Source organism: Macaca mulatta, chromosome 4 (genome assembly GCF_049350105.2).
Source record: "Macaca mulatta isolate MMU2019108-1 chromosome 4, T2T-MMU8v2.0, whole genome shotgun sequence".
Lineage (NCBI taxonomy): Eukaryota > Metazoa > Chordata > Mammalia > Primates > Cercopithecidae > Macaca > Macaca mulatta.
In genome coordinates, this window is record NC_133409.1 from 130,024,461 (window position 1) to 130,095,646 (window position 71,186).

The window sequence follows — 71,186 nt, forward strand, 5'->3', positions numbered from 1 at the left end:
AATGGTGTGATCTTGGCTCATTGCAACCTCCGATTCCTGGGTTCAAGTGATTCTCCTGCCTCAGTCTTCCAAGTAGCTGGGATTATAGGTACCGGCCACCACGCCTAGCTTTTTTTTTGTATTTTTGGTAGAGATGGGGGTCTATGTTGGCCAGGCTGGTTTCGAACTCCTGACCTCAGGTGATCCACCTGCCTTGGCCTCCCAAATTGCTGGGATTACTGGTGTGAGCCACTGTGCTGGCTGATCAGACTCCTTTAAAACAGTCTTCTAAAGGAGTCCATTTGGTATTCCATAATGTTCCTTGAGCATGGAGTAAATGCATCTGATGGCTTCCAACACTGTCAGAATCCAAGTCAAACAATACCCTGCCTATGTTATTATTATTTTTTTAGCCAATTGGACTTCCAGCAGGAAAAGGTCCCACTCAAGGAAGTGTGTGGATTGGTTGTATTGTAAGTTTTTTGGTGGAAGTGGGAAGGGGGCTTGAATTTGGTTGTCTGAATTGTTTCAGAATGCACTACAGTGCTTCCTCCCCTTCTCCTATCCCTTGACTGCTCTCCAACTACCATTTACCACCACTACAAATGGTTAACATTTATTTAATGCTTACTACATACCAGGCACTTTTTTCAGTAGTTTACATCTGTTATGACTTCACTGGATACTTAAACCTTTATTTGAGTTGGATACTACTAACCTAATTTGAAAGGTGAAGAAACTGAGGCACAGAGTGGTTAAGTAAGTTGCCTAGTCGCACAGTTAATATACAGAGCAGCCAGAAAGAGTAAGCAAATCTGCCTGTCTTGGTGCTTGAAACTCTAGATGCTATAGCATCTGAAGATTCTGACTTCACACTGTGGAACTGCTAGGTTAGGGCAAGCCTGCGCCTGCAGATGATTCCTTGAGCTGCTGTGACACCTGGAGGCATAGATTTGCTCACCTCCAAGCTTTGGGGACCTTTGAGTAAATGTCAAAGGACTGCTAATGAATTATGGCACTTTCCTGAGTGCCTAAACAAGTTATTAATTACAGGGTATTATTTGAAATGTTTTGCAACATATAATATTCATTGGTTTGAACAAAGGTATATATAATTTCATGTCAATAATATTTATTATGGAATTTGTATTGTGTCTTTGGGTATTTTTTGGACTCTACGGACATAGAAAAATGGCAGTATTACATTTATTTTGCAATCTCTTTGCAATCTTGTTTTCTTTCCATTATCCTCCTGTATACTCTGCTCTCCAGGGAGCCCCCTAGCGTTTAGGCAGCCTTAGAGATAGGCTTGAGTCCATTGAAGTCTAGGGTGGAAAGAAAGTTGAAAGCAGGAATGTGACCCAAGTATGGAAACTGTAGATATACTACTTTATTAGCTTATATGTGCTTTTTAATTTTGAATCAGGATAGAGGAGGACCATGGGGTAAGCTCAGCTGGACTTTTTATGAGATATGTACAAATGCTCCTAATTTTTCTGTAGCAAGAACCTGATTGATTTTGGGCAGTTTGGAGGTGTCGGCGATAACAAAGGAAACACATTTTCTCTGCTTAAAGATTTCATGCCCTAATGAAAGAAGGGAAAAACACCAATTAAATATTGATGTATCCTTCACAGCTAAAGATGATGATATTAGGATAAATCAAGTCTTTATCAAAGTCCATGGCATGATTAATTCATTAAATAGAATTGTCTTTACATAGTTTCCAAATTTGCCATTAGCTCATGGAATGTTAGAGTAAGACAGATTATCAGAGATATTCTAATTCAGTTTCTTCATCTTATACTGTATATATGGAAACAAGCCCAGAAAAAAGTGTGAGAATCAAACATACGGTTTTCAGATTTCCACTCATTTGGACTTTCTACTACAAATGACTCGACTTCTTTGCTAGTTTGAGCTAAGCTTCCCGGTTCTTTTAGTGTTAATTTCAAATTCTTTCCAGAGCAGAGGATATCTCAGTACTCTGTCCAATAAATTAATAAGAGTTATGATCAAGTGATAAAAAATCTTTTTTTTTTTTTTTTTGAGATGGAGTCTCGCTCTGTCACCCAGGCTGGAGGCAGTGGCGCCATCTCGGCTCACTGCAAGCTCCGCCTCCCGGATTCACGCCATTCTCCTGCCTCAGCCTCCCGAGTAGCTGGGACTACAGGTGCCCGCCACCACACCGGGCTAATTTTTTTTTGCATTTTTAGTAGAGACGGGGTTTCACCGTGTTAGCCAAGATGGTCTCGATCTCCTGACCTCGTGATCCGCCCGCCTCCGCCTCCCAAAATGCTGGGATTACAGGCGTGAGCCACCGCGCCCGGCGTGATAAAAAATCTTAAGTAAATCAGTAATTACCTCTTGCTATATAACTGCAAACAGGATCTTTATTCTAGAATTTTCTCTTTTTTTGGCCCGTTAATTAACACAAAAGCAAGCTGTCAAATGACAGCCTTTTTGCTTTAACTAAGGATCGATTTATCTGCCCACTAGGATGGCGTAAAACATAGTAACTATAAAGTGAATAATAACTAGAAATACATATACCCACACAAATAGATGGCATATATATTTAGTTTAGGCAGATTATTCTTAGAATATTTAGCAGTATATAGTGAGTCCTGAAGACTTTCAAACATAAGCTAATAATCAGTTGGCTGAAATTTCAGATAAAGAGCTATCAAATGTCTGGTGTTGGGCAATCTAGTATTTTAGCTTCTTGTTCAGTAAAATTAAAAACACATGCTGGGGCAATGGACATGCTCTTTATTGTGCAGAGTGGTTACATGGGTGTAAGCACAGGTACAAATTCATTGAGCTGTACACTTCAGATTTGTGCATTTTACCGTATATACATTATATCTCAAAATAAAACTAAAAATATAATAAAAAGCCAACCACGACGGACTAAAAACAAACACACAAATTTGGACATGCAATGATCTTTCAATCATTGTAGTTTCAGATTTGCTTTTAGTTACTTTTTAATGTGTGTGTGTGTGTATATATATATATATATATATATTTTTTTTTTTTTTTTTTTTTTTTGAGACGGAGTCTCGCTCTGTCGCCCAGGCTGGAGGGCAGTGGCGTGATCTCCGCTCACTGCAAGCTCCGCCCCCACCCGGGTTCACGCCATTCTCCCGCCTCAGCCTCCCGAGAAGCTGGGACTACAGGCGCCCGACACCATGCCCAGCTAATTTTTTTGTATTTTTAGTAGAGACGGGGTTTCACCGTGTTTGCCAGGATGGTCTCGATCTCCTGACCTCGTGATCCGCCCGCCTCGGCCTCCCAAACTGATTGATATTTAATCAAAGGGGCATGAAACACTTTTTCCCCTCTTGTGTTGATCATTCAGTAAGCTAAGTTACTTAAAAGGATCCTGTGATCTTTTTATAAGACCAGAAAGCCTTTAATTTACCCGTTATTAAGTAAGATGGAGTAATAACGGTTTCCAGAATTTGTATAACACACGATGCAGTCTCTAGGGGGCGGGCCTACTTTTTTCTTTTCACTTCATCCTCCTCTGCGGCGATGTCTTTGTGGGTTCGTCAGGTAACGGTATCAGCAAATGGGTTTTTAACTAATCTTTCCCTAAGATACTATAGTTCCACATTCTATCCTATAGATTCTCAAAATCCACTTTTACACTAGGATGCCACTTGAGGGCAGTTCTGATTTGGATATATCTTTAAAATGATTTGCTTTAATGTTTTCATCTCCCTGCGTTATAAACCACCATCTTCTGACGTTTAATTTACTTTCAAGTAAAGTCCTACCGCCGGCCTGAATTTGGTCATTGCATGGGTCCAAAGTTCTGCAGCTTGAGAAAATCCTGCAAAACATCCGGAAAGGTGGGAAAACACTACAACTCCCAGAACGCAGCGCTTTCCCTATCGCCAGCCTGTCCCCTCCAGCTGCCCAGTGACCAGCCTCTGTGAGCCTCCTCTCAGCCCTATTGGTCAGTTTGCTCGTCAGTGCGGGAGGAGGAGGGAGGGGAGGAACAGAGAATCCCGGATGGTACGTTTCCCGCCACCGCGCGGCGCCCAGCGGAAACCCGAAGAAGAAGTTTTTGATTGGACAGTCGCTATTCCGGCGTCAGATAACTCAGCCAATCATAATGTTTATATGCTCCCAGGGTCCCCGCCTCTTCCTCGAGGTAACCTTTAGTGGCGGGAAAAGTTCGGAAGTTTTCGCGCCGGGGTGGAGTCATCTAGGGAACCTTCGGGCTACTTTGGTAGAGGTAGTTCTTTGGCAGCGGGCATGGCGGGTACCGTGGTGCTGGACGATGTGGAGCTGCGCGAGGCCCAGAGAGATTACCTGGACTTCCTGGACGACGAGGTGAGGGAGCCGCCGGCGCGGGGCTTTAGCGCTCGGAGCCTCTGCAGAGGCGTCCCGGGAAGCGAGAGGCCCGCCAGACCTCCATACCGTGTGCTGCAGCGGAGCCTGCCGGGCCCGAGTCTCCAGCCCCAATCTTGTAGCTTCTAACGCCGGACTCGCTAGTTTGTGTTCTATAAGTGAACTCTTAGGAAGCCAACTTTCTCCTAAGTACAAGCGATGGTCCGGGCACGCGAAAGGCGGCAGTTTCCCATTAAGTGCAAGCAGATTGGCAAAGCCCACCTCGGCCTTTTGCATTTCACTGCTCTCTCTTGATTTGGGGAGACTCGGGGAGGGGGGAGGGGCTGCCCTAGGGCTATAGTGACCAGCCGCGTTGCAGAGTGCTCAGATTTTAGGGACTGACTTTTTACCAGGAGGAAAAGACTCCCTAATTCGGCTGCATTCTTTTTCAATACCAATTAAGATGCAGATAAAAAGTATTTTGTGTGCAGGCCAAGGGGATTTTATGTGCAACCCAAGACTTAAAAGCCATAGAATGTTGAAAAGCTATCTTGAAGGGTTGATGATGTGACCAAATAGCTGAGATTCTCTATTCCTTTAGGTCGGGGTATGAGAACGCTTTCCGTATTGCAGAGATGATTGGGGAAAATACTACTTTTTACGTAATTCTTTTTTTTTTTTTTTTTTTTTTGAGACGGAGTCTCGCTCTGTCGCCCAGGCTGGAGTGCAGTGGCCGGATCTCAGCTCACTGCAAGCTCCGCCTCCCGGGTTCACGCCATTCTCCTGCCTCAGCCTCCCGAGTAGCTGGGACTACAGGCGCCCGCCACCACGCCCGGCTAATTTTTTGTATTTTTTAGTAGAGACGGGGTTTCACCGTGTTAGCCAGGATGGTCTCGATCTCCTGACCTCGTGATCCGCCCGTCTCGGCCTCCCAAAGTGCTGGGATTACAGGCGTGAGCCACCGCGCCCGGCTTTTTACGTAATTCTTAAATGAAAAGCCATTTTAATGTGACTATTAAGAGTCCGTTTAATTTACATTTTTATTGTATATATTTGAAGTGCACATGTTTTGATATGCGTGGTGAAATGATTACTACCGTGAAACAACATAACCATCTATTCGCATTGTTACCTTTAACATTCACATTGTTAGGTTCAACTTAACATTTTAAAAGTTTGCACTTACTGTCCTTTTAGACTTCTCGAGCTCATTTTAATTCTCCACTAAAGACAGAAATTACAGCATGCAGAAAAGTCGTCCATGATGATGGGAATAACAGCATGGACCTTGAAGAAGTCATTATCATTCTTACAGTCCCCTCTTAGGATGTATTTCGAATCTAAAGATAGTGAATGAAAGGAAGAAATTGATGAGCACATACATACTGGGGATTCAGCTCTGCTGCAGAGATTGACGTGGCTATCTGGCTGTGAGAACTACTTCTGTTTAGAAACGTTTCTGAATTTGTGGCTATGGTGATATGTGGTGGCTGTTTTGCAGGAAGATCAGGGAATTTATCAGAGCAAAGTTCGGGAGCTGATCAGTGACAACCAATACCGGCTGATTGTCAATGTGAATGACCTGCGCAGGAAAAACGAGAAGAGGGCTAACCGGTGAGTGGCAAGGAGATACACTCGCTCTCAATGAGAATGGCTCCCTTCCCTCTTGGCCAGATTGAAACAGCCTCTCAGGAGAGGACTTGTATGAAATAGGATTGATCTAGAAGTCCTCATAGCTCACCTGCACCTATTATTATTTTTATTTTTTCCGAAAAGTAGGTGGTTGGCATTTTCCTCCCAAATGCTCCTCCTTCCAATGTTTAGCTGAATATGATTTTTATATCTTTGATAAGTTGAATTAAAGTTGGTCCTTAGTTCTGGTATTTTACTGAGTCTTATAGGATGGCAGGAGAAAGCAGAAGCTGGATTTTCTCATTGTTTTTAATGATCCATTCAATGATCCTGCTGTTTTGAGGATCCATTGTTTTGAATTCCGCCCTGTCTAATTTTTCTTTCTCCTGCCCGTGTACAGGCTTCTGAACAATGCCTTTGAGGAGCTGGTTGCCTTCCAGCGGGCCTTAAAGGATTTTGTGGCCTCCATTGATGCTACCTATGCCAAGCAGTATGAGGAGTTCTACGTAGGATTGGAAGGCAGCTTTGGCTCCAAGCATGTCTCCCCGCGGACTCTTACCTCCTGCTTCCTCAGCTGTGTGGTCTGTGTGGAGGGCATTGTCACTAAATGTAAGTGGGTTAAAGGGGGCCACTAAGGAAATGAAGATAGAATAAGACAGGGAGGTGGGGAAAGCAGGGGAGGCAAAGTAGATCTGGGTAGCTTGTGGCTTCAAAGAGGTGGAGCACTGGAATTATGTGGTAAAACTTGGAGGGGCTTAGGGCGTACATTGATTAGGGGGACCTTGAGTAATCACAGGTGTTAGTAGAATGATGAATTCTGCTGAGAGCTGGAACTCCTGGCAAGCTCTCATTCCAAACCCTAACTCCACCTATTTCATTAGTTGGGATCGGTGGTACTTAAAATTTTACATGGATATGGTGGTGGTCTATATATAAATAAGATGAACAAAAGGTAATATTGAAATATCATAACCTAGTGAAAAGAACACAGTATTTGGAGTCATAGGCTTGCATAGGTTTGGGTTCCACTTGTATCATCGTCTAGTTGGGTGAGTTTATATGTGCACATTTTCCATTCCTAGGTTCTCTAGTTCGTCCCAAAGTCGTACGCAGTGTCCACTATTGTCCTGCTACTAAGAAGACCATAGAGCGACGTTATTCTGATCTCACCACCCTGGTGGCCTTTCCCTCCAGCTCTGTCTATCCTACCAAGGTAAGGGGGATAAACTGATTGAGCTGTCTTGGAGGTTGGAGTCAAAGATACCTGTTTTAAGGCAAGGAGTTTTGTAATATCTGAAGTCTTTTTTCTGTAAAGGGTGAAAAATAAGGATTAATCCAAAGGAAAGATTGATTGCAGGCCAGAGTTTAATATGAAAATCCCACAATTCTTATTTATTTATTTGTTTATGTTTAAAGATGAGGTTTTCCTATGTTGCCTAGGTTGGAGTGCCGTGGCTATGCACAGGTGCAATCATGGTGCACTAAATTTGCAAACTCCTGGGCTCAAGTGATCCTCTCAAGTAGTTGGGATTACGGGCTTGTGCTATGGCACCTGGCTTCACAATTTTTTTTTTTTTAAGAGACAGGATCTCTGTCTCTCAGGCTGGAGTGCAGTGGTGCGATTATACAACACTGCAGCCTGAAACTCCTGGACTCAGGAATCTTCTCACCTTAGCCTCCTGAGTACCTGGGATTATAGGCATGAGCCACCAGGTCTGCTAATTTTTTTTTCACTTTTTTCTAGAGACAGGGTCTTGCTATGTTGCCCAGGCTGGACTTGAAATCCTGGCCTCAAGTGATCCTCCTGCTTCCATCTTCCAAAGTATTGAGATTACAGACATGAACCACCATGCCCAGCCACAACTCTTATTTTTTTTTTTTCTAGATGGAGTCTCGCTCTGTCACCCAGGCTGGAGTGCAGTGGCGTGATCTTGGCTCACTGCAAGCTTCGCCTCCCGGGTTCACGCCATTTTCCTTGCCTCAGCCTTCTGTGTAGGTGTGACTATAGGCGCCCGCCACCATGCCTGGCTGATTTTTTGTGTTTTTAGTAGAGACGGGGTTTCACCGTGGTCTCAATCTCCTGACCTCGTGATCCGCCCGCCTTGGCCTCCCAAAGTGCTGGGATTATAGGTGTAACTCTCATTATTTTCTTAAGAAAACACTTGTTCGTTTTAGAAAATTATGGAGTAGTCAAAAGAAGATGTCACCTACATAGATGTTTTAACAACGTTATAATCATATAATTTTGTAATCTGCTTTTTAAAAAGTAGAAAAATATGCTAGACTGTTATGTAATCTTTAAAAATATTTCGTTGTGGGTTTGGGAGAAGGCTGGCATAGGAAAATGCTTCCTTTATTCTTAGTGTTCAGATTGATCTGAATTGAGGACAATGCAAGGCTTTCCTCAGGAGACAAAAGATCATTTTAATATTGATTACTTGATGTCTGAACTCATTCTATCAAAGAATTCCTCTCCTCCCCTCATCAAATTTTAATTGAGAACTACTGTATTGAAAGCACTGTTAAGTGCTATGGAGGACAAGGATATAAAGAAGACCCGGTCCTCGCCATCAGTCTTCACAATGGTGGAGAAATGAAACATATAAACAAAAACGAGAATGAGTATCTTAGAATTATAACTTAAGCATACTTTAGCATCATTTCATCTGGAGGTAGCTCATCTGGAGGTAGTTCCAGATGAAATGCTGAGATCAGAGAAATTAAACAATTTGCTTATGGTCCCAGTTAGTGATGGCCTTAAGGACTACAACCTGTGTCTCTTTAGTTCATGCCAGTTGTATTCTCTAAGTCATTCTGTTGTCTTCTTTGGACCTTAAGGTCTCCACTTTTCTAAAATTTCTTCTTCAGGAAGTACTTGGGAAGTACTCTTCTGCTAATTACTGTGGCCAAGCTTCTTGAAAAGTGAAATACATTGGACCAGATCTTCTGGAGATTGTCTGTGATGGTGCTTAAGAGCGTGGGCTTTGGAGTTAATACCTGTGTCAAGTCCAGACTCTTACTTAACTGTGTGACCTGGGGGAACTTACTTAATCTCTCCTAGTCTCCTGGTTTCCTTGTCCATGACGTGTGAAAATATCTTCTTTACAAAGTTGTGATAATTAGATAATTTTGTGAAGTAATAGCACAGTGCCTGGCACATAGCAAACACTCAATGAGTGACAACTGTGTTTTTAGAAAATTCAAATGTGAAGGAAGTAAAACTTCAGTATACGTACAGGAAAGCTCACATAAGTGTATAGTTTGATGAATTTTTACAAGCTGAGTATACCTGTGTAACCAGCTCCAAATGAAGAAGTATTAGCACTCAAAAGTCCCTCTTGAGGGCCCATGTTACCCAGGGGTAACCACTATCCTGATGTCTAACCCGCATGGATTACTTTTGGCTGTTTTTCTATTTTATTTAAATACTCTTTTGTGTTGGGCTTCTTATGCTCAACATTGTGTTTATGAGATTTATCCATGTTGTGTATAGGTGTGTTTCATACATTTTTATTGCTGTACAGTATTCATTTATGTGACTCTACCATGTTTATTTAACCCTTGCACTATTGATGGCATTTTTATACTTTTAAATTTTTGACTATTAGGCATAATGCTGCTATGAGCATTACATAATACATGCTATGCATGGCTTTGGGTGAACGTTTCTGTTGGGTATTACCTAGAAGTGGAAAAACTGCTTCAGAGTGTAAGCATATATTCAGCTTTAGAGGGGAAGTAAGAATCTTAATTTAGATGTTAATATAACCATAGTCCATTCAGACTGTGGGTTGCCCCTTCCATTCGATGCTTGTTACTAAAACAGAGGGGAACACAAAAACTAGGGAAGGTACTTGACTTTTTTTGTTCCTTAATAATGAAATTTTATGAAGTCATCTTATTTGCCATGACAGGTGAGTGTGGCATTTTTAAGACAGGACAGAGTTCACTCTATCCCTCTGTGTGCCTTTTTCTAGGATGAGGAGAACAATCCCCTTGAGACAGAATATGGCCTTTCTGTCTACAAGGATCACCAGACCATCACCATCCAGGAGATGCCAGAGAAGGCCCCAGCTGGCCAGCTCCCCCGCTCTGTGGACGTCATTCTGGATGATGACTTGGTGGATAAAGCAAAGCCTGGTGACCGGGTTCAGGTGGTGGGAACCTACCGTTGCCTTCCTGGAAAGAAGGGAGGCTACACCTCTGGGACTTTCAGGTAAAGGGTCTGCCCTAAAGTGTATGTAATGCTGTTGATAGGTTCCATTTCTGGTAATAGCCTTTCTCCAGTTTGCCGTATTCCAGAGTTATATCTGATAGGTGGAGCACTCTACCTTTCTGGGAGACAGGATACCTTCAATACCTCTTTTCTATCAGATAAAGCTGGTGATACTTACCATCATATGCCAAAAGTGAGAGTTATTGGTGACAATGATTACAGCCTCATGGCTTTCCTGGGAGTTTCTCATTTAATTACGCTTCGTCCCCATACACAGTTCTGTCTGAAGCTCTGTGGGTCAATTCCAGAGGTGGGGCATGATCAGCATATTTGGGTCACAGACAGAACCAGTTGTTTAATTCACAACAACTACCTACCTCCTCCTCCCCAGTTCTGATTGGCTGGTCTAGTTTGGTAGCCTAAAAAGGCTTACTACTGCTGGGGGTACTAGCTACTAATGTTAGAAATTGAATATAACGGGCTTCCTCTTTATTCTCTTTGTTCCAGGACTGTTCTGATTGCCTGTAATGTTAAGCAGATGAGCAAGGATGCTCAGCCTTCTTTCTCTGCTGAGGATATAGCCAAGATCAAGAAGTTCAGTAAAACCCGATCCAAGGTCTGGGCATCGTTTAGAAATTTGAGGGTGGGAATGGATTTCTAAGAGTTGTGTTTTGGTGCATGACTGTTTTTGTACTAGATTAGAAGAAGATCAAAAAACATTTTTTTGTCTAAAGTGTTTGGTGTTAGCTTCTTCTATTTTTGGGTAAATCAACACATGAAGGGTGTTTTTGCTGTTTGTTCTTTAATAATTCTGTTATTAAACAATTTTAATACCTACTACTTGCTGGGCTGCTAAATGAGCCTAATAGAAATATTAGGATAGCTGTTAACTTACAAGTGTACCAATAAGTCTGTTAATTACTGAAGACATTGGTGATGCATTACTACTTAAATATTTTTTCTTTGTTTTAGTTCTCCAACTTGTTTTTCTTATCTTTTTCTTTTTAATATAGGATGTATATCCACATTTAGAATTGAACTACATATATGAATGTGTGATGATAAAGGTTACTGTTCAAGCATAGTACATGTTCTTATTAAACCTAAAATGTTTTGAACCTGGGAATACTTTTTTCTCTTAGAGATTAAACCTCTAAACAAATTTTGAAATTTGAAATTCTGAAATTCTGCCTCTGTGCCTACTCTGATAATGGCCTGATAGTGTGATTTGTCTTAGAGAAGAAACTTGCAATTAGGAACAGTGTACATGTTTCTATGTTTCTTCAAGTATTTTCTTTTTTCTTCTTTTTTTTTTTTTTTGAGATGGAGTCTTGCTCTGTCACCCAGGCTGGAGTGCAATGGCGCGATCTCTGCTCACTGCAACCTCTGCCTCTTGGGTTTAAGTGATTCTCCTGCCTCAGCCTCCCAAGTAGCTGGGATTATGGGCACACGCCACCACACCTGGCTAGTTTTTTGTCTTTTAAGTAGAGATGGGGTTTCACCATGTTGGCCAGGCTGGTTTTGAACTCGTGACCTCGTGATCTGCCTGCCTCGGCCTCCCAAAGTGCTAGGATTACAGGCCTGAGCCACTGCGCCCGGCCCTCTTCAAGTATTTTCTATAGGCCAAAGTATATAAAGTGGAGCTCTACAAAGTACCATTGAATCTCACTTAGGCTTGCCATTGGTTTTTTCTCCGGTAGGATATCTTTGACCAGCTGGCCAGGTCATTGGCCCCTAGTATCCATGGGCATGACTATGTCAAGAAAGCAATCCTCTGCTTGCTCTTGGGAGGGGTGGAGCGAGACTTAGAAAATGGCAGCCACATCCGTGGGGACATCAATATTCTTCTAATAGGTATGATGTTGGGGATTTGCTTTAGACTGTTGTTCTTGTGTAGTGGTTGTCGGGACCTATAATATGTAAGATTGTATATTCTGTACTTAGCAGTATTTCAGTCCTATCAAAAGGCTAAAATGAATCTTTTTTTTTTTTTTATCATGTCTGGAATTCTTGATTTATAGTATATGATATATTCTTCCATGAGTGGTGAAGGGAAAAGCGAAGGAAATAATATTAAAAGCCAATTACTGTATGACTGTTGTGTCAGGAGCTGTGCTAGAAAGGCAGAACTTGCTGGGGGTGCTGGGGAGTTTCCTAGAGTGTCATCACTGCCCCCACCCTACAGGAGACCCATCGGTTGCCAAGTCTCAGCTTCTGCGGTATGTGCTTTGCACTGCACCCCGGGCTATCCCCACCACTGGCCGGGGCTCCTCGGGAGTGGGTCTGACGGCTGCTGTCACCACAGACCAGGAAACAGGTAAGGGAATAAGGGTCCTTTGCAAAGGCCCAGCAGAGAGACTGAGCGTAGATCCTTTGTGTGCCCTGGCTTGTGTTCTGAAGATACAGTTGGTAGGTTAGTTGAGGCCAGATTATAGAGGACTGAGTATTCAGCAATGGTGGGTGAGTTATTTGTCTTTGGTTCATCTATTTACAGGAATGTTTTCGATTTGAAACAAAGTCTTAGCACTTTAGAAAGGAAATAAAAATAAAGATTGTACTATTTTATGAACTAGAGGAAGGGATTTGGAGACCAGTGAAGAGAAGGCAGAGGCCTAGTTGGGATATTACTTGAGGATGAGGCCAAAGAGAGACTCTATAAAGGAGATTTGTGAGAAGCTAGTTACTTAGGGGTCAAAGTGGGACAAAGAGATACTATTAATATTTAGGTTTAAGCTGAAAAGGTGACCCACCAGAATTTCCTGTAAGTTTCTCGCAGCCAACACACCGTTGCCGCGTTCACATGTGCAAAGTGAAAGATTCCTAGGAAGGAGATTGAAATCCTTCCCTTCTGGCCCCTATAACCTAGACTGTAGCATGTATTTTTACCTCCTCATTTCCCAGGGGATCGTCGTCTGGAAGCGGGGGCCATGGTCCTGGCTGACCGAGGTGTGGTTTGCATTGATGAATTTGACAAAATGTCTGACATGGATCGCACAGCCATCCACGAAGTGATGGAGCAGGGTCGAGTGACCATTGCCAAGGCTGGCATCCATGCTCGGTTGAATGCCCGCTGCAGTGTTTTGGCAGCTGCCAACCCCGTCTACGGCAGGGTAAGTAGAATCAGGCCCCAGCTATTGTCCTCACCTTCATTTGATTTTGCTGACTAACTGGGCTGAGGAGTGTATTCTAGGTGACCCAGGGCAAAGACTAAAAATAAGGCCATTTTCTTGTTATTATCATTTGTTTAGAGCAGGGTTCCTCACCCATTCCTGCACAGCAGACTCCCCTGGAAAGTTCCTTATTTAAAAGTAACTTTTTAACAATATAGCTAAACAGTCCATTTAACATATTTAGCAGTCCATTAAATAAAAGGACTACATGCATGTGGCGGAGGAATTTCTAAACAGAACAGAGCTAGAGTATGAAAATGAAAAGACTTGCTTCCCTCTCCTGTCACTTTGCCAAGAGGTAACAGCTTTGAAGTGTTTAAGGAAACAAAAATTTAAGCATGTACCAGCAAATACACTATTTCCTTGTTAAGAGTTATCTCTTTATCTTTGTTTTTATCATGACTGTGATGTGCTAGATATAATCTTTCATATTTGTCTGTGCCTGGGGTTTGGTGAGTTTTTCCTTTTAAAAAAATAGATTTCTAGTATTCCATCATAGGGATGTATTTAACTAGTCTCCATCTGATGGGTATTTAGTGGCTTCCTTTTTTTCCTTCCTATTTTGAATGAAGCTGTAGTGGCCATCCCTTTATGTGTGTTTTGTTACAGATTTGGGAATATATCTGTAGTATAAATACCTATTAATGAAATTACTGGATTAAGAGTTACGTGCATTTTTCTTTTGGTAGAGATTGCAAAATTACCCTCTTTAAAGATTGTACCATGTTAATACTTCTATTAATGAATGCTCATAAATGCTTTGTATTTACCAACTCCTTTTATTCTATCAGTAACTACCTCACAATGTATAGTTATCTTTATTTTACAGATGAGAAAATAGAGGTACAAAAGATTATGTAACTTGTTCAAGAGCCACAAACTTGAAAATGGCAGAGCCAGGATTTGAGCCCAGAGCTCATGCTGTGTCCCGGCAGTTTATAATCCTACAGTGTATGGGAATGCCTTGTTGCGATGGTGTTTTTTATACATACAGTTGCATGGTCCCCAGCTCAGAGTTTCTGAATTGAAATCTCTGAGTTGGAGCTCTTGGTAGCTATGGTTTAGAGAGGCTCTGCAGGTTTAGTTTTAATGTGTAGCTAGGGTTGAAAACCATAGGTTTTAAAATTAATGATGGGGCTGGGTGCAGTGTGTCATGTCTGTAATCCTAGCACTATGGGAGGCTGAGGTGGGAGGATCACTTGAGCCCAGGAGTTTGAGACCAACCTGGGCAATATAGTGAGACCTCATCTTTAAAAGTAAAATAAAGTAAAATAAATGATAATGTGTGTTTATGTCATTCTCAAGAGTGATTGGGAAATATAAGAAAAATGGCAGAACCTGAAATGTGAACATGGTCAGAATCATTATTACCTAAAAGTTGTTATGTTCTCTGATTGTGAAGTGTATGTGGATGGGTAGGTATCTGTCCAGTAGGCCCAGAATTGAAAGGAGAGAGTATTGGGGTTTTTGAATCCCGGGAAAAACTCCCTTGATTTTTTTTTTTTTTTTCTGAGACAGCGTCTTACCCTGCCACCCAGGCTGGAGTACAGTGGAGTGATCCTGGCTCACTGCAGCCTTGACCTCCCTGGGTGCAGGTGACCCTCCTACCTCAGCGTCTTGAGTAGCTTGGACTACATGTGCACCACCATGCCTGGCAAATTTTTTTTTCTTTTTTAATTTTTATAGGTACAGGGTTTTGCCATGTTGCCCAGGCTAGTCTCGAATTCCTGGCTGAAGCAATCCACCTGCCTCCCAAAGGGCTGGGATTACAGGTGTGAGTGGATGTGCCTGGCCAGTTTCTAAGATGTTATGATTTGTACATCATTGACCATTTTAGTTGAGGTTTTACTCATATCTTCTGATATTTTGCTCATATCTACTCATATCCAAAAAGTTCTAAGTGCTTGTAGCCTAACCAACTTGCTCTGTCTTTATGACAGGTAGGGGAAAGGGATCATCTCTCAGTCAGGTCCTGCCTTGGGAATGAGAGGAGCAGAATAAGGTTTGGGAATGAGGGGCCTGGTTTAGAGACCTACATTCAGCCTGTTAGAGGTTCCTGTAGTAGGATGTGGGGCTTCCTAGGAAGCTCAGTTAAAGAAGGGTTGCAGGTAGAAGAGATGATTTACATTGTTTAATGGCTTTAAAATACTTCACTTTTTCACTGTTTTTCGTCTGTTTTGCTCTTTGAGGTCAAGCCTTCCATTCCCACTCCCAGAATTGCAGCAGCCTTGTTCTTTCTTCCTATTGATGTCATGCCCACTTCTGTTGTCCTCACATTCCCCAGTATGACCAGTATAAGACTCCAATGGAGAACATTGGACTACAGGACTCACTGCTGTCTCGATTTGACTTGCTCTTCATCATGCTGGATCAGATGGATCCTGAGCAGGATCGGGAGATCTCAGACCATGTCCTTCGGATGCACCGTTACAGAGCACCTGGGGAGCAGGATGGCGATGGTGAGGCTATGAGAATAGTAAGAGTAACTAATGGAAAGGGGCTAAACAGGTGGTAGTTTCTCAGGCCCAACCCAGGTGGTGGTAGGTGTTTCAGTGTCTGGGTTGATGTTGAAGAGCCCCCAACTGTTTAGCCACCTCCCCTTCTCGCTTACTGGAGGTTATCCTAAGGTATGTCTTTTGTCCATTTCTGGGTCTGGGAATAACTTTGAGCATCTTCTGTGGGCCAGGCAGTTCCACCATCTTTATCTGTGGGTTCCATGTGTCTGATTCTTTTTGAGCCCTTTCTTTATGAATCTTGGTGTCTTCCCTTCTTGTGCTATAGAAAAAGCAATTTCCCCTGGGTTAAACTCTTTATTACTCTCCTTTCTCCTAACTTGGGTATACCAGCTATGCCCTTGGGTAGTGCTGTGGATATCCTGGCCACAGATGATCCCAACTTTAGCCAGGAAGACCAGCAGGACACCCAGATTTACGAGAAGCATGACAACCTTCTACATGGGACCAAGAAGAAAAAGTAAGCATTCTCATAACTCTGCCTCAAGGGAAACTGAAATTTGTGTTATATTAGAACATGTGTATGTCTAAGCTTAGCTAAGGCATTATGTGCCCAGATCAAAACCATGCCTGGAGTCATAACCATGTGGACTAATTTTCTTTTCTGGGTCCACAATATATCCTTTTTTTTTTTTTTTTTTGAGACGGAGTCTCGCTCTACCGCCCAGGCTGGAGTGCAGTGGCCGGATCTCAGCTCACTGCAAGCTCCGCCTTCCGGGTTTACGCCATTCTCCTGCCTCAGCCTCCCGAGCAGTTGGGACTACAGGCGCCTGCCACCGCGCCCGGCTAGTTTTTTGTATTTTTTTAGTAGAGACGGGGTTTCACCGTGTTATCCAGGATGGTCTCGATCTCCTGACCTCGTGATCCGCCCGTCTCGGCCTCCCAAAGTGCTGGGACTACAGGCTTGAGCCACCGCGCCCGGCCCACAATATATCCTTTATCCTGGCCAGTTGCCTTGTAAATGTTTGGGTGATTCAGCCCAGGTTCAGGTCTTTTCTTTTTTTTTTTTTTTTTTTTGAGACGGAGTCTCACGCTGTTGCCCAGGCTGGAGTGCAGTGGCGCGATCTCGGCTCACTGCAAGCTCCGCCTCCCGGGTTCCCGCCATTCTCCTGCCTCAGCCTCCCGAGTAGCTGGGACTACAGGCGCCCGCCACCGCGCCCGGCTAATTTTTTGTATTTTTAGTAGAGACGGGGTTTCACTGTGGTCTCGATCTCCTGACCTTGTGATCCACCCGCCTCGGCCTCCCAAAGTGCTGGGATTACAGGCTTGAGCCACCGCGCCCGGCCCAGGTCTTTTCTTAAAATAGAGTTTGGATGACATGCCTAACTGATGGTGGGCGTGCCTTATACATGAAAGATGGCACGTGTCATGTAGCCATTTGTGATGAAGGGTCAGCAGATAGGAAACATTTGAGACTTTGTAAGTAGACTTGGGTGAAGGAGACGTGTGTTCAGGTGCTCAAAGCATGAAATGTGGGATCTTACACCTCTATTTTTGGTCATGATGCAGTAAGAAGCATAGCATAATCTTCAAAGCTGTTGGTTTAAAAATGCAGAATTTGGAGTCAGAAAACTTTGAGTCTACTTCAGCTTCTCTGAGCTGTAGTTTTCCCACCTACAAAATAGAGCAAATAATAACCTAAACTTTTTATCTAAACTACTTAACTCACAAATAATACCCGGAATAATTAAATAAAAATATGTGGAAGAATCTTGTATATGTTCCATATAAATGGGAGTTATGATAATGGGTTCTAGGCTTTGTCTGTTTTGATCCTGGCTTTTCTGAGAGGCAACGCCACTAATCCAGGCAGGTGGTAAGGTGTGGCAGGGAGATGGAATTCACTGTGTGTGGCTCCAGGGAGAAGATGGTGAGTGCAGCGTTCATGAAGAAGTACATCCATGTGGCCAGAATCATCAAGCCTGTCCTGACACAGGAGTCGGCCACCTACATTGCAGAAGAGTATTCACGCCTGCGCAGCCAAGATAGCATGAGCTCGGACACTGCCAGGGTGAGTGCCTAGGGGAGCCTGGGCCTAGGATCCCTTAGGTATATGGCTGGGCAGGAGTCCTTGCTATCTGGGAGCTCTGAAAGCATTTTAACTTAGTGACTTTTTTCCCTGGTCTGAAGAGTTTCCTGTTACACAATTTTAATCATTTCCTTTTATAAAGGAAAATGAAATAAGGACCCCAGAGGTAACATGTCTCTCATTAGTTAAAATGACATTGGCCTCCAGAAGCTATGATTCATTCAGCCAACATAGGAGTGACCTAGACTAGTGACCTAGTCGAGTGACCTAGACTAGTGACCTAGTCTCTCTTACAAGCAATGTAAAATTAATAAGCACTCTTTTCAAAGAGCTCAGATCCAGGATGGGGAAGCACAAAGGTAGATAGACATCCGTGCATATTTATAAATATTTACCTCAGTGTGGTACTTACAAAGGAATGAATATGAAAGGCTATTTGAGTATAGATGAAGAAAGTGTTAATTTTCTTTTAGACTTCCCTGAAAGGGTATGAATGTCAAGGAAGGATTCCCAGAGAGTACAATATTTGGACTGGACTTTGAAAAAATGACTAACAGGCAACCATGATGGTTATTCAGAGCAATTTCTGGTAACCTAATATAGCTGTCCATGAATTTGTCTAAATCTTTTTTTTTTTTTTTTTTTTTTTTTTGTGAGATAGAGTTTCACTCTTGTTGGCTAGGCCGGAGTGCAATGGCGTGATCTCAGCTCACTGCAGTCTCCACCTCCCCGGTTCAAGCGATTCTCCTGCCTCAGCCTCCGGAGTAGCTGTGATTACAAGCATGTGCCACCATGCCTGACTAATTTTGTATTTTTAGTAGAGATTGGGTTTCGAAACCATGTTGGTCAGGCTGCTCTGAACTTCCGACCTCAGGTGATCCACCCGGCTTGGGCTCCCAAAGTGCTGGGATTACAGGCATGAGCCACCATGCCCGGCCCAAATTTGTCTAAATCTTTTAGGGGCAGTGGATTTTGCGGCAGAAAGACCCAAGTCCAGAACTCTTATTATGTGACATAGACATAGACTTGGATTAGACATGATCCCAGATCATCTACTCCAGCCTCACCCACTCTGTCTTCTCAAATCCCTGCTGGGACTCTTTTGAGATGGAGTTTTGCTCTGTTGCCCAGGCTGGAGTGCAGTGGCATGATCTCGGCTTACTGCGACCTCTGCCTTCCGGATTCCAGCTGTTCTCCTGCCTCAGCCTCCCGGGTAGCTGGGACTACAGGCCTGTGCCACCATGCCTGGCTAATTTTGAATTTTTAGTAGAGACGGGGTTTCACTGTGTTGGCCAGACTGGTCTCAATCTCCTGACCCTCGTGATCCGCCCACCTCGGCCTCCCAAATTGCTGGGATTATAGGCGTGAGCCACAGCACCTGGCCAGGACTTTTTAATACCCCCAGTGACAGCATGCTCAGAACATTACTGTTTTGAAATTTTAGAATATTTGTTAAGCTTAAACCTATTTCCCCACAACTTTTACCTGTGGCTGTTGGTCTTGTTTTCTGGAGGTTGTGTATCACCTGTCTTCCTCATTAAACAGCTTACTTTCTTTTTAACTGTTCCTTTCCCCATGCGAACTTCTGGTGTGTGGCCCGCCCTCTCATTGAACCTAGAACTGAGCATCATACACTATTTTAGTTGAGGTCCTAGTGTGAGGTCTGTAAGTGAATTCCAAGACAATTTGGATTCTCTAGGTATGCTATTGCAGGCTAGGATTTCATCAGCTTTTTAAGTGGTTCAGGAATTAGAACTTGTCATGGAGTATATGACTTCCAAACTCTGGTAGCTTTCTAAATTACTACAAAATTTAATGAATGATTTTAAATGTGAATGTATTTAGTTTTGAATGTCATTGTGAATATACACGGTAATTTAGGAAACTTGAAACAAGAAGGGACCAGGATACGTCAGTGATGGGTCATATAATGGGAGACCTGGAAGGTGTGACAGAAGAAGTTTCTTTTTTTTTGAGATGGAGTCTCGCTCTGTTGCCCAGGCTGGAGTGCAGTGGCGTGATCTTGGCTCACTGCAACCTCTGCCTCCTGGGTTCTCCTGCCTCATCCTCCTGGGTTCTCCTGCCTCAGCCTCCTGAGTAGCTGGGATTACAGGCACGTGCCACCACACCGGGCTAATTTTTTTTGTATTTTTAATAGAGACGGGGTTTCACCATGTTGGTCAGGCTGGTCTCAAACTCCTGACCTCGTGATCTGCCCGCCTTGGCCTCCCAAAGTGCTAGGATTGCAGGTGTGAGCCACCACGCCCGGCCTGGAAGTAGTTTCATGTCTGATCCCAGCTCTGCAGCTAGCTTTTGGACTGTGGACAAATCCTTTCACCTGTCAGGTCAGCTTCTTTATCCTTAAAATGAGAGGATTGGACACATCAGAATCACCTGAAACTTGTACACATATCTAGTCCCAAACACAGATTTCTGATTCATTCATTTCCAATTCATTCTGATTGATTAGGTCAAGAAGGCCATTCAGACAATAGCATTGTAAAAGGTAAAAGCACCCCGGTTTGGTATTCACCGGTCCCTGTGAGAAACATTTGTTTGTTAGGAACAAATGTTAGGAATGTGTCAGAGTTCTCCTTCTCTGGACTGAGTTTACTCAAGCTACATATTTGTCCTCAGATTACTCCTTTCCTATCCCTCCTTCAGTGTGACTTTGGAAACTCTCCTTGAAGGTCTTTGAGTCCCATTTCCTTCATGTATAAAACTTCTCCAAGTTATTAAGAGGGTGAAATGACAATGTATATAAAGGCAGACTTCCTGCTGCATTGCTGGCCTACAATCACTGATGATTTTTCTCCCTTCTGTTTTCTACACTGTAGTCTTTTATCTTTCCAGTTGTTAGATGCCTAATTTTCTTCCCTGTTCACTTGCTCCTCCTTCCTGCAACAGTCTTGGGTATATTTCCTTGATCCTTGTTGTCATCTTTCTCATTTTTATATGGTATCTATAGAGAACACTGAGCTCTGAATTCTCTGCTTAGGCCTCCTGGGGCTTTTCTGGTAGTGTCATTTCCCTTTCTGTGCAGTAGGATTGATGGGCATGCCTAAAGGATTTGGGATAAGCAATCCTCCCTTTTCTTCCCTAGACATCTCCAGTTACAGCCCGAACACTGGAAACTCTGATTCGACTGGCCACAGCCCATGCGAAGGCCCGCATGAGCAAGACTGTGGACCTGCAGGATGCAGAGGAAGCTGTGGAGTTGGTCCAGTATGCTTACTTCAAGAAGGTGAGGATTCAGATGGCAGGGTATGAGAGGCTCTTCTGAATAAATTACAGATGCATGGGCTTCCCAGCCTTCCATGACTGACAGCTACATTTGGATCGTCAACAGAAAGCAGTATTTGTCTTCCAGTGATCAGTCTGCCTCACTCTTTCCTCTGGAACACTCTGTGATTCTCAACCTTGACTGTACCTGAGAATCAGATGGAAAGCTTTAAAATGCTGATTCCAGGGCTCCTAGAGATTCTGGTTTAGTTGATGTGCTATACTTTCAGTCGGCTGCTTCTCTGTGTACTCCTACTTCCTTTGCATCTTAGAAAAAAAGTAGGTGTTTTCAAAAGGGCTACCTTGGTAATCTTCCTTGTCCCTCTGTACCCTTTCCCCTTGGTAGTCTCTTCAAATGTCCCATTGGCACCTCAGAAGCTCATGTTTAAAGTTGAACTCTCAAACTTGCCTCATCCTGTTTCCCAATTTCTGTTTGTGACATTGCATCTCTGTCATTTTAGATATTAAGCCTCAAAGCTTAGACTCCCTTTTCCTAGTTGCCCACTCCCGCCCCCGTCTGGTGAATTTTAGTTTTGGGGTTGAGTTGTGAGTCTGATAAAGTCTTCCTCACTTTTTGCTAGGTTAAGGGTTGTCTCGGATTTCAATTAGACACCTGATTTATAAGGAAATAGATTGTTTTCCACTTTACTATTATGTGCTAGACATTTGTTTCTTTATTCAGTAAACATTTATTGAGTACCTACTATATAAACAGCATATAACGTACTTCCCAGCATTTTAAAAAGGTGGGTAGCAGTCTCTACTTCTGCCCCTGGTCCTGGGACTTAGGGATAAGAGGAGCTAGGTAAACCATTGGAAACATGGAAGTCATTCCTGCTTATGGTGCAGAAGAGACTCGGAGTTCTCGATGCAGTTCCCCTGCATCAGTGACCCCTCCAGCCCACCCACACTTGCCTTGGTCCTAGGTTCTGGAGAAGGAGAAGAAACGTAAGAAGCGAAGTGAGGATGAATCAGAGACAGAAGATGAAGAGGAGAAAAGCCAAGAGGACCAGGAGCAGAAGAGGAAGAGGTAAGGTGGGGCAAGCAAATGAGATTAAAAAGTTGGTGGCCAAAAAGTTGGTGGCTCACACTTGTAATCCCAGCACTTTGGTAGGCTGAGACGGGTGGGTCACTTGAGTCCAGGAGTTTGAGACCAGCCTGGAAAATATGGCAAAACTCTGTCTCTACAAAAAGTAGAAAAATAGCCGGGCGTGGTGGCGGATACCTGTGGTCCCAGCTGCTCGGTAGGCTGGGGTCGGAGGATTGCTTGAGCCTGGGAGGCAGAGGTTGCAGTGAACCGGGATCACGCCACTGCACTCCAGCCTGGGTGACAGAGAGAGATCCCATCTGAAAACAACAAAAAAAGTTCCAGTGGGACTGGGGAGAGGAGTAGAGGGTAGAGGGTGGAATGAGCGCTGCTTATTGATGTCAGGTTGTTCATGGAGGGTGTTCCTAGACCTGTACGGTTTGTGGATGAAGATAACCTGGGTAAAAGAGAGACAAAGAGAGTGAGACCTTCTCATGTGCTTTTGACCCCTCTACTGAAGAAATGCTAAATAGTAGGAACAGCAACCCAACCACTGAGGGTTTTGAATATATACTTAAAAATTCTAAGGGAAAAACCTTCATGCTTATGGTTGAACTTATAAGGGTGAGTGATGTGGGAAAGAGCATTGGAAGCAGCGCCTGTTTGTGTTCTAGTCTGGGGACTTGGTCGTGTTTAGAACAAGCAGCAGTTTGCAAAGGCCTAAGCCTAGTGCTTCACTTTGACTTAGTGGTTCTGTTTCCTTTTCTCCATAGTTAGAAGCACAACATGGGGCTCCCTTGCCTTTCTGTCTCCAAACTTTCTCTCTCTCTTAACTGCCCTGGGTATTTTAGAAGGAAGACTCGCCAGCCAGATGCCAAAGATGGGGATTCATACGACCCCTATGACTTCAGTGACACAGAGGAGGAAATGCCTCAAGGTGAGTGAGCGCCCCTTAGTGATGAAGGAGGTTGTTCCTGTGACTCTTGGACTTTTCCAGTTGCTCTGTGCACTTTAGTTTCTTGTGGACTCTTGTTTGTTTGGCTCCCTGTTTGGGGCCTATGTCCAAGAGGTTTGTCCCAAGAGAGCTTCAGGGGAAACCCACAGTAAAAGCTTTGGAAGAAGCTTTGCTCTATTGTGTACACCTCCTTGATGAACTGTGCTGTGCTATACCTGGTATAAGCATTTCACATAATATGTATTTTGAGGGTCTCCTGCCTCACTAATTCCTTCATCATCCAGTGAAGATTTCCCTTTGTCCTAATTGTTCTGCCTGGCCCCATAAGAACCCTAGGAAATAGGAGTGTTCAGCAGGCTGAGTGAGGGATTGGGAGTGGAGATGAGTTCCCTAGTGTTTGTGGAAATGGCTTCACCTTGCTAATCTTCCCCATCTCTACAAACATCAACCCGCTGAAGTACACACTCCAAAGACAGCAGACTCACAGGAGACCAAGGAATCCCAGAAAGTGGAGTTAAGTGAATCCAGGTGAGTAGGGATGTTGCTCCTGCCCCTTCAAGAATTCTGTATCACTGAGGAAGGGACTTTTTTCCCTTGGAGAGGGTGGGAAAAAAACTGCTGGTTATCAGTAAAACACAAAGCTGGAGACCCGCGGCTTTTAACATTTTATATTCTCATTTAATTTCAAACTTACTGAAAAGTTACGAGAAAAGCATGAAGAACTTCTGGATGTCCTTTACCCGGAATCTTCAGTTGTTTAAATTTTACCGTTTGCTTTATTAATAATTCTCTCTCTAAGAATTTGAATTATGTCTGTGTGGGGTTAGGAAGAAGAGTTTTACAACAAGTACAACTTACGTCTTACTGTAACCTCAGATTCTTCTTGGTGGGATAGATATATTTTGGCCATTTGTTTTTGAAATGAATTTTTACCACCAGGGTTTTAGGAGACATTTTTATCTATGAATTTTGTTTACTGAACACCAAAGAAACTCCATAGGCAAGTTTTACGTTTTTTCTTTTTATACTTTAAACACATAGCACCATGTATTTACTGAAGAAAATTTGAAAAACATTGAAAAGTATTTAGAAAAAAAGAAATCAATTGTAACTCTATCCCTCAGAGACAACCATTCAACTGTATCTTAAAATGCTTCTTGAATCAGCTTGTATAGATCTCTCTTTTTTTTTTGAGACAGGAGTGCAGTGTTTTGTTTTTTTTTTTACCTTTTTACAGTGTTTATTTTTTACTTTTTGTAGAGACGGGGTCTCCCCATGTTGCCCAGGCTAGTCTTGGATTCCTGGCCTCAAGGAGTCCTACCTGGGCCTCCCAACCAAAGGGCTGGGATTACAGGCATAAGCCACTGTGCTTGTTTGATGTCATTCTTTTTTTTTTTTTTTTGAGACGGTGTCTCGCTCTGTCGCCCAGGCTGGAGTACAGTGGCGTGATCTCCACTTACTGCAAGCTCCGCCCCCCAGGTTCATGCCATTCTCCTGCCTCAGCCTCCTGGGTAGCTGGGACTACAGGCGCCCGCCACTGCGCCCAGCTAATTTTTTGTATTTGTTGTAGAGACGGGGTTTCACAGTGTTAGCCAGGATGGTCTCGATCTCCTGACCTCGTGATCCGCCTGTCTCGGCCTCCCAAAGTGCTGGGATTACAGGCGTGAGCCACAGCACCCAGCCGATCTCATTCTTTTTAATGACTGCAGGGTTTCCATGGTATGGATGGGTAAAAATTTATTTAACGAAATTCTCTGATGATAGACATTTGGATGTTCCCTGTTTACAGTAAAACAGTATTAAATTTATCAGTGTGCACTCATGCAAGTATAGCTGTAAGGTGAGTTCCTAGAAATGGGCTCCCTGGGCCAAAGGATATACACATTTAAGGCTTTAGTAAGTGCTGCTAAATTGTCCCCCATTGATGCTGACCAGGTTACTGTTTTACAGCCAAGGGGAATGCCAATTTTCCACGCACTAGTATAATAGTTTAACTTTAAAGGGGGCTCCTCAAGGGTAATGCTGCCATCAGAGGCAGATGTGTGTGTGAGAAAGAATATTGAGGGGACACCTCTACTATATTAACACTATGACTTTTCCTAGAATAGCTCTTTCCTGAGAGCATTTGGGTTTGTTTACTCCTCTCCCCCTTTCTCCTGTCTGGGGCAGGTTGAAGGCATTCAAGGTGGCCCTCTTGGATGTGTTCCGGGAAGCTCATGCGCAGTCAGTCGGCATGAATCGCCTCACAGAATCCATCAACCGGGACAGCGAAGAGCCCTTCTCTTCAGTTGAGATCCAGGCTGCTCTGAGCAAGATGCAGGATGATAATCAGGTCATGGTGTCTGAGGGCATCATCTTCCTCATCTGAGGAGGCCTCGCCTCTGAACTTGGGTTGTGCCAAGAGAGTTTCTTCCGTGTTTCCCCCTGTCCCCAACCCAACTCTTTGCCTCTGCTCCCCTCACTAACAGTGTTGAACTGAAGGCGAGGAATGTTGGTGATGAAGCTGAGTCAGGACTCGGTGGACCCTTTGGGAATGGGTCATGAAAGCTGCCATGGGGTGAGGAAAGAGGAGACAGTGAGAGAGGACAAGGACTATTGCATCTTCATTGCAAAAGCACTGGCTCATCCATCCGCCCTACTTCCCATCCCACACAAACCCAACTGTAAATAGCATGACTTCTGAGTACTTTTGGGGGGCACAACTGTTTTCTGTTCGCTGTTTTTTTTTTCCTGCAGAGCACTGTGGTCTAGACTAGGCTTTGGGTGGTTCTAACTGGTGGAGAGAAGCTCTGATGCATGTCATGCTGGTCAAGAGAGCTTTCTTTACAATAGCACCAGTTAAGGCGAATATATATTGTACCACAAAACAAACCCAATATCCAGATGAATATCTGAGATGTTGAATAAACTTAGCCATTTTGTACACGCGGTCTTAATAGTTGTAGTCTGTTTTTCATACATATATTGAATTTTGTTTTCCTTGAGAGCAATCGTGCAGGGTTTGCTGCTCCCGCATTTGCAGCAAACTACCACACGGTGGCAGCAGCCTGCTGTGCGCTCTCTCTGGGGGTCATGTCTCCTCTAGAGACAGTTTTCTTCCTCAGCAGCACCAGCATTTATCAGTCAAAATTGATAGTGCAGACCAAACCCTGCCAATTTAAAATAGCTAAATGGCCAGGGGAGGCCAGTGAGTAAAAGTCCAGGAAAAGAATTACCCCTCTGCCTGGCGCTTTTTGCCTGAATCTAAACTTACCCTTCATAAAGATAGAATACCTGATATGTCAGACACCTCAAAATCCTGGGAGTTCTTGCTCATAATGAGATCTTGTTAGAGGATCCTCTTTTTTTTTGAAACAGGGTCTCGCTTTGTTCCCAGACTAGAGTGCAGTGGTACAATCAGCTCACGACAGCCTCGACCTCCTGGGCTCAAGTGATCCTCCTGCCTCAGTCTCCCGAGTAGCTGGGACCACAGACACATGCCATCATGCCCAGCTAAGTTTTTGTTTTTTATTTTAGTAGAAGTGAGGTCTCTCTGTTGCCCAGGCTGGCCTTGAACTCCTGGACTCACATGATTCTCGCATCTCGGCCTCCTAAACTGTGAGATTATAGGCATGAGCCACTGTGCCCAGCCTATAGGATGCTTTTGAAACTACCTGGGTGTCCACTCTTTGGGGTTGGTTAGCCTGTATGCACATAAGCTTGTGATGGGGCCAGGGTGGGACTTCTACTGTTGTACAGTTTGAATAGCTTTTGAAGAATTTTTCAAGTTACTTAAAAAAAGGATCATGTGACTTTATGGGGGGCTTGGGTCACATGGACTGGAAGCTGCTTTCTGGTGGCAGATGTGGCTCTGAAGTTGTGCTAGTTTTTGGCTGTAAGATTGCTGAGGTACTTTCTTCTCTGTTTTTGCCGAGAGTCATCCTTTACCACAAAGCAGGAGATATTCTTTGGTTCGTTAAGACAAAGGGATTTTTTTCTTAAAAGCAGTACAAAATTGTTGGGGAATTCTGTTTTATTTGTGATTTTTTCCCCCCCCTCACAGATGCGAGATCCAAGTCCTACTGGAAGTGGTCTAGAGAACCCAGTTTCAAAGGACAGTGCAGTGGTACCAGAAGGAGGAATTTGCCATTCATTGAGCATTGACAATGAGTCAGAAGTTGTGCTAGGTACAGCAGTGGGTGCAAAAGTGGTGCTTTCTGCTCTGAGGCCTCTAAGCTGGGGATATGTCAATATGTTGGTGAAAATTTAAAAATATAAAGTATACAGCTGGGCATGGTGGCTCATGCCTGTAATCTCAGCACTTTGGGAGGCCAAGGCAGGCGAATTGCTTGAGTCCAGGAGTTTAAGGCCAGCCTGGGCAACATGGCAAGACCCTGTCTCTATTAAAAAAATTAAGTATGATTATATACCAAATAAGGGCAGACACAGAGATACAGGAATCCAGGGAGGACCGTGAGGATGTCAGGTGCTACTGATGGGGTACAGCTATGAAGAACAACTCTAGGAGTTTTTAGGGATCTTCTCAAGTGATTTGTTCTAGAAAGGCAAACATTCTGTCAATAGGACTCTTAGTCTGTCCTTCACCCCTGAGGAAACTGAGGCACAGGGTGGGGGGATATGTGCATCTACCATTGTGATAATAGCTGTAATATCAGGTGTACTTTGCTGACCATTTCATCACTCTTCAAACTAGTCAAAAGAATAGTAAGTGGAAGACTATATAGCAGCCACAATAGATATTAATTGTATTAAAATAGCATGACTCAACCTTTCCATTGAGTTTTAAGACACTTGCGTGTGTAGTTCCCAACTTACAATAACAGAAAAGAGCTAGTAAGCTTTTCCAGGGTAGGTTCTTGCTTGTTGACAGGTGGTCCACTGCAGGACCTACTGTGGGAACCAGAAAGAGGCTGCTCAGGTGGGCTGACATGTCTTGAGGCCAGTCACCCCCGAGGGTATCACTGTTGCCACCCTGCAGAGATTGCAGTGGTGACCCAGATTCACCAGAGAAAATCACTAAATTATGTGCCTGATTCCAAAAGAGAAGTCTGTTTACATTTAGGTTTGTCGTCTGAAATACTGTAGTTAAAATAATTTGGGGGGGCTTAGAGAAGTAAGTTGTATCTTGAAAAATGGCACCTTATTCCTTAACTCCCCTGGATAAATGAAGTGGCAACATGAAAGGATGGTTTTCAAAAAGGACAGTTTGGTAAGGATTGCTGAGATTGAATCTCTTCTCTGCAATTTACCAAACAACTTCAGGTAAGTTTTGTGCTGCTCTTTATTTCAGCTGTAAAATGGGGATGATTCTTGCCTTGTAGGATGCTTGTGAGACATAACTGGGAAAGCAGATGGCAGGTGTCCGCCTGGTGTATTACTACTTCATGGCAGTGGTTTGATTACTGCAAGTTCCAGGGCCCATTAAAACAAAGTGATTCATTTTGACAAATGTTTATGAAACATGATCCTTTAATCAAAACCAATTATGATGATTTCACCCTGGCTGCATTCCTGAACTCTCATCCCTTCCCTGCCTTTCCACTCTGATGGTTCCCACATTCTGGTCAGTGTGGCTTTGAGGCAAGCACTTCCCCCAGAGAGGACCCTCTGGGCGCTAGCTCGGCAATGCATTTTCAGCTTTCTCCTGAGGGCAGTGTTACCTCACAACAGGGCAGGGTGGTATGAAAACATCGAGGGGGATAATGAGAAAGGCTCACAGAAACCAGTGAATCTGCCAGCCCTCTCTTTCTCATGTCTCCTGAGGAGATTTCAGACTACATAAGTTGTCCTAATGATTCTGAGCTTGTGAAGTGAACTCTGCCTCGAGGGTTTGGTCAGTGGAATATGGCAAGCGCAAGAATCACCTGTGTGCTGGCTGCCTCAGGTGCTCAGCCCTAACAACAACTCTGTGCAAGCTCTTTCCCTTCCTTGCCATCCTTTCCCTTCCTCCCTCCTCAAGAGCCAGGTAACACCACGTCTGCTGTAAGTGAGGATGGGGGAGCATTAAACTCTGGTTGCATAGGAAATCTCACCTGAGAGCCAAAAGGTTGGCAGGGTGACATGAGCCCTGCACTGGCAAGCAAAGGCATGTGCATCTGAGTTCCTTTTCTGACACTAGGTACCAGAGTTAACATGCCAAGCTAGGCTGGCCACTTAGAGGAAAGTGCATAGTTTCCATATCTGGAAAAGGAGTTGGTGGAACTACGTGATTTCTGAGGTCCCTTCTGGTAATGCATGTGATTTTCTTTTTTTTTTTTTTTTGAGACGGAGTCTCGCTCTGTAGCCCAGGCTGGAGTGCAGTGGCCGGATCTCAGCTCACTGCAAGCTCCGCCTCCCGGGTTCACGCCATTCTCCGGCCTCAGCCTCCCGAGTAGCTGGGACTACAGGCGCTGCCACCTCGCCCGGCTATTTTTTGTATTTCTTAGTAGAGACGGGGTTTCACCGTGTTAGCCAGGATGGTCTCGATCTCCTGACCTCGTGATCCGCCCATCTCGGCCTCCCAAAGTGCTGGGATTACAGGCTTGAGCCACCGCGCCCGGCTGCATGTGATTTTCTTTTGTTTCTCTTTGAAATTGCCATAGAGTCTTGCTCTGTAGCCCAAGCTGGATTGCACTGGTGCAAACATGGCTCACTGCAGCCTTGACCTCCTGGGCTCAAGTGATCTTCCCTCTTGAGCCTCCTGAGTGGCTGGGACCACAGGTGCACATCACTCTGCCTGAGTAATTTTTACATTTTTTGTAGAGATGGTGTTTCTCTATGTTGCTCTGGCTGGTCTCGAACTCCTGGGCTCAAGTGAGCTTCCCACCTCAGCCTCCCAAAGTGTGGGGATTATAGGCATAAGCCACCACGCCTGGCCATGATTTTCTTTACATTCAGTGTCAGTTCCACCCACAAGACGTGTTAGCACTGGCACCGCTTGATAAAACCTGGGTTGGACTGCTTGGAGAGGCAGGTCAGAATGGGTTGTCGGTCACCATGTTAAATATGCTTTTTAGGGACAGTGATTTCTATGCTTCCTTATTACTTCTTTGTGGGTAGTGTCCCAGGATGTTGCCTATTATTTCAAGAGATTTTATTGAATTTCTAGAAACATTTTTTTTTTTTTTTTTTTGAGACGGGGTCTCGCTCTGTCACCCAGGCTGGAGTGCAGTGGCCGGATCTCAGCTCACTGCAAGCTCCGCCTCCCGGGTTCACGCCATTCTCCTGCCTCAGCCTCCCGAGTAGCTGGGACTACAGGCGCCCGCCACCTCGCCCGGCTAGTTTTTTGTATTTTTTAGTAGAGACGGGGTTTCACCGTGTTAGCCAGGATGGTCTCGATCTCCTGACCTTGTGATCCACCCGTCTCGGCCTCCCAAAGTGCTGGGATTACAGGCTTGAGCCACCGCGCCCGGCTTTTTTTTTTTTTTTTGACATGAAGTCTTACTTTGTTGCCCAGGCTGGAGTGTAGTGGCCTGATCGTGGCTTACTGCAAACTCTGCCTCCTGGGTTCAAGTGATTCTCCCACCTCAGCCTCCCAAGGAACTGGGATTACAGGCACCTGCCACCATGTCTGTCTATTTTTTGTATTTTTAGTAGAGATGGGGTTTCACCAGGTTGGCCAGGCTGGTCCTGAGCTCCTGACCTCAGGTGATGTGCTCACCTTGGCCTCCCAAATTGCTGGGATTACAGGTGTGAGCCGCCACACCTGGCCATCCTAGAAACACTTTAGAACAAAATTAATTTTAACTCCATTTTAAATTCCTGAAAAATAAACCTGGTTTACTTTCTTTTTCAGACCTGGCGCCTTAGTGATGCGTGTTGGATTCTGGCTGGTCCATTATTAACCAGTGTATAATCCTAGCTCATTCTCTTCAGTCTTTTCGTGAATATTTTTACTATTAAGCTCTAAGTATTTTCCCACAGCCTGTAGGAGTATATTAGCCTCTGCTGAGATTTACCATTCTGATAATAGTTCTCCCAGCAGGTACTTTTTGTAGCAAGCTAAACCTTCCTAGCTTGAAGTACCACTATTTAACCTTGAAATAGAAAGGTCAGCTCCTGTAATATTGCATATGTGTGCTGCTTTTCTAGTAATTTCAGTGCATGTAGTCCTGAATAGGAACCACAATAAAACCTGATAAAAATCTCTAAAAATGAAAGTGTGTGGTTTTTTTTTCTGTCTTTTTTGAGACAGTCTTGCTCTGTTGTCCAGGCTGGAGTGCAGTGGTGCAAACACGGCTCACTGCAGCCTCAAACTCCTGGGCTTAAGCAGTCTTTCCACCTCAGCCTCCCAGGCAGCTGGGACTACCATGCCTGGCTAACTTTTAAATCTTTTGTAGAGATGGGGTCTCTATGTTGCCCAGGCTGGTCTGGAATTCCTGGCCTCAAACAATCCTCCGACCTCAGCCTCCCAAAGTGCTGGCATTACAGGCATGAGTCACTGCACCTGAACTATTTAAAAAAAAAATTACTACGAATATGACATGGAATATTCAGGAAGCTAGAGAACAAAAATTACTACCCTAATATAACTACTATAACTCGTTTTTGGTGAATCTTAAAACCAGTTTTAAGAGTGACACTTCATAATATATCCAGTTGTATAAGCAAGCTTCAGATTAGGCACTTGAGATTAACAATGGTTTAGGAATTTAGGGACAAAAAATGTTTTTGAAACTGAATTTGAAGTCAGATGTTTGAAGCTTTGATTGCAGGAGAAGGCAAATGTTCACAGGTCACATTTAACCGTAATGGAGAATAAAAAGCTGAGAAAATTGGAGTTTAACATAGGGATGATGTATATAGGTTCTAAACTCCCAACCAAACTTTGGCTCCCAGGCACAACTGTGTACTCAGTGACTGGGACAGATGAGAAACGATGGCCTACTGCTATATACTAGGCACCATATAAATTATAATAAATGTTTCTACCACCTGTGACATGGATTTTATTATCTCAATTTTATAGAGGAAATAGGCCTAGAAAGATTAGATACTTTGCCCAGGGTTTCAGAGCTAGAATGTGGTGGAGATCCTACTGGCACTCTTGATTCTTAACTACTATGTTGTTTTGTTTTGTTTTTTTGAGATGGAGTTTCGCTCTTGTTGCCCAGGCTGGAGTGCAATGGCATGATCTAGGCTCATCACAACCTCTGCCTCCCGGGTTCAAGTGATTCTCCTGCCTCAGCATACCGACTGGCTGGGAGTACAGGCATGTGCCACCATGCCCGGCTAATTTTGTATTTTTAATAGAGATGGGGTTTCTCTATGTTTGTCGGGCTGGTCGTGAACTCTAAACCTCAGGTGATCCACCCACCTCGGCCTCCCAAAGTGTTGGGATTACAGGCGTGAGCCACCGTGCCCGGCCAACTACTATATTCTAATCAGCATACTGTGTGCTCACTTCAAAGGGCTGGGAGTGCTCTGGGGAGCTGGAGGTGGTCAGAGAGAGCTACATCTATGAGTGAATCTCGTGGATGAGATGACAGAATTCTAGTGTGACAAGGTGTGTGGGTACCGGCATTCAGAGATGAAGTGGAAGACTATCTATAGCTAGTGATGTTCTCCGAGCCATCTCAGGGGTTTGCCCTGAGGGCAAAGGGGCCTATTTGGTAATGACCGGTGTTTGCTATTTCATATTGTCTCACAAAGCTTGTGCTAGTGTAGGCACTCTAGTTACCAGGAAACTGCCCTACTGGAGCCTGTTAACATTCTTAAATGAAGAACAGCTCAAATATTTTTTCCTATTACAAAACTAGGATCTTTTCATTGGTGAAACACTAGAAAGTAACCATAAGAAATAAATAAAATATATTTAAAATCCACAGAAAATGTATCTGGTATGTTTTTTCAGATACCTGTAGTTGGATATTTGTTATCAGTTTTTCAGATTATAAATAATGCTGTGATGAAAAACCATGTTGCCAAATTTTGGTGCACATGCTTATTTTACTTAGGATAATTTCCTAGAAGTATAATTGCTGGACCAAAAATAGGAACATTATTAAAGTTTTTTTTTTTTTTTTTTTTTTGAGACGGAGTCTCGCTCTGTCGCCCAAGCTGGAGTGCAGTGGCCCGATCTCAGCTCACTGCAAGCCCCGCCGCCCGGGTTCACACCATTCTCCTGCCTCAGCCTCCCGAGTAGCTGGGACTACAGGCGCCCGCCACCTCGCCTGGCTAGTTTTTTGTATTTTTTAGTAGAGACGGGGTTTCACCGTGTTAGCCAGGATGGTCTTGATCTCCTGACCTCGTGATCCGCCCGTCTCGGCCTCCCAAAGTGCTGGGATTACAGGCTTGAGCCACCGCGCCCGGCCTAAAGTTTTAGGTATAGCTCACTAACTTGATGATTTATATCCCACACATATGTATGAGGATGCTTTTATTGTCCTATGTCTTTGCTGACACTGGGTATAATCCTCAATCCCATCCCCACCTTTTAAAAATTGCCACATGTAGTCTGGTTGAGATTTGAAGTTTATTTTTAAGGTCTCGCACATAGACTTCTCATGACAATAATTTCAGTAACATCTGCAATTCAGAGTTATGGAAATGGTTTAAAAATTCTTCCTATTATTAACAGAGAAAGTGCAGAAAAGGCAACTTTCACCACTGTATAAGCTTTGAGAACCTGAGGTGAAAAGTTGATGGAATATTGCATCTTAAGAACTATCATTGGCTGGGCACGGTGGCTCACGCCTATAATCCCAGCCCTTTGAAAGGCTGAGGTGGGTGGATTGCCTGAGCTCAGGAGTTTGTGACCAGCCTGGGCAACATGGTGAACCCTGTCTCTACTAAAAATACAAAAAATAACCCAGTGTGGTGGCACGTGCCTATAGTCCCAGCTTCTTGGGAGGCTGAGGCTGGAGGATTGCTTGAACTCAGGAGGCAGAGGTTGCAGTGAGTTGATATCGTGCCACTGCACTCCAGCCTGGGCAACAGAGCGAGATTTTGTCTCCAAAAAAAAAAAAAGGAAAAAGCTATTATTGAAATCACCTGGTCTGATCCTGTTTCCATTAGGGTGGCATACAGGCGGGGTGCGGTGGCTCATACCTGTAATCCCAGCACTTTGGGAGGCCAAGGCAGGTGGATCACCTGAGGTCAGGTGTTTGAGACCAGCCAGAACAACATGGTGAAACCCTATCTCTACTAAATACAAAACAAATTAGCTGGGTGTGGTGGCACCTGCCTGTCATCCCAGCTACTTTGGGGGCTGAGTCAGGAGAATCGCTTGAACCCGGGAGGCAGAGGTTGCAGTGAGCTGAGATTGTGCCATTGCACTCCAGCCTGGGCAACAAGAGTGAAACTCCATCTCAAAAAACAAACAAAACAAAAAAACTTCCTCATACAAAGATAATATGTAAAGGCTAAAAAGGGTTCAGAATAAAAAGCCCAAAGACTAATTTCATTTCTCATTTTTAGAGAACAGAATTGCTCAGGTATCTTGACCCCAAGTCATAGGTATCACTGAGAAGGTGCTGCTTGCTTTATAAATTTGGTCCTCTGACCACCCCCCACCTTTTTTAGTACCGGGGACTGATTTCATGGAAGACATTTTTTCCCAGTCTGAGGGTGAATGTGGGGCCGGAGAGCAGATGGTTTTGGGGTGAAACCATTCCACCTCAGATCATCAGGCATTAGATTCTCATAAGGAGCGCACAGCCTAGATCCCTTGCACGCGCAGTTCACAATAGGATTCCCACTCCCATGAGAATCTAATGCCTCGCTGATCTGACAGGATTCAGAGCTCAGGGCTATTCCTATTATAATTATTTCCCTCCTTTGTCAGCACATTGTTAAAGAGCTGATAGTGTTAGACCAGGGAAAAATGGCCCTAAAAGAGCTGGAGAGAGGGATCCTTTCATTTGTAGACAGTCTAGAGGGAGTCAAGAGGCCTGGGTCCAGGCCAAGCTTCTTCACCACTGGCTATCTGTAGGAAAGCCATTGAGCCCCCATCATCAGCTGAGCGGGTTGCACCAGATTGTTTGAGAAGACCTGTGTGGCTCCTGAAATCTATGATAGCTGCAGATATCAAAGATAAGGAGATGTCTTGCCTGACTTAATGGTTAAACTAATGGGTTTCCAGGTCTAGAAATGACCTATAAGGTATCAGAGATGTCACAGGATAACAGAGTTGCTAGTGGTGGTATTCTCCTGAGTTGTTTAACGCAAAATCTGCATTATTGACATAAATGTGCAATCTACAAGAAGCCTTCTCTCTAGCTTAAACAAGGGCTGGGCTCTGCATAGCCAAGAACCTTTTCAGTCTTTATTTTTTCCTTGGTGTCCTTTCTCATCCACCTTCCTTTGACACTACCCTGCCCCCAGTCCCACTCAGGGCCTAAAGCATTAGAGAGAGCAGTGGAATGAGCCCTGCTAACTTAGGAGCTCCCGCCCTCTGCTCTGGAGCCCTGAGGGCAGATGGGGAAGAGCAGGCAGGTTCCACTTTTCCTTTCCAGGTACCTCCCCATCTTCATTTTTTTCTCCTTTGCCCCTCATACATCCTTCAAGCCCTTACCTCTGCACAGATGAAGAACTGTCCCTCACAGGAAACCCATTTCATCGTGTCCTACAGCATTTCAACTGAAATTAGGGGAAGCTGAGAATCGTCATTCTGAGTCAGATCCGTGCAGGAGTGAAAGTAACACATTTCTCAGAAGTGTGGTTGTTTCAATGCTCTCACTGGATCTCTGCTGCCTCTTATTCTCTTCTCAATCTGGATCTTCTTGGGAAACATACAGTTATGACACTTGGAATTTTTAGCATTTGGAGTTATGTGATTGTTTTCCACAGAAGGAGGAGAAAACTAAAGAGGGCAGAAGATATATTACCCCACCCCATATATGTGTGTGCATCCATGCGCGTGTGTGTGCACACACACATACTCCTACTTCCAAGACTGAAATTGTATCTTTAAATGAAATACGATTTTTTGTTGAATTTCCATAGGATCACAAAGTTGGAAGGGACCTTGGAGGTAGTCCAATCCAAACAGCCCCTCCGTGCATAACTCCACTCTGGAACGTCACTGCCAGATGTTCATTAAGCTTTGGTGTTCTAGAGACAGTCTAATCTCTTTCCCTTTTGAAAAATTTCTAAAGTTTTGAAAATATGTGCTGTAAGTTTTCTCTTCTCTAGAACATTCCCACTTTAATAATTTTGTTGACAACTTTGTGAGTACTGATATATTAGAAATTGAAGGTAGCAAGAAATTAGGTAGAAGAAGAAATAAGCTAGTCTTGACATCAAATTAAATCAAGTGAATAAATATCTACAGCTATGGGTAGAATAATTTGCTAGGGGTGTGAGAGTGGTGGGAAGGCCAAAAGACAGAAAGAAGTCACAGTTGTCTCCTTCAGCAAGTTTAAATCCAGAGAGCAGATGAGGAGTAAATACTTTAAAATTTAAAAAGCCAAAGCACATACAAATAGCCATTCAAGTAGACTGTTAAAAAAGTTGTCTCTCATCGTCTCTAGTTAATTGCTAAATGAAATGTCATGAAAGTATGATGAGAGTTTGGAAGAAGGAAAGACGAGTGGATTTTGAGTCTGAGGACGTGGATGTTGAGGTTGGGTGGAACCCAGGTGAGCAGAACTGAAATGGTTTTTCCAGGAACAAGACACTAGCCTGGAGAGGGTGAAGACTCAGAAATTCAAACTATTTTGTGGAGCAAAAGCAGAAAATTGAGTGTGTCGCATGTGGAGGGTTTGGGAAAGGAATTTGCTTTAATAAATGAGGTTGGGGCCAGGCGCGGTGGCTCAAGCCTGTAATCCCAGCACTTTGGGAGGCCGAGACGGGCGGATCACGAGGTCAGGAGATGGAGACCATCCTGGCTAACACGGTGAAACCCCGTCTCTACTCAAAAGAATACAAAAAACTAGCCGGGCGAGGTTGCGGGCGCCTGTAGTCCCAGCTACTCGGGAGGCTGAGGCAGGAGAATGGTGTGAACCCGGGAGGTGGAGCTTGCAGTGAGCCCAGATCGAGTCTCCCAGAGCGAGACTCTGTCTCAAAAAAAAAAAAAAAAAAAAAAAAAAATGAGGTTGGGGGGCAGGGATGAGATTTGGGCCTATGCCTAAAAGCTTGGAAATTTAATCCTGGGCAAGAATGGTCATCTTTCCGGGCCTAAGCTTGTCATCCCCACCCATCATCCCAAAACTCTGTTGGTTGTTAGTATGATGACTGGGGGGAAAGGACAGGAGCAAAAGTTGCTGATCCCAGGCTCATCAAGCTGAGGAGAAATTTTGGTGGGAGGAAGCCAGGAAAATGTGACAGCATTTGACAGATGCTCAGCTGGGCTTTCCCCAGGCATTGTGTTCTGGCAGCGTGTTGATTAATTCCGTCCACCTCAACGCAGGAAATCAGCTTGCCTGCTGAGTAAGAGAAGTCTGCACGGAACCCTGGGGTTGCTGCCAGCCTGAGGTTGCAAGGACAGGCCACGCCCATGGAGGCTGCCGCCGACAAAGAACAGCCTCAGTTTCCCATTATTCTCTTCATCCTCACGCTTGCCAAAGAACCTTCCAAAGTAGGAAGATACGTATGGTTCTTAGCTACAAGGGAGTGAAGCTCTGAGATTTAAGACTTCTGTTTTTTTATTTTGTTTTGTTTTGTTTTAAATCTCAATAGCCTTTCAAGGATACTTGAGTCTTAATTTCTGTTTCAGAAAATGTAATGTGTTCCGTGAACCTCGCTACAATTTTATGGGAAGTTCAGCACCTTCCCTAATGTTCCCTAACGAGGTGCATCCGAGACTTTCATGTGATATGAATCATTTAGGCATCTTGTGAAAATGCAGCCTGATTGAGTAGGTGTGGGATTGGGGCAGGAAAATCTCCAATTTTAACAAGCCCCCAGGTGCTAACAAGCTAGATGCTGCTGTTCCCAGGACCAAACTTTGAGCAGTAAGATTCTCCTAGATTGCAGGATTGAGGGGTAAGAAAGAGTCAACTTTCTCATTCCAAATCTTGCTCTATCCATATGTGCTGCCTCCCCTCCTGAAGCTGTTGTCCTCTCTCTCTCTATATATATACACATGTAGATGTCATAAACCTGTTTTGTATATAAAGAGGTTTACCTTAGACATGGAAATAATGAAAGAGACTTAAAGGATTAATTAAAGAATTAAAGCACAACATACACATTGAAACAATTTCAATATAAGGCTCATGACTCTTAGTTCCCTGGTCATCTCAGCTACTAGGAGTTTCTGGGTGGCAGCTCTCCTCATTTCTCTCTAGGGTTAACTAAAATTCCTATTATTATAATTATTTTGAAGACAAGATCTTGCTCTGTCACCCAGACTGGAGAGCAGTGGCAGGATCATGGCTCACTGAAGCCCTTATTGCCTAGGCTGAAGCGATTCTCCGACGTCAGCCCCTCAAGTAGCTGGGACTACAGGAGCATGCCACCATGCCCAGCATTTTTTTTTTTTTTTTTTTTTGAGACGGAGTTTCGCTCTGTCGCCCAGCCTGGAGTGCAGTGGCACGATCTCGGCTCACTGCAAGCTTCGCCTCCCGGGTTCACGCCATTCTCCAGCCTCAGACTCCTGAGTAGCTGGGACTATCGCCCACCACCACGCCCGGCTAATTTTTTGTATTTTTAGTAGAGATGGGATTTCACCGTGTTGGCCAGGATGGTCTCCATCTCCTGACCTCGTGATCCGCCCGCCTCAGCCTCCCAAAGTGCTGGGATTACAGCTGTAAGCCACCACGCCTGGCAATACCCAGCATTTTTTTTTTTTTTTTTTTAAATTTTGTGTAGAGACGGAGGCCTCCCTGTGTTGCCCAGGCTGGTCTTGAACTCCTGGCCTCAAGTGATTCTCTCGCCTCAGCTTCCCAAAGTGCTGGGATGATAGACATGAGCCACCGTGCCTGACCATATTATTTTTTATATGTAGAAATTTCCCTGTCTTTACCCTGGAATAGGCTCTGTCTTTGCACTTCCAAAAAGGTAAGTTCTCTTCAAGACAAAAGTGCCATCTGGTCTGACATAAAATTTGCAGCTCTCTTGGAAGGAGAAAACTGTTATGGCAATTTTTTTTTTTTGGTAGCACTTTTTTCTTCCTCTTACCCAGCACAGAGAGTGGTACAGAGTGAGTGTTTAATAAATGATGTTTCTGCTAATAAGTAGATAAAACTTGAATGCAAAAGCCTTCACAGGTCCACAGAATAGATTCAGAATTGAGAGGTCCCTCATGCGATCTGGAACTTTGTCCAGCCACTTAAACTGTATTCCGCCCAGGATCCTCACACAGCACTCTGGGGAAACTCCTTTCCTAAGTCTTTTTTTCTCCTTAATTTTCTTTTCTTTTCTCAACTTTTGCCTCTGATCCCCTTCTCTCACTGCCGCCTCTCCCAGCTCTTTTTTCATCAGAAGATCAGAAATTGCATGCTTTGAGAAAGAGAGAGAGAGAACGAATGAGAGAAACCTACAGAGACAGAAGGGAAAGGAGGACTTCTTTTTTTTTAATCTTTTGTTTACCTAAGCCCCAAGTAATTTCTACTCTCACAAATATTGGCATATGAAGACCCTAGTACAGTGTTTTCATCTGACAAATAATCATTACGTTTCTTTTTTTTTTTTGAGATAGGATCTTGCTCTGTTGCCCAGGCTGGAGTGCAGTGGCATGATCACGGCTCACTAGAGCCTTGATCTAGCTAAAGTGATCCCCTCATCTCAACCTCATGACTAGTTGGGACTACAGGTGTGTACCACCATGCCTGGCTAATTTTTGTATTTTTTTGTAGAAACGAAGTCTCACCATGTTGCCCAGGCTGGTCTCCAACTCCTGAGGTCAAGCTATCTACCCACCTTGGCCTTCCAAAGTGCTAGTATTACGGGTGTCAGCCACGATACTCATACCTAATCATTATCTTTAAAAAGAAGGGTTAGTTTCTATGAATTGTGATTTTGTGGAGATTCTAGAAAGTGCATAATGGTTTTAAATATTTGACTCAAACAAATAGGAAACATTGAATGAGTAGGTTCAAAAAAGTCCGAAACTGAAAATCTTTTGCATTAAAAGGAAAAAAAAAAAAAAAACAAAACAAAAAACCCAAGGATGATGTAGAGTTTGTGGAGTCTGTAGTTTTCTGCTTTTTGGGAGAGGCTCACTTCCCTTTTACTCTGTGGTCCCTGGCTCCACTTCTTGGAAGGTTTAAAAAAATGTCTTTTTTCTCCTTGTAACCTCTTTGGTCACATCTGACATGGTGTTGGTGAATATACCTTTCTTAGAGCTTTAGTTCTTGTTCCTTGATGGTTGGGGGACTGAGGATTGGTTCCTGATTAATTTCTAGAACTCTCTCAAAAACTTAGTGAACTTTTAATCTGAGTCAATTCTTTTTGAGGCATAATTCCTAGAACATTTCTATTTCTTTGTTTCTTTATTCCTATAACTCTCTTTTGATTTGATGGCAGATTACTAGAACTATAACACTTTTAATTGAGTCCTTTTATCCAATTAAAATTTTTTTCCAGATGCTTCATTCTAATTCTTGCCCTTCGGTAATTTACTTGGTTGAAAGGTTTTATTGTGCATTTCTCTTTCAAAGGCTTTTTCAATCTTATCTTTTACTCTTGAGGGATAGAAATAGTTACTTTTATTTTTAAATTTTTTTGCAGCCTTACAGGGCTCTGAATTTCTTTCTTTCTTTTCTTTTCTTTTCTTTTTTTTTTGAGACAGGGTCTTGCTGTGTCGCCTAGGCTAGAATGCAGTGCTGTGATCTCGGCTCACTGCAACCTTTGTCTCCAGGCCAAAGTGATTCTCCTGCTTCAGCCTCCATAGTAGCTGGGGTTACAGGTACCCACTGCCACGCCTGGCTAATTAGGGTTCTGAATTTCAGGACTCTCTTCATTTCCTTTCATTTTTGTTTATCAACCTGCCAACTCTTTCCTGAACTCATCTCTTTCATGTGTTACCTTGCCAAATGCAGACAATAATATCCAAACACATGCAACTAACATTCTATTTTCTAATCTCTTTTTCTAGAGCTTCAAGTTTATTAGGTACAAGATCTGCCTCTCAAGTTATTGCAGGCAATGGTTTAACTAAATGTTTTGTCATTGTAGAGCATGGATTATCATTTATCCAGCCTGCAATTTTATTGCCATTATGATGTGCTACCTGACCACTTTTTTTCATGCTTTTTGTTATGACAGCACTTTACTTCAAGGCATGAATTTCTGTAACTGCAGACATACTGTCATGTTGCAGTAGCATATCTTGATTAGATGCACTTTTTTTTCTTTTTTCTTTTTGAGAGAGAGTCTCACTCTGTAACCCAGGCTGGAGTGCAGTGGCACAATCTCTTCTCACTGCAGCCTCAACCTCCCGAGTAGCTGGGCTCAAGTGATCCTCTGAACCGAGCCTCCAAGTAGCTGGGACTATAGGTGTGTACCACTACACCTGGCCTCAAGTGATCTGCCCACCTTGGCCTCCCAAAGTGTTGGGATTATAGGCGTGAGCCACCACACTTGGCTAGATACACCTTTTTAAAATGAGAATAAAACCTTTTAAAAGTTGGATTTGTAAAACCAAATGTGTACATTTATATTATCATTATTCCCAGCTATCTCATGTTATTATCTGATTGGTTATATGTGCATGTTCACTTTTTTCCATGACTATTTTAAGCCCATTAAGGCAGAGACTTTAATAGTATAGTCTATTACCTGTGATAGTAGCTCCAACAAAATGTATCATGGCTCCAAGCACACATAAGGGCATGAAAACATCTTGCTGATTTGGATGTTTGACAAACTATAATATGTTACTACATTTGAGGCTGTGTGTAACTTATGGCTAAGGCAACAGAGTCTTCTGGTGTCTTTTTTTGTGGGCTCTTGGAGTTGACTGTAGTAGTCTAGCTGTCAGTGTGTTGAATAATGGCTCCAATGCACTTTTGAAACTCTTAAATCTGGTGACAGCTTAGATCATGAGTGGTACAGAGCCAGTCAGTGAAGGGTTCCACCATTGTCAGCTGTGCCCATCATATGTTCGTTATCGTGTCCCTGGTATTAGCACACGATTTGTGTTATAGGAAGTGCTCAATGAATGTTTGATGAGATAAGGATCTGAATCTGTTGATTCAGTTTGAACTCAGTGATAGCCAGTTACTAGTTTGGCATCCTGACAGGACAGTTGTTTTTACCCCAAAGGAGAAAACTGTGACCAAATTTAGCAAAGGTCAGTGTTGCCTCCTGCTTATGTAAAGAACCATTTTGTTCTCCCCTGCAATCTAGCAAATCCTCTTGTATTGAATTAGGCACTCTTGGTTCCAACTGATTTATTCATTCTTTATTTCAAGAGAGCTGGCATATTCTATGCATTGAGGTATGGCTCTGAATGGAAAAGAGATCACTGAAGAAGATGAGTGACTCAATCCACTCAATTTAGTACACATTTAAAGGTCTATTGCACATGTTGCTTTGGGAGCATAAGGGATACAAGCAAAGATGAAAACATGGCTCTTGATTTCATGGAGCTAGCTTCACTGTGCACATGGAAGGTCACTCCCGGGGAGGCCTTGAAAATTCTCCATAAGGTGGGCTTAGGCGGTTCAGTCTGGTTAGAAGGAGTTGGCTAGGGGACTTGAGTCTATCTTTGCATAGAACACAGTTTAATCTAGATTGTATATTTAAGGATGTATATTTGGAGAAGGAGGCTGGTAGAGATTATTGGGGGGCAGGGTAAAGTTACCCAGATATATGAAGACCCCAGGGAACTATCCTAAAACATGTATGTGAGGGCAGGATACACCAAGTATTGGCACAAGAGGTTGAAGAAAGGAACAATGCCTGAAAGGGTGATTTGAAGAAATCTTTTTGTAGAAGTTACACTTCTGGTTGTTCCAGAGAGAGGTGCAGAGGGATGCACAGGCATGGAGGGGAGCAGGGTGGATGGAAGGCCTGTGATCACAGAATTCTGATCAGTTTTGGAGGGCCTTCCAATGAACCTAAGAACAACTCTTCATTTTCTTCAGGCGAAGAGTTGTTCAAACATGTTACGCTGGAGGAAAATAACTTTGCCCTGCTAGAATGTGTCCTGCCTTGTGAAAAGATTATGTGTAATTTTACCCGATCTTAATGGATGTAAAAAAAGATAAGTTACTGTTTTTTGGGGAATGTTTGTGTATCTCTAGGGCACAATGCCTGACATATAGAATGTATTTAACAAATGTTTGACAACCTGAACTGATCTGAGACAAATTAACTTTTTGCAGGTCATTTAAATTTCATGTCAGAGCATTTAAAGCATTTTTTCTTCAAAAATTAGAAACAACATTTATTGTTTCTTGTTAAAATATGGCGCTCTCATGAGAAAAGAGTGTGCAAAAAGAGCCTTCCTTCACCCTTATCCCAGCAGGCTGGGACTGTCCTCACTGTGTAGGAGGGAAAGTTTTTCACCTACTCTTGGGAAATTAGGCTGCTCTACTGTAGTTTTACTTTTGATTACTTGCATATGTAAAAAAAAACAAAAAACAAAAACAAAAGGCAAAATCCAACAGCTAATAGGTTATCTCTCCCTAGGCATATAAGCCCAGTCCACCTGGACACAGATGTGGGGCTTAAGTCCAAATTCCCATGTGCAGCCCAGGATTAGGTGGTACTTTGGAAATCAAGTGGGTGTTCCTGGCTAGGGATTGAAGGCGATCTCAGCCCCTGGTCAGCTGGTTGAAAACATCCAAAGTGCCTCCAGTGAGAAGCTGAGATTACCTCTTTAATGAGAAACACTTTGGGTGAGGTAGGGCCCACCGTCAACTGGTAGGCAGCATTCTTGCCACAGGTTGTATCTGGTCTAGAAACTACTAGATCTCCAAATCCTCTTGAAGTCCCTTACATTGACAAGAATGAATTCAAGTTTCAAAATGACACACCAAGTTATACAAGGTAGAGGATGTCATTAAGGCAATAGTCTTACCAAGTCCATGCACAGAGCTCTAATCCCACCGTCACCCTCCCCTCACTCTCCAAGTCTGCTTAGTTCTACCCACTACTCTTCCTTCTCAGTGACAGTTCCAGCATCCAGAAGTCTTGAGCAGCCTTCAGCCTCACAAGTTGGGAGTGGCCTAATTCAGAAACTTCATGGCAACTTCAAGGCCAAGGAAACAGGCCACATTGGCTGGGAAGGCTTGGGTCATCACTGCATCAGACCCTTTAGATAAGGATGTGATTCCTTCATCCCAGATGAGCTCCCTCAGCACATCTCCAAAACCATTAGGATATTTCCCAGGAGGTACAGTCTGGAAGTGAGACTTGAGCACATCTTGGGGGATTGCCACAGCCCAGTTGAAGATCCCTTCCTGGCAATGCCCCCAGCCGCCAGGATTCAAGGCGCACTGAGCTCACGGACCCTCTTTCCTTCAGGAGTGAAGATATTTTTTAGCCATTTATATGTTATGAATTACATTCCACTAGCTGGAACATCTCACATAAGGGTAAGCACGGTCCCTTTGTAGATGCCTCGGATCCCAAACTCCTGGTACAGCTTCTTTGCACAGTCCAAGGTTCCAATGTACTTGGTTTCCCCTGAAGAAGCCTGAAACTGTAACCAGCACTTGATGGGTGCTCCAGGGGTCACGATGCCTGTGGTGAATGTACCAGATAACATACCAGCTGCAAACAGCTGGGGATAGCTGAGCACATCCTCTGGGTGTTTCTGTCGTAGTTTCTTCCTTTAACCAAACCCAAAGAAGTACACAGCAAACATGGGGGTGACACCGATGATAGGAGCAGCCATTCACTGATATAGCCCCGTGATGCCCCTTCTAAGAGTCTTCGGGAGACAGTCCAAGGTCCCAGAGTACATGGGAGGCTGTCTAGGCAAAGTCGGTAGCTGTGTCTGCAGTCGGACCTTGACGGTGTCCAGAGGGTGCCCCATGAACAGCAGGCACATGCCACCAAAGCCGCTGGCCAGCAGGTTCTTGAGCGGGCTGATGGGCTTCGGCTGATCAGCCATGGTCAGTCCGCCTATCTCTGAGTCTGTCAGTTCCTGCGTCCTGGCTCTGCTGCCCCAGCTGCAGCGCCAGGGCCGCCAATCTTGCATTTAAAGGCTTCTGCTTGCTAATTCATTTTGGTTAAAAAAAAAATCATTCTCAGAGATAGCCAAGGTAATGGGCATTTATGTGTTGTATAAATGTGATATTATATATATGTATATATTTGTCCATGGCTCCTGGTTCATAACTCCCACAGCCCTCATTATATCCCAAGTGATAAAAATGATAAGCATATCTTTTGTTGGGGTATTTAGCTTTTTTGTCTTTGGTTACTGAAGCAGCTTCAGACAGCTTCAGAGCAATAAAGGTGAAAAAGACAGTCTTTTATTGTAATGGAGCACTTTAGGCCTAAGAAATAGGTCTCAGAAAAAAGAATCTCCCTCTCTGAACTTCTGCCCACCTTGTCTCCCCAAGACAATAGAAACGGAAAATATCCTCTTATCTAACATCACTCCCACACCTTTTGTCTTGGGGCTGGTCATAAAGAAATTCTTTGACTTACGTTGTCTAATCATAGGCCATAAGACCCTCAATTCAGGAAGGGTCCTCCCCTCTACCCAGGAGGAAGGAATGCTGTTCAGAGAGGCCAACAAGAATCTGAACAGACAGGCCTGGCTGGGTTTCCTCATTCAACCTATTAATATCAGGTTATACCCTTTTTATCCAATCACATTTGTTTACAGTTTTCCATGTTGTAATCATGTCTGCACAATGAAGATTCCATAAAAGGCCCAAGAGGATGGGATACAAACAGCCTTTGGACCGTTGAACTTGTGGAGGCTCTAAGAAAGGTGAACAGTAGCTCATCCCTGTGCTGGGAGGGTAGTGCACCCCAGCTCCATGGGAAGGAACACTTCCGTGCTTGTGACCCTTTCAAACCTTGCTCTATGTACCTTTTCATCTGGCTGTTGACTTGTATCCTTAAAAATATCCTTTGGAATATACTGGTAAATATAAAGTAGTGTTCCCTAAGTTTTGTGAGCTGTTCTAACAAATTAATCAAACCTAATCAAACTCAAGGGGTTTGTGGAACCTCAACTTGAGGCCAGTCGGTCAGAAGTCCCAGAGCTTTGGACCTGTGACTGGTGCTTAAAGTGGGAGCAGTTTTGTGGGCACCCCTGGGATCTGACTCTGCCTACCTGGAGATAACGTCAGAATTGAATTGGATTAGAAGATGCTTAGCTGGCGTTGGATGCAGAATTGATTGCTTGCTGGTTGATGGAGATAAATCCCCACATATATGGTCATGGAAGTCTTTTGCATTGCTGGTAGTGGTGTGAGAGCAGAGGAAAACAGTTTGTTTTTTCAACACAATGAATAATGATTATTTATTAAGCACCAGTAGGAGTCTAACCATGGGGTTAAAAAATAATTAGTTCAGGGAGATAACAAAACTACTAGGGTATATCATTTCTGAATCTTTCACTGATGTCATTTCATTTCTTTAGTTTTGTTTTCCCGTTCATAAAATGGAGGTAAAGATAGTTTAGTACCAAGGCTCCTCTAAGGATGAGTTTTCTCCCATTTAAATCACGATTCATATTGCATGATTAGAAAGTAGAACATATGGTCCGTGACAAGGGTGTTGGCAATTTGTGGGAGAACAAAAAAGATTTGACAACAATTTCTAACTTGGTTCATCTCCGTAGTAAATTAAAAATGTTGCTCTGATTTGTGGGCACTGGGGGTGGAAGTAGGGTAGAAGGAAAGAAAAATTTGGTCCTTTTCCTGTCATCCCTTTCTTTAGGGTCCCCTTTTGTTCCCCTTCGGGAAATGGAATTAAAAAAAAAACCCCTGCATTCGTCAGTAACTCTGGGTCAACCACAACTTAAAGACAGTAAGCAGGTCAATCAAAACAGGGGCAATGATTGCTATATAACTAACAGGTACTCTCATTGATAGAACACAGGCATACACAGGAAGATACATTCACAGAAAGAGCTTCCTGCACAAAGCAAGCAACCAGTGCAACATGACAGTGAAGACCCTGCATGGCCCAGTCATGGTGAGTAGCAACAATCATTCTGGTTTAAGGACAGTCATGCCTAGGATTTCAGGAAAACAGAATTCTAAGGAGTTAGGTTTGATTGGGGTCTTTTTGGAATTACTTCTTTAAAAAACAGAGATGACTTTAATTTTGACTCCTGTCTGGTGGCAAAAAAGAAAAAAATAACTAGAAAAGTTATAATGGCATAAAAATGCAGCTCCTGGCCAGGTGCGGTGGCTCACGCCTATAATCCCAGCACTTTAGGAGGCCAAGGCAGGTGGATCACATGAGTTCAGAAGTTTGAGACCAGCCTGGCCAACATGGCAAAACCGGATCCCTACTAAAAATACAAAAATTAGGTCAGGCCCAGTGGCTCATGCCTGTAATCCCAGCACTTTGGGAGGCCGAGGTGGGCGGATCACTTGAGGTCAGGGGTTCGAGACCAGCCTGACTAACTTGAAACCCTGTCTCTACTAAAAATACAAAAATTAGCTGGACGTGGGGCAGTTGCCTATAATCTCAGCTACTCGGGAGGCTGAGGCAGGAGAATGGCTTGAACCTGGGAGGTGGAGGTTGCAGTGAGCCAAGATCACACCACTGCACTCCGGCCTGGGTGACATAGCGAGACTCTGTCTCAAAGAAAAAAAAAAATGCAGCTCCTCACCCAATGGCTTTTGCCCAGGTGCTGTTAGTATGTGCAGTCCTTGGCATCACAGACAACTAGCAGGTTCTCTCCTGTGGCCATCCATTATAGAGTTAGGTTGGCCTGAAATTCTTATCTCATGGTGGGAGCTTGGCCAGCCCTTTAGGGATTATGTAGATATACATTTTAACCAAGGAAACTGAGGCCTCAAAAGGTTTAATGATTCCCGTGAGACCGCAGGAGTGCCCTGGGTAGAAGAAGTGAAATCACCCAGTGTTGACTTTGGACAGCTCCTCGAGAAGGGAAATTTCCCATGTCTGATTGCTATTTATTTATTTTGCACCATCTCATTCTTCTTGGAGGAAAGAGAGATGTCAATGCAATGAAAATCTAGCCCCAGCAGGTCTGGAATCTTGCCTGGCATTAGATAAGGCCTGGGAAGAATTTACTACAGAGGCACATGAAAACAGAGGTTAGGAAATCCTGCATTTTATTATTGGCTTAGGTAATTTCCTTGTTTTCTCCTTTTACAAGCCATATAATTTAAAAGAGCTTGAATATCACAAAAGGTTCATGGCATATAGCAATGGTATGTTTTAATTTATTTTATATTTATGTGTTATTTTAAAGATTACATGTAGCGCAGCAAAGTGCCATATTTAGGGGCATAGGCTCTGATGTCAGGCATATGTGGCTCCACTGCTTGCTAACTGTAGGATTTTTGGGTAAGTTATTTATCTTCTCTGTGCCTCAGTTTCCTCAACTGTACAGTGGAGATAACAATGGCATCTTTCTCATGGCATTTATTGGGAGGATTAATTAACATCTTTGAGAATAAATGAGTCTGTACTCTGTATTGGCAGATTTGTGTATGCTTAAGTTTCAGTTAATTTGGCCATCCTAATAAACAACAACTGGTAATGATAGAGAAAGCATTCAGTAAGTATTAACTGTTCATATTAATATTGTTATTATTATCCTGGAAATTCTGATCAATCCTCTGAAGTACATGGGGATACTTCCCACTTTATACAGATGAACAAAAGCTCAATTAAGCTATTTATTTAACTTTTCTGGATACTGTAAGCACAATAACTGGTACACCAATCTAAGCTTTCTGGCTCCAAGTACACTATGCTTCTCTTTGAATGGTTCGGAGGCAAGATTTCTGAATTTAAAGCCATTGCATCCAAGCAATTCTGTTGGGTAGCTTTGTGCTCCATAGCTATTTCTATTTCTAGTTTCCTTAAAGAAATCTGTTGGGTTGTCAGGAGGAAACATAACAATGCAAGGAGCATTGGAATAGAATTAGAAGTTGAGAGGTGCAGGCAGATAGGACATCCTCAATAAGTAGTTGAGGCAAATTCTCATGGACCTAGCGGTTGACCAGGTGCATGCTTACGGGAGAACACACATTGCTGGTGAGTATAGGGGGTGAATGTTCAGGTTGCTCAGGTGGGCTCACATTAGAGTGAAGTGCAAAGCTAGGCTGAGAAGGTTGGTGTCCTGTTATAGCTCACCTTCACCTGGTGCTTTCCCTTGCCTCTGTCCCCTGTTCTATAGATTGAGAGCAATATCTATTCATCTGCTTTCTAGGTGGCATATAAGAGTTCAAGTCCATACAATGCTCTGAATTTCTCTGAGAGGTACTGTTTAAATCATTCTTAAGAACCAGCGACAGCCTGGTTCAGAGCCCCTACTCTGTATTACATAACCACTAACATCTACAGTTTCAGATCAAAAGCTTTGTGGAGCAAATTGGAGTAATTTGCAGACATCATCTGATTTCCTGATAAAGAGCTATGTGACCTACAACACGTATGCACATCTAGTTCAGCTGTCACATCGCTTAAAATGCTTGGCTCTTCTAATGAGACAAAACTAAGATTAATGTTGGTAATAATAAAAATAACCTTCAATGGCAATAGCACTGACTACTGACACCTTGGTTTGAGTCCTGAGACTGGTACTCATATGCTGGTGAACCCAACCAAGTTATTTATTCCCTTTGGGACAGAACTCTTTCACCTGTCTAATTGGGATAATTAATACTAGCTCTGTCTACCTCACCAGGTAGTTGTGAAAATCCAGTAAAAGCGTTTTCTAAAATACTGTATATTAGCAAATATAATAACTTGTTAGAAACATGGTAATTATTGCTAAATCATAGAACTCCAATGTATGTATTTAAAAGCTTTCATAATGAAAATTAATAGTGATTCAGTGAGTATGACACAGAAGAGGAAAGAGAAAACACAAAGGAGGAATTTACTTAAGAACCCTAAAGATGTGATTGATAGGCTTGGGAAGTTATCTAAGACCCTTTAATATAAGCTGACATCTTTAAAAAAAAAAGTCATAGCAGTCCAGGCACGGTGGCTTAGGTCTGTAATCCCAGCACTTTGGGAGGCCGAGGTGGGAAGATCACTTGAGGTCAGGAGTTCAAGACCAGCCTGGCCACATGATGAAACCCTGTCTCTACTGAAAATACAAAAAATTAGCAGGTGTGGTGGTGCACATATGTAATCCCAGCTACTTGGGAGGCTAAGGCAGGAGAATCACTTGAATCTGGGAGGTGGAGGTTGCAGTGAGCCAAGATTGTGCCACTGTATTCCTGACTGGGCAACAGAGTGAGACTCCATCTCACAAAAAAAAAAAAAAAAGCCATAGCACTTTGTCAAGACAGAAGGTATATGAGCATGAATTCCACATCTATCTAGTCTACTGTGTAGCACAATATAGAGTTAGCAAGTTAGAGTCGCCAGTATTGGATACTTATCATATGCTGCCACTATTCTTCATGATTTGTGTGGATCATCTCATTTAATCTTCACATATATATACATTTTTTTTTTTTTTTTTTTTGAGGAAACAGAATCATAGTTGCTAAGAGTCCCGGAATTGAGTTACAGACCCTGGACTTCTGACTCTGAAGCCCATGCCCTGAGCTACCGCACTATAAAGTCAAGAACTAGCTGTTGAATGAACGAACGATTGTGGGGGATGAAAGTTGATGCTTGCTGATTATCTAAAGGCAAATTAGCCTCATTCTGACCTTTCTGGGTCAACCTTGCTTTCAACTTCTTTTTAATATCAGCTTCCTCAGTATGGCAAATGGACACTATGACCTTTTTGTTTACTCTTATTGGTTTTTTGTCTCTAGTATCTGCAAAATGTGAAAAGGAGAGCCTTTGAAACCAACATGTCTAATCACTTTCCCTATCTTAACTCATGGAAGGTGTGAGCCTGAACAACGCTAAGCCTAGAGAATAAAAGCAACTTATCTTCAGCTCTTCTTCTTCTTCTTCTTCTTCTTCTTTTTTTCCCAAGAAGGAGTCTCATACTGTTGCCCAGGCTGGAGTGCAGTGGCTCGATTTCTTTTCACTGCAACCTCCGCCTCCTGGGTTCAAACGATTCTCCTGCCTCAGCCTCCCAAGTAGCTGGGATTACAGGTGTGCGCCACCATGCGTGGCTAATTTTTGTATTTTTAGTAGAGACGAGGTTTCACCATGTTGGCCAGGCTGGTCTTGAACTCCTGACTTCAGGTGATCCACCTGCCTTGGCCTCCCAAAGTGCTGGGATTATAGGCGTGAGCCACCGCACCCGGCCTTCAGCTCTTCTTCTGTATTATGTTGAGAGTCTGTGATGGGCCTTGCTCATCCCCAGTAAGGGTCAGTGGCGATGGTGGGTGAGCAAAGCATGGTTGTGACAAAGGGAATCTGGCAAGATTTTTAGCTTTTCTTTTCATTAGGTCTTTGGGGCACTTTCATTCTTTGTACGTTACTATAACACCAGATAAAGTGGCGTTTCAATGTAAGTATTAAAAAAACGCTCCAGAGCTAAAGAGAAATAGTTTCCATATTCTCCGTTGTTGTGCATCATTAGTGCCCCGGTTTCTTTCAATTAGCATGGATAATTGGAACTTTGCTAACGTTGGTTTTGCATAATGTTTTTCTTAATGCAGTCAGCTTAACTATATAGTTCAATTTAACTGTATCGTTTTGTTCATTCATTCACTCACTCACTCTTTCATTCATTCCGAAAGTGTTTATGAACATGTGTAATATGCAGGAACTTACAATCTAATAGGTGTAGATCTGACAGGAACACAAATACTACATTTCCAGACAATTAAAAAATGCTGCTTGAGTGCTAGATGATCAAAGCTTTATAATTTAAGGATAATAAACATACTTCTGATTGAACCATTTTAGAGACTGTTCTTAGAGGAGATCATATCTGAGCTGGGCCTTAATGGAAGGGTAGGATTTTGACAGACAGAGTATTCTAGGCAGTGTATTCTAGGTGGAGGAGTGGCTTGGAGGAAGGATTTTGTGGGAGATTCACAGGATATCAAGTTGGAAGTAAAAACAAGAGCTATCGTTTATTAAGCCTCTATTTTCGTTTTACAGATTTATAGGTGTTTTATATAGAACATGCTATTTAATCTTGTTAGTAGTCTCATAAAGTGAGCATTATTATCCACTTGGAAGGAAGAGAAACTAGAGGCTCAGCAAGGAAGCCAGGATAGGATTTTAACCGAATCTCAGACCCTCGCATCTTTCTGTCTCACTGTTTAGAAGCTCTTAGACTCTGGAGGGCTTCACTTACTAGCTAGGCTAATGAGTTTAGTTCTCAGTTTGGCACCTTGATACCTTTAGGTATGAGTGTTCCCATTTCCAGGTGAGGAACTGAGGTGCAAAGAGAAGCCCTGATCCCATAAAAGGACAGGAATGCTGAGTTCCACAAAAGCATGCATCTCTTGCTAGTAGGTGAGGCGAGTCTCTAACTGATTGCAGCCTCTTCTGTTTTCCAGGTCAAGTACTTGCTGCTGTTGATATTGGGACTTGCCTTTCTGAATGAGGTGGCAGCTAGGAAAATCCCCAAAGTAGGACATACTTTTTTCCAAAAGCCTGAGAGTTGCCCACCTGTGCCAGAAGGTAGTATGAAGCTTGACACTGGCATCATCAATGAAAACCAGCGTGTTTCCATGTCACGTAACATCGAGAGCCGCTCCACCTCCCCCTGGAATTACACGTAAGTGCAAATGAGACTGATCTTCACATTCTTTGGAAAAATATGTTAATTCTTTCTTATCATAAAGTAGAAAATGTAGAATACGTAGAAAACATACAAGGGAAAATCCTCTTAACAATGAAAATTTCATTTTACCTGGGAGCTCACATCTTTCTTGTTTTGGGCTAGGTTCACCTTTGTGGTTGATGGTCCTAATATTTTGCTTCCACATTCTCATAAACTCTGTGCCTTTTTCTGCTTCGTGTAGCTCTAGGACAGAATTCACAAATTTTCCTGTGTTGGAAGAGAGGGTTCTTTAAAGCAGATTGCATAATTATCTCCGCATGAGGATAAATGGGAAACAGAAAAGTCGGTTCAAGGAGATCCACTCAGATTAGACATTATCCTTTAAGGAGTGGGAATGAGTGGAGGAGAAAGGCCAGTCTGGGAAATGGGATGTTAGGTGGAGACCTTCAGGGTACAGTTTTGTAATTTGGCCTTAAGATACAGGTTCTTGGAACACCAAGCACCCCCTCCTACTCTCCAAATGTAAGTATAAAAATAGATTCCAGGGACAATTGAAGTGTTTCTGGGGTTGTCATGTAGCTTCTCATGTGAGTGTGTTATGAGAAAACCTTGGGACTGTAGTGCCCCCTGCCTCAAACTGGGAAGATGTGGAGAGACCAAAGAATGACTTGGACAAGTCCAGCTTAGCGAGTAGATGAGTTTATTAAGACTTACATATGGGGCGCCCTAGGGCCACAGCAGGACAGATCTAGAGATCCGCCCTGCCTCCCATCTCTAAGCTGCTCATAAGCAAATTTTCTGGCTCTTTGCCTACTGTGTGTGTCCAATGGGACTGTTTCCCTTGGTAGGTTCTCAGATACTCTCTGAGATATTTGGGTTCTCAGTGGCCTGCTCCTTGGCTGTGCTGGTAGCCCTGGCTCACTGCCCATCCTTCATGGTTCAGACAGTGGATACACACCCTCAAGTAACTTGGTGGGAGTCCTGTCACACTACAAGTGGAGTATGTACAGTGGCAAGCTGGCAGGATAAATGTTGCGGTCTTTATGCCTCCAGGCAGAGGGGCCTATTAAAGGAGAAATGGAGAGAAGGTCTGAGATTCACAGACCTCTGGGACTGTGGCTTTCCTTTCCAAGCAACAGGCTCTGTAGTCCGACTAGTGATGGAAGACTGACTAGTGACGTTCAATCTCCAGGCAGAGAATAAAGAATAATTGTAATAATAATAATGCCAATAAGAGATCTAATGTGAATTGAATGCTAACATTTGTACAGTGGGGTATTTTATATGTACTTGTATCACTGAGCATTCTCAACAGTTGCATGAGAAAATGGAATATGAAAATCCCCATCTTATAATTGAGGAAACTGAGGCTTAGAAAGGTAAGTCACTGCCAGAGGCTGGTGTATGCTTCCAGGCTGTGTGGCTCCGGAGCCTGTGCCACAGCCCTGCGGAACTACCTCCCTGCAGGTGAGCACCCAGTGCTGTGGGGCTCTCATTCGCTGTCTTCCTCCCCCATGCCTCACCATGGTGCTTTGGCTTGCTCCTCCTGCAGTGTCACTTGGGACCCCAACCGGTATCCCTCGGAAGTTGTACAGGCCCAGTGTAAGCACTTGGGCTGCATCAATGCTCAAGGAAAGGAAGACATCTCCATGAATTCCGTTCCCATCCAGCAAGAGACCCTGGTCCTCCGGAGGAAGCACCAAGGCTGCTCTGTTTCTTTCCAGTTGGAGAAGGTGCTGGTGACTGTTGGCTGCACCTGTGTCACCCCCGTCGTCCACCATGTGCAGTAAGAGTTGTACATCCACTCAGCTGAAGAAGCTGTAGAAATGTCACTCCTTATCCAGTGCTCTGCAACAAGTCCTGTCTGATCCCCAATTCCCTCCACTTCACAGGACTCTTAATAAGACCTGCATGGATGGAAACAGAAAATATTCACAATGTATGTGTGTATGTACTAAATTTTATATTTGATATCTAAAATGTTAGGAGAAAAATTAATATATTCAGTGCTAATGTAATAAAGTATTAATAATTGAAAAATACTTCAGGTGTCTGTTTGCAATTCCAGCTTGTACTCACGGACTGTGTAGCCCTACAGATTTTGGAATTCTATATGCCTATCATTTGTTTTTCATATTTCCTTATCAGAGCACCAGTGTTAGGGTTGTTTTGTTATTAATGGTGCCTGGAGATTGGTTACATAAAGAGTTAAGGAAAATGGTACAAACAGAACTCAGGTTCCCTAGGGACACTTTACTGCTTCGTTATCCCAACTACATTATTTTACAAAGCAAGTATTTCTTGGCCACTGTGCTAGCCAGTGGAGATACAAAGAAAAGTAAGAAATGCATATGAAGGGCCATGTGTTGATAGAGGCCATCCAAAGAGCCCCTGGTCATGAGGGCCATGGTGGCCACTTTGTTTCCTCCTCTGAATTCTGGGCCCTTTAGGGGTCACTGGTTATCTTTTGTCCATCTCTTACACATCTTAGAGGCACACAAACTTCCAGATTCTGATCTCCATGCCACTCTGAGGAAACTGAGAGGTCTTCTGGTGCCTCTGTTGCACACCACATTTTCTCCTTTACGTCCACCATGCCACTAGCTCAAAGTACATCTGCATGGCTGCTGCCTCCCAGGTTCCAGAGAGAAAGTGGGCTATAAGTTCTCACTCCCACCTAGGACTTGGCTTGAGGATGGACAGTCGGCAGGAGCCTGGCTCCCATTTTGAACTCTTCAGTCTGTTGGTGGGTGTGGAATGGGAGTGGTTGGAGAGGCTAACTCTTTCATCTCTTTGCTCCAGAATCTTGTACTTAGGATATAAATATTGACTTTTGTACTTAAAATGTTCAAATGTTCAGGTTCTTTTTTTTTTTTTGAGACGGAGTCTAGCTTTGTTGCCCAGGCTGGAGTGCGGTGGCGCGATCTCGGCTCACTGCAAGCTCCGCCTCCCGGGTTCATACCATTCTCCTGCCTCAGCCTCCCGAGCAGCTGGGACTACAGGCGCCCGCCACCACGCCCAGCTAATTTTTTGTATTTTTAGTAGAGACGGGGTTTCACCGTGTTAGCCAGGATGGTCTCGATCTCCTGACCTCGTGATCTGCCTGTCTCGGCCTCCCAAAGTGCTGGGATTACAGGCGTGAGCCACTGCGCCCGGCTTGTTCAGGTTCTTAAAATGTAAAATACCTTCCTCTCATAGCTATCAGCTTCACAATTTTACTCTAAATCTCACAAGTTCATTGTGATGCTCAAATCTGTGTGAAGAAAGTTTTCTCTGTTCATTTTGGCAGTAATAGCTGTACCCTAGGCGTAGTGCATATAAAAAACCCTCTGTCTGAGTAGTGGGGGAAGTATAAAGGAAATTTCAGGGGGAAAAGAATTGCACCACTGGGTGTATCAAGATACCATCTCAGCCCAGTGTGGTGGCTCATGCCTGTAATTCCAACACTTTGGGAGGCCAAGACGGGAGGATTGCTTGAGACCAGGAGTTCAAGACCAGTCTAATCAACACAGACCCCATCTCTCTCTCTCTCTCCACATACACACACACACACACACACACACACACACACACACACACACACACACACAAAATTAGCCAGGCATGGTGGCACACACCTGTAGTCCTAGCTACTTGGGAGACAGATGGGAGGATCGCTTGAGCTAGAAGTTGGAGGCTGCAGTGAGCTATGATATCATCATTGCACTCCAGCCTGGGTGACAGTAAGACTTTGCCTCAAAAAAAACCAAAAACAAAAACATTATATCATATTTCATTACACATGTACCCATGTACTTTCAAGGCAGTGTGCCAAATACTATAATCAAGGTATGAAATGGTAGGAAAATATAGGAAATTCCTGGAAAGTTTCAGACACAAGATGACTTTTGCACTGAGATGAATATGAATCAGTTTGGAGGAAGATGTGGGAAAGGCATTCCAAGCAAATGTAACAGCATGAGCAAAGGCAAGAGATGCAAAAAAACCTGGTATACTGGGGGACTGAAAGTAGTTCTGTGTGCTCGGGATACTGTGGACATGGGGACATGGTGGGGAACACATAACAAATGTTTCTTTAATGAATAAATGAATGAATTCACTTGGTAGTAGACAACAAACAGTGGGCAAATGGGCCACTCATGGATGGTTTTGTAAGCTCTGTTTCAGGAACGACAGGAGGATAGCTATATTTCACAAGATAGCTTTGGTGATAGAGTGCAAAAGGGATCAGAAACCTGAAGGCCAGTGAGAAGATCAGAGAGAAAGCAACTTCACTCCGACAGTACACTCACAGTTTTAGAGCTGGATGAGCCCCTATAGATCACCTGGTCAACCCTTCTCATTTGCAAATGTGGCCCACAGGAATTAGGCGACTTGCTCAAGGTCACTTGGTAGGTAGTAGCAGAAGCAGGTTCATTGACTCTAAGTTCATGACTTTTGATATGGGTTTTGCAGCAACGCTGTAGGGTGTCCAATAAAGATCCATTTCAGTCATTCCTCTATGTGGCCTCAGGCTGGCCCTGAGAGAGACTATGTGGTGCTCTGAAGCCTGGGGCCTTGAGTCACAAAGCTTCCTTCTGTGGCTTCTGCACTGAGGGTTGGCTGTCCTTCAGGAAACTGCATGTCCTCTCCTGCTCACAAGGTGGCGAACTGTGTCCAGTTGTTCCCAGATTCCTCAGCATACACTGAAAGGAAAGAAATTACTGCTTTATGGGTAATTTGTTTTATTTGGTGACTGGAAGCCACTTCTGAGGCAGAGTGAGTAGGCTGTGTTCTTCCGCTCTGCGCTCAGGTTTCTGGGAGTGCCTTTGTTTTTCCTGTAGGAGAAATGGCTGCAGTTGAGCAGTTTAGGTGTTCAAATACAACATTGCATCATATTGTGTGGAGACAGAAACCTTTGTTTCCACATGGAAACTTGAAAGCATATAGTCTTTTCTTTCCATATCCAGTTCTTTTTGATGAATGGTTGGCTAAGGGGAAAAAAACCAACATATTCTTTCTCTGTCTCTGTTTCTGTCTTCTTTTCCCATTCCCTACCTCCCCAAATTTGGATAAAAGTCACCTATATATATAAAGCTCTGTGTGATAAATTTTACTTGTAATTTACAGTGAGAAAAATAGAAAGTTGGTTTTTCTTCTCCGACTCCCTTCCATAAAAGGAGAGGTAGAAAATATGCATTTAATATGTAGACAGCTCTTGGCTTTGAATCCTGGTTCTACCACTTTCTCAGAAGGACACAATTTTGTCCTTCTGAGATTCAGCTTCTTCATACGTTAAATGCAATATAATATCTATTTTAAGAGCTCTGTGTAAAGTAATTGAAATTTAAAAAATTGTAAATTACTCAGTACAGTAACCAGGTAATGGTAGGCTTGGTAACTAGGAGTCATTATTTCAAGAGGCACAGGAGGACTTAGGTTTCCCATTTTGCTTGGCCCAAAGAAACTCAGAACCCACTTCTATGTTTAAATACCACAGTTTGCTGGCAGATTAGACATTCGTAAAAGAAAAAAAAAATACCACAGTTATATTGTTCCTCATGGTTTTCAAATTTGCTTTAATTTCTATACATATATTAATATAGTATAGTATATATAGTACAAGTATATATTAGTATATAGATCCTATGTTTAAATCAATTTTCCATCTGTGAAAAGTTAAGAAAGCTATAGATTCAATTCATTAAAAAAATTCCCCCTGGACCCAAATGTCTATCGCATCCCTCTCCACTGGTATAAATTGGAAGAAAAATATTTTTAGCTTAATAAGTTTTAGGAGTGATACATGTTCAGCTAGGTAAGTGTGTGCTTTGAAAATTGTGACCTTTTCCTGGCTACTTGCCAGTTCAGTGGGTGCTGATTTTGAGAATTTTGTTTAGTAGTGAAGAAGAACATATTTCAAAACTAAGATAAAAAATGATCACTATTTGAGCATCAAGATGTTCTTGCCAGCAAAATGTTGATTTCTTCTCTTAAATGGTACAGACACCACGGCAATATCAGAGAGCACAGCATAATGACTAAGTGTGTGGACACTGGAGCCAGATGCCGGGTTAAAATGTCAGTTCTGGACCTTACTAGCTGTACTAGTTGCTAAAGATTTGGGTCATGTCACCTAGCCTCTCTGTGTCTCTTTTTCCTCAAATGTAAAACAGAGATGATAATAGTGCCTACTTCATAAAGTTATTGAGAGGATAGAATAATAATCTGTAAGGTAATTGGAATAGTTCTTGGCATGGTAGGCGTATTGTTTAGTGTATTATTAAGAAAGATAAAATCTATCTATTACTCTACCACAATAATAGATCACGTTAATATTTTTCTTTCTCTTCTGCTCATTTGCTTCACAGATATATATTTTATAAGGCTGTAACTGTAACATGCATGCAATTTGTATTTGGTAATTTTTAACTTCACATTATACTCTATGTATTTCCAATGTTTCCATAAAGTATTCACAATGATTTTTAGTAGCTGTGTAATTCTTTCAAGTTGATGAACCAGAGTTTATTTAGTTACCTTTTTATTTTTGGAGTTTTTGCTCCAAATATAAAAAAATAACTATTAACTTAAAAAGTTAAATAATGCTTGTAACTGTTTTAATTACTTTTTAAAATTATGAACTATGTAATACAAACAGAAGAGTTTATGTCTTTATATATGGATAGTTGCCTTGCATATCAAAATTCTGTGTGTGTGTGTGTGTGTGTGTTTTCATATCTATAGCCTACCTTGGGGCCAATTAGTTAATTTCTCTGAGTCTCAGTTTCCTCAACTATAAAGTGGGGTGATAATGTCTGTCTCATAGGATTGTAAAGCAGATTAAAAGAAATAATACATGTAAAGCATTTAGGGCAGTTCCCAGTTCCAGCCAGCTGTTTTAGTCTTAGTGGTTATGCAGAGCCTGTGGATGAATGTTTCCATCTTTAAATTCTTGTTTTCAAAGTCAAAGAAATCAATGCATTAGACAAAAATGAGTTTATGAGTTGTTCTGGGGTTGTGACTGTGAACATATTCAGAGCCTTCTGATTCCACTGGCTTACCTCTGTGGTTTTGTTACGTGCTATCTATAGGTGACACACCACAGCCCTTTGTATGGCCTGAGGTGAGGACCAGATTTTGTTTATAGTGGTGACACCACCAGAAGCCCTGTAACCATTTCCCACAACCACAATCTCATGGCTTTGACAGAAACCAACTCTGGGAGGCACCGCTTGGATGGGGTGTGTAGGCTGAACATTGGAGTGGGATCTAAGTGTGACTGTCCCCCTTGTAAGGGACACCATGCTCATGGAAAATGTGCTTAATATTCTTAAGATACTAATCCATCAGGCAAGAGTTCCCCAGGGTCCCAGGCATCTGCTGATCTCACATTCCTGGGCTTCTCAACCTCTGAGGGAAGAAACACTCAGACTTCCCACAGACCACTTGTCAAAAGCCTGTTTGTCTTTTGCGGTCACCTCAAACCCCAAGTGGGATCCATTAAGAAAGCAAGGTTTGCTTCTGCCTTTTGATATTGAGTGTGTCTACATATGGGATGCCAAACTTCTGGCTACTATATTTGAAAGTACAGAAAAAATATAATTAAATATAAAAGAAAACAGATCTTTCTGTTCAGATCTATGTTGCTGAACTTTGTGAGATTTATTAAGAACTGTGATTTGGGTTTAAGAATTGGAATGAATTGTGGTTCTTGCCCTATGGAAATGAGTTTTGCTGGGTGAAGCAATGATATAATTACTCCTACTGTACAGTAGATGAACACCAAGGGATTCTTCATGATTCTCATTAGTACTAGAATGCTTTGTGATAAAAGCTAACACTTGCTCACTGGTTACAGTAGAATACACACTTGTAGCTTCACATGCATGCACTTAATTAATCATCATCATAACTCTGTGAGGTAGGAAATACTAAATAGGCCCATTGCACATATGAGAAAATTACGGCACAGATTGAGATATTATCTTTCTGAAGGTTATAATAGTGATATGGTGGTAGACTTCTGCATTTCATCACCAAGCTCCATTGCCTTTTGTGGGAGATCCACCACAAATCACTTCCCTGTGTGAGAGGCTCTGAACCACGGCATCTTTTCTGAGGATCACTTTTTCTGTGAATGGTCAGGGAGAGCAAGCTACAATATTTGCTTAGTCACACAATTACAAAATTTTAAGCATTGTGGAAAGCTCATTAGAAAGCTAACCAATAGATCTTTGGGTCAGCCAGCTTCCATCAATAATTCAAATTATAATGGCCCTCATCTTGCTTGCCTATAGGAAGTCCAGTCCTTTGCCAAGCCCTTGTCCCCAGGGTTTTCTGGGAATCTTTAAACAACATCCTCATTTCCTCTAAACTTTTTCTGAAATTGTTCACCACTTTGACCAACTGTCTGGTTTTAGACATCAATTCCTGCCCCACTCAGCCACCTGCAGATAGAGGCCTGGTAACCTCTGTCAGGCTCCATGATTTCCAAGCCTAGGTCATAAAAGTCTATGCAGCTTCCACCTTGTTCCCTTCAAATGTTCACTCTTGGGGAGCCAACTGCCATGCAAGAAGTCCAACTACCTTTTCCCTCCAGGAAAGGCCACTTGTAGACGCTCTGGTTGACAGTCTCACGGGAGCTCCCAGCCAACACCCAGCACACACTGCCAGCCATGTGAAGAGTACATCTTGGACATCCAGCCTAGCTGAGACTTCGATTGATGAAACTCCAGCCAATATCTGAATGCAACTTCATGAGTAGGACAAGCAACATAATCTGTGGATTCCAGTGCAAAACTTAAAGTGTGGGGCCTATTGTTAAAAAAAATTAAGACTGTCAAGCAGAGCATTAAAACAACTGTGGGGCACTTTTAAGTGCAGGGCCCTGTGCTACTACGACACAGCCTACATGCCCATGATGCTTGCCTGCTCACCAGATCTGAAGAGAATTGCCCAGCTGAACTCTTCCTGAATTTTTGTGATCAAAATAAAATGACTTTGGTTTTACATAATATAATTTTGGGATGATTTATTGCATGGCACTAGTAATCACATCAGGTTCCAAGAACAATTATTTTAGACTGCCACAACCCAGTATTATTACATTTTCTTTTTTTTCTTTTTGTTTTAGAGACAAAGTCTTGCCCTGTTGCCCAGGCTGGAATGCAGTGACCCAATCACAGCTCACAGTAGCTTTGAACTCCTGGGCTCTAGCGATCTTCCTGTTTCAGCCTGAGTAGGTAGGACTACAGGTGTGCATCACCACACTGGGTTGATTATTTATTTTTGTAGAGATGAAATCTCACTATTTGACTTAGGCTGGTCTTGAACTCCTGGCCTCGTACATTTTTCCTGCCTTGGCCTCCCAAAGTGTTGGGATTACAGGCATGAACCACCACACCTGGCCTACATTTTCTAAATGATCACTTAGCTTGATATTTGTGTCTAAGGAAGCTGAATTATATCTAACCCAATTCTATTTTTTGTTTTGTCATTCAGCAGGAGTTCAAAGTTGTGCCTTTATATCTTTGCTGCAATTTTGGCTATCTCAACAACTAAAATGAAAAGCATGAAAATACACACCTCTATATAATAACCAGCAATGGTGCACAACAGCCCAGTATATATCATTAGTTAGAAAGACATTTTTCTACAAAGGGCATAGTCTGAAGAAATGCAACTCTGTCTACAGGATATATGACCTTTTACTCACCTTTTACAAAGAACAATTTAGTCCCCGGGAACCAAGGCTTTTCAAGTATCTCCACTTTAGAGCTGCATAATTATAGGGCCCACATACATGAGTTTTTCAGAAAAAAAATAGGGAGCTTCAAGACATTTTTTATGCAAGGCAGAAAAATGCTTGCCTCCTGGAAATGCAGATTTTCAGATTCTCCTGTTTGCCCCAAGATAATGAAAAACAAGCCCACACTTCATAATTTATTCTGAAGTAAAATAGAGCTGAGCCTCTGGTTTCAGTTATTTATCAGAACTCTGTATTAACAAGCATTGCTGTGTTAGAATAGAATATGAATAGAATATGGTGATGAATTGATGTTAGACTATGGTGATGAAATGATGTTCATAATGACAATAACTTTAGATATTGTTCTCTACATAATCAAGAGAATGTTCTGTTGTGTTACAGCCCCATGTGTATCTGATTTTCTTCTTTGAAAATTTTTCTGCCAGGCGCGGTGACTCAAGCCTGTAATCCCAGCACTTTGGGAGGCTGAGGCGGGTGGATCACGAGGTCAGGAGATCAAGACCATCCTGGCTAACACGGTGAAACCCTGTCTCTACTGAAAATACAAAAAATTAGCAACACATGGTGGTGGGTGCCTGTAGTCTCAGCTACTTGGGAGGCTGAGGTAGGAGAATGGGGTGAACCCAGGAGGTGGAGCTTGCAGTGAGCTGAGATTGCGCCACTGCACTCCAGCCTCGGTGACAGAGCGAGACTCCATCTCAAAAAACAAAAAAAAAACAAAAAAAAACAAACTTTCCTGCATGATGTCCTCAGCTGAATAATGTTCACCAAAGATATTTGTGTCCTAGTCTTTGGAACCTGCGAATGTTCCCTTATATGGCCAGAGAGACTTTGCAGATGTAATTAATTAAGGATTTTGAGATGGGGAGATTATTCTGAATTATGCGGGTGGGCCCTGAATGTAATCACTAGAATCTGCATGAGAGGGAGGCAGGTGGAGATTTGACTACAGAGACATAAAGCAATGTGAGGATGGAAACAGGATGCTACAGAGCTGGCTTTGAAGATGGAGGAAGGGACTACAAGCCAAGGAATGCAAGGACTGCAGCTTTGGAAGCTGCAAAAGACAAACCATGATTCTCTCCTAGAACCTCCAGAGGGTGCAAAGTCTGGCTGACACCTTGATTTTGGCCCAGTGAACTGTAAGAGAAATGTGTGCTGTTTTAAGCCAACAACTTTGTGGTAATTTAAGTAGTGATAGAAAACTAATAGTATGCTTATGTGTATCTGAGTGCTTTCTTCTTCTTTGAAAAATCTTTCTTGCATGGGCAACTCTTCATCAAGTTGGATGTTTGATTAGCCTAAGTATTCTGTTTCCAGGCTGGAGGAGCATTCACTCTAGCAATTATTAGGTATGATCTATCCATTTGTAATCTCTATGTCAATGTCTCCTTCTGCAAAGCCATAATTCAGGTTCATTGTGTCTAGGCCCCAATTCAATTCAATTAGTCTATTACAGACAATTTGCTTTCTCTAGTGGCCAGCCCAGCTAAACAATGTGTTTGATGACAGCAGAAGATGCAGAGTGGGAAATGTCTCTGACTCACCCATGTGGTGGATTCTGAAAGCAAGCAGCAAGGATGCTGTTTCGGTTTGACTGCTGCATGCCCTGTGTGGGAGACAATGAAGAGCACTACGGGGCCCAAAGTTGGCTTCTCACCATCTGACCCAAACAGACAACTTCTTACAGTAACCCCAAGGGAAGGAAGTCAGTGTTGGTGGAGTGCTCCTTCCACGAACTTAAACTGAGATGTCTGACCTACATTTCTAGCCTCCAAAATGACCCTCATTTTACTCGTAGTGGTTCAAGGTTAAATGCATAAAAGTTAACATTGCATGACAATCATATTTAACATAAAGATTATTTGAAATCCGTTGTCTTCACCAAACTTCTTGAATTTGATACATGAAAGGGCAGTAGGGTGGAGCGGGTAACCATTTGTCTTTGTGGGTGTGCTGTCTCATGTCTTTTTTTTTTTTTTTTTTTTTTTTTGAGACGGAGTCTCGCTCTGTCGCCCAGGCTGGAGTGCAGTGGCCGGATCTCAGCTCACTGCAAGCTCCGCCTCCTGGGTTCACGCCATTCTCCTGCCTCAGCCTCCCGAGTAGCTGGGACTACAGGCGCCCGCCACCTCTCCCGGCTAGTTTTTTGTATTTTTTTTAGTAGAGACGGGGTTTCACCGTGTTAGCCAGGATGGTCTCGATCTCCTGACCTCGTGATCCGCCCGTCTCGGCCTCCCAAAGTGCTGGGATTACAGGCTTGAGCCACCGCGCCCGGCCTGTCTCATGTCTTTAGGCAAACTTGCCTCCTCCACTTCCAGTGCTTCTCGCTCTTTTTTCCTATCCCTGTAGGGCTCCAGGAATGTCAGCTATGGCTGCAACTCAAGCTTAGCAAACCAGACCATTTTTCTATGTGATGTGATTTATGAGGCACTGGGAGGAGACTCTGTCTCCAAAATACATTTTTCTGTGCTGCTGAAATACTCTCTTTAAGACATCACTTTTGAAGGCTCTTTGAAAAATATGCACTTCTAGAAGGTTGACACATTAACCTGGTAAGGTAGATTCCATTTTCTAGATATCCTCTGAAAACCTTCCTTTTAAACATGCAGCACCATGTTCCCCACTGGCGAGTCAAAGATCAATATGGCACCATTCTTTCTGTTGTGATGCTCGTGGTCGAGAGGGGAGACAGAAAAGAAGTCAGTAAATTTAACCCCTGTCAGCTGGGGTCATCATGTCTATAGAAATTTAGTCAATAACTGGTTCAAACCACCCAGTGGGCTCTCCCTCCATACCTGTGGGGATTCCTTAGGGAATCTTAGCCTTCCTTTAGTGTGCTGGCTTCCTAAGGTGCTGCAGTGTTGATCTTCTGCACTCGCGGTCCACCTCCTGCAAGCTGGCACTGCTCTGAGCTGACCTAGATGCTTTGCCTTGTGGGAAAAGCACAGTGGGCATTTGCATGTGTGGTAGATGTCACCGGAGATGTAGAGTGACAGAGGGAGATACTCAGCAGCACTATGGTGCAATTAACTCCACACTTAATATTAGGTATTCCTGTTCTTAAACATTCTTCAGCCACCAATGGCATTGAGGAATTCTCAGAGGCTAACACTTCTCCATGGGCTCCTTTCCTGTCTCCTGGTAGTTCTTCCCCTGACTCCATCTTTCCTCAGCTCTCACCTTATCCCCCTTTCTGCTTACCACCTTCCATTTATAGTATGGTTTAGCTTTTTGTTTCTCTGTCGTCTGCTAATGCAGGTCCTGGAGACCTTATCCCTTGCACCAAATACTGCCTTTCCAAGTATTTGGCAAACATTTCTACTCAAGGGAAAAATAACACCAATCCCTAAGGGCAAAAGCAATTAAGTTGGTTGTGGTTTTAAACAGAAATTTCTTTTTTTACATGTCTATAAAAACAATTCCAATACAGTGTGACAAATATAACAATATAAATAGATATGAAGTACAGAGTCAAGATGAAAGAAAGTGACACTGAGTTGTTCTTCGATAGAGGGTTGGTCCTATATGGGTTGCCAAAGAAGGTGACATTGGTTTTCCATCTAAAGGATGAATGGGCTGGGCTTGGTGCCTCACACCTGTAATCCTAGCACTTTGGGAGGCCAAGGAGAGTGGATCACTAGAGGCTGAGAATTTGAGACCAGCCTGGCCAACATGGTGAAACACTATCTCTATCGAAAATATGAAAATTAGCTGAGTGTGGTCGCTGGCCTGTAATTCCAGCTACTCGGGAGGCTGAGGCATGAGAATCACTTGAAACTGGGAGGCAGAGGTTGCAGTGAGCCAAAATCATGCCACTGTCCTCCAGCCTGGGTGACAGAGTGAGGCTCTGTTTCAAAATAAATAAATAATAAGTAAATAAATAAATACATTAAATAAAAGATGAATAGAAGTTTACTAGGAAGATTGGGAGGCAGAGGGCTTTTTGGTTGGAAAGCACAGTGTATGCATGGGCACGGTGGCACAGAATGGCATCTCATGCTCAGAAAATATGAATGATTGGCAAAGCAGAAACATGAAGTACAGTGAGTGGGGGCAGGAGAACGTGGGGGCAGGAGAACATGTGACCAAAGAGATAAATGGGGATGAAAATATGAAGGGATTAAGTCCTTTAAGAAATTTGGATTTTCTTCTCCAAATAATGGAGAGCTATTTCAAGGTTTTAGGCAAGGGAGTGAGATGATTGATTTTGCATTTTAGGGAGCTGTCTCTGGTAACGCGGTGAGATTGGATCAGATTTGTTCAGGTTGGTGTGGTGTGGAGATGCTACGGTTGAATGTTATTGTTAAAACTCAAGCAAGAAGTAATGAAGTCCTGAAATGTCAGTGGGGCTGGAGGATAGGAAAAGATTGAATCAGTAGGATTTGGTAACTGTTCATCTCTGATTGGTGTTGGGGGTGGGAGGAGGCTAAGGAGATGGAGGAGTCTGGGAAAATTTTCCAGGGTCTGATGGGGCCAATGGGTGGATGCCTTGGCTCAAAACCAAGATGACACCATTTAAAGACAAGCATTTTCCAGGTAGAGAAGACAATGAGTTTAGATGTTAAATATGATGCCTATGGGTAATTGGATATATTGATCCAGTTTCATAGGAAGAAGCTGAAGGTAAAGTCCGGAAATAAAAATTGTGGAGTCCTTGGGATAGTTCGTGATTGAGTCAATATAATCTGTGATTCAGAAACACAAACCAGGGAAAGATGGTATATTAGGCATGCACACCTTAATGTGAATTAGTTTTATGAGGTTCTTTTTCCTTACTGTCAACTGAGCTTATTCCACCATAAAAAGGAGTTTTCTTTTGGGAAAAAAATTAGAGAGACCTCGGATGTATAGTCTTTGGTTTTGATGATGAAAGGTAGCATGGAGTCATTGGCTGTCTGGAAGATGAGACAAAGAGACAGAAAGAAGAGGGTAGGATGCCAAATAATATCTTTCTCAACTTCACAACTTTACCTGTGGCTTCTCTTGGGCAAGAAACCCCCCAAACAATCACTGGTATCTACAAGGAAGTCTTCATAACTTATGATTCTTTTATTATTTATTTTCTCACTCATTCCTATAGTTTTTCTGCAAGTTTCCAGGTGTACAGGCAATGCCAGTTTGGAAAACGATTGTTCTGGAAAGCCTGGGATAAAGAGTCTCATGGGAGTGTGAAGGATAAATTATTTAGCAAGGGCTGAGTCCTCCCATCCATCAGGAGTTATTGCTGCTTCCAGTGTCTAGTGGGCACCCTGCAAGGTTTTGTCACCTATTCAACTTTCCTAGGATTTTCTCAGAGATGTCAGCATACAGAAACCATTTTTATTGGAGGAACTCTGTACTAAGGGTACCGGTCTCTGTGACAGCATCAAGACACTGGAACTACCTAGAGCCTCAGCCAACAAGGGAGAAGAAAGTGCTCTCTTTTCATTGGGAGTTCACAGATGAGCTGCACCTGGGCAATTCCCCATCACATAAGCAAAGTTTCTTTGCAGTAGGAAGGGATGAGGCTAACACTTATAGGCAGAGGCAAGCAGAGACGAGAGATAGATATAGACGGCGAGAGTCCTGGCAGGTGGAGAGTTCAGTTCCAGTTCCTGGGCCTTAGGTCCCGTAGCCCCTTCCCCTTCCCAGTCACTTGGGCCAATATGTGTCATTTTTCTAAAGCTGATTTGCAGACAACTCCTTGGGGGATATTTTCTTGGGGGAAGGAAAAAGGGATCTTGGAGGAGACCAAGATGGAAGTAAATGACCAGAAAAGTGAAATGTTGGGGAAACCAAGAGTGGAGACATTTTTCAAAAAACGATTAGAAGATGATTTTTCAGAGATCAAGTTTGATTGCTTTATTGTCATAGAAGCCAAAAACAAAGGCTTAGGGGGCAAGGAGAGGTGAGGAAGTAGAAGTGACAGGTTCTGACTGCCTGGTCGTCACATCTGGCTGTGAGAGATGCAATCGTGGCTGTAGCAGTTACCATAGGATTGGGAATGGTGCTCTACGACAAAACACTGAGATTCAGCCATTGAAGAAAACAAGCATTTTCTTTGGTTTTGGTAAAGGACCCAGCTGTCCTCATCTGTACAATGAGGTGACCATGGCAATGTGAGCACTGAGGATGAAGAGTCTCTCAAGAGACTAGCTCTCAAGAGTCTCCTGAGGCCTGAGAAGACTTAGCCTGTGCACCCTTTCACAGCAGCATAGCCTAAAAGAATTGGGGCAGACAGGTCACCCTTCGTCCTTGCATCTTGAGGTGTGCTGCTGCTTGACGTTGTGGGAGAGGTTGCTAAACAAAGACCAGGAGCATTATTCCTCGGGTCACTTTTCTCAAAATGTTGTATGCATTTGTGCTGGATAAAGAGTTCTTGGGGAGTTTAACTTCCAGGCATCTGAGATGGACAAATCTCTTTTACAACAGTAGGGTCCCACAGAGAAGAGGAGATGAAAGACACCAAGAAGAAAATGAGATGAAAGATACCAAGGCGAAAGAGAATCACACATGGTTTCAAGGAGGTGGCAGAGGGTGAGAGGGCAGACATGGGGAAGAGTGCCTCTGAGGCAGAAAGAGGGGTTGTAACTGAGGAAAAGATGCACGTTGGAGGCCTTCAGCTCAGAAAGGTGCTCTGGGGAGCAAGAAGAGAATTGGAGGGGGGTTAAGATCCGGACGAGAATGAAAAAAATTGGCAGAGTAGACATAGGGATTATGATTATTAGGGCAGATATTCCTAAACATACTCAAGCAACAGAACACCCAGGGATCATAGCCTTTTTGTGAGTTGCTGAGAGATATTGACGAATTTAATACATATCTCCTTAACAAGATTGACCTCGACCTTATAATTTGTCTATCTTATGTTTACGGTGTTTAGACATGCTATGTTTACATGTGATAAAAACAATATACAGTCAATCACATGCATTTGTCCATTAAAAATCGCTTAATAAGCTGAGGCACAATACGTCTCTAAAATTTGTCCTTTTATTGAAAGTGATCTGAATAGAGATGAGAAAGTGGAAGAATCGTGTAGCTGAGTCATGATTATGCTTATGATGGATCAACTTAATTTTATTTTCCTTTCTTTTTTTTTGAGGTAGGGTCTCATTTGGTCACCCAGGATGGAGTGCAGTGGTGCAGCTTAGCTCACTGTAACTTTGAACTCCTGAGCTCAAGTGATTCTGCCACTTAAGCCTCCCAAGTAGCTGGGGTTACAGAAGTGTGTCACCACACCTGGCTATTTTTTAAACAAATATTTTTTAGATATGGTGGGGGGATCTTGCTGTGCTGTCCAGGTTAGTCTCAAACCCCTGGCCTCAAGCAATTCTCCTGCCTCAGCCTCCCAAAGCACTGGGACCCATTTTCTAATATGTGCTGCTTACATAAACATAAGTAAGATAATCAATTCTTTAAGTCACATCTGAGTACTTAGCACATGTACAGACTCCCATCTTACCTTAGTTCTCTTAGTTGTAAAATGCTCAAAGCTCATTTCAAGGCATTTAAGGAGTAATCCAAAATGAACACTTAGAAATGTCATGTATGTGGAACAACAGTTTCCTTATAGGACTTCCCTCCCTCCCTCCCTCCCTCCCTCCCTCCCTCCCTTCTTCCTGGTGTCCTTTATCCAATTATTCTTTCTTATTTTGTTTAAAACTTATTTAGACTTGATGATCTAGCAGAGTTTGAAGAGATTTAGAAAAATTGCAACTACAGTAACAATTCAGGAGTATTCCAGATCAAGTTATGAATGACTGTGGAATATTTTGCTTTTTCCAGAAGTGAAGAAAAGTTTGTCCTGTTTCATTTTTCTTTAGCCCTCATCTTGAGGCTGATGCTGAGGGTAGACAAAGCGTCTTAGAAGGAAGGAGAAGAGTCACCAAAGAGAATGGCTTTGGAGTGGTTTTCTCTCTGATTGTGTTTAATTCACCCATTTTATTATTTAAGATGAGGATTTCTACTTGGCTGCAATGAAGAAAGCATATGCACCTTTTTTTTTCTTTCCTTTTTTCTGTCTGGAACTGAGAACAGGGTTATGAGATTATTGTGGTGAGCATCACTATGGTGAGCCATCAGTTGATCGGGAGGGCTGTAAACAGTTTGGTTAACCACAGAGCTTGCTGAGAGAGAAGGTGGACCTAGGCGAGAGAGGCAGGAGCTTGTGGGAAGCAACTGAGTGTAACACAGAGATATAGTCTAAGTTACGTGGGACAGTGAAGACATGTGAATAATTTACCCAACAACAACATCTATTCAAGGGCAAAATGTTCAAACCAGATACTGTACTATGTACTCCATGTGTCATTTAAGAAACTTTGGCAAATAATCTGAAACCCTCAGTTAAAGAAACGTTAAATGAATTCTTAAGGCCAGTTGCAGATATTAAACTTTCTGAATAGAAAGAAAATATACAATTTATGAAATAAATGGTAGCCTACAAATATTTTTCTTTTTCTTTTTTGGAACTTGTCCTTGGGCAAAATTGTATGCTCTTCACTGAGAAGTGAAATGGCAGGCTGAATGTATGGTTCAAATATAAATACGATTTTTTTTTTTTTTTTACAACAGAGCTTTTGCTAAAATTTTGGCAGCATGTAGTCTGAGATTGTATTCTCTAGTAGTTAGCTCTTTCACTTTAGTATAGTGCTTTTAAGATTCA

The 71,186-nt window shown here is 43.0% G+C and overlaps 2 protein-coding genes and 1 pseudogene across 4 annotated transcripts; 2 read left to right on the forward strand and 1 right to left on the reverse strand.

The window, feature by feature from the left end:
* Positions 1-4,159: 4,159 nt before the first annotated feature.
* On the forward strand, positions 4,160-26,072 carry MCM3 (minichromosome maintenance complex component 3). 2 transcript variants are annotated; one of them, NM_001266671.1, is given in 17 exon segments: positions 4,160-4,326; positions 5,825-5,937; positions 6,356-6,564; positions 7,038-7,168; positions 9,933-10,171; positions 10,679-10,787; positions 11,872-12,025; positions 12,357-12,488; positions 13,073-13,281; positions 15,626-15,800; positions 16,188-16,314; positions 17,715-17,865; positions 20,987-21,127; positions 22,092-22,195; positions 23,044-23,129; positions 23,606-23,675; positions 25,317-26,068. In NM_001266671.1, coding segments are annotated over 17 exon segments (2,427 nt in total). In that variant the 5' UTR covers positions 4,160-4,248; the 3' UTR covers positions 25,516-26,068.
* Positions 26,073-43,801: 17,729 nt separating this feature from the next.
* On the forward strand, positions 43,802-54,828 carry IL17F (interleukin 17F). Of its 2 annotated transcripts, XM_028846761.2 has the most exons (4): positions 43,802-45,906; positions 47,018-47,120; positions 52,562-52,782; positions 54,341-54,828. In XM_028846761.2, the coding sequence occupies exons 2-4, from the start codon at positions 47,088-47,090 to the stop codon at positions 54,576-54,578; spliced, it is 492 nt and encodes a 163-aa protein (XP_028702594.1). In that variant the 5' UTR covers positions 43,802-45,906; positions 47,018-47,087; the 3' UTR covers positions 54,579-54,828.
* On the reverse strand, positions 44,168-45,162 carry LOC114677591 (mitochondrial carnitine/acylcarnitine carrier protein pseudogene; annotated as a pseudogene).
* Positions 54,829-71,186: the final 16,358 nt, after the last annotated feature.

What these genes read in the sequence shown, in the direction of transcription:
- IL17F (XM_028846761.2), top strand. Translation starts at nt 47,088, where the DNA reads ATGACAGTGAAGACCCTGCATGGCCCAGTCATG. An exon ending in CCCTGCATGGCCCAGTCATG is followed by an intron (nt 47,121 to 52,561) that starts GTGAGTAGCAAC and finishes TCTGTTTTCCAG; the next exon opens with GTCAAGTACTTGCTGCTGTT. An exon ending in ACCTCCCCCTGGAATTACAC is followed by an intron (nt 52,783 to 54,340) that starts GTAAGTGCAAAT and finishes CTCCTCCTGCAG; the next exon opens with TGTCACTTGGGACCCCAACC.
- MCM3 (XM_015136467.3), top strand. Translation starts at nt 4,274, where the DNA reads ATGTGGAGCTGCGCGAGGCCCAGAGAGATTACCTGGACTTCCTGGACG. An exon ending in CACCACAGACCAGGAAACAG is followed by an intron (nt 12,489 to 13,072) that starts GTAAGGGAATAA and finishes CTCATTTCCCAG; the next exon opens with GGGATCGTCGTCTGGAAGCG. An exon ending in AGAGGAGGAAATGCCTCAAG is followed by an intron (nt 23,130 to 23,605) that starts GTGAGTGAGCGC and finishes AACCCGCTGAAG; the next exon opens with TACACACTCCAAAGACAGCA.